The sequence below is a fragment of the Salvelinus alpinus genome, chromosome 3 (assembly GCF_045679555.1).
Source record: "Salvelinus alpinus chromosome 3, SLU_Salpinus.1, whole genome shotgun sequence".
In the NCBI taxonomy this organism is placed as follows: Eukaryota; Metazoa; Chordata; class Actinopteri; order Salmoniformes; family Salmonidae; genus Salvelinus; species Salvelinus alpinus.
Window position 1 is genome coordinate 20,636,695 of NC_092088.1, and position 72,089 is coordinate 20,708,783.

Sequence of the window (72,089 nt, forward strand, 5' to 3'; positions counted from 1 at the left end):
CTATATCTCTGTCTCTTCTTCATGCGAATGACTTGGATTTGGGCCTTGTCTGGTGTCTGCAGTAAATCCTTTGCGTCCAACTCGTTAAAGAAAAATATCTTTGTCCAGAACGAGGTGAGTAATCGCTGTTCTGATATCCATGAGCTCTTTTTGGTCATAAGAGACGGTGGCAGAAACATTATGTACCAAATAAGTTACAAATAACGCGAAAAAAACACACACAATAGCACAATTGGTTAGGAGCCCGTAAAACTGAAGGCATCTCCTCCGGCGTCGTTTCTTAAAGATATGTGGGGGTTTTGTAACAGAATTACAAGACAATGTTTCTTAAAGTTACAGAAGGCAAATAATTTATCCAAAACGAAATATACTGTAAGTGTTTATATTAGTTGTCAGAGGTCTTTACTTCAACATTACTGTGTTTTTATGTATTTCGAATAATTAATACTTTTTCTGGTAGATGTTTTCTAAGACCCCTGTTCCATCTGACAAGAAATATAAGCCTAATTTTGAAGATGGAAATAAATTAAAAATGTCTCAATGCCTTCATTTCCCAAAAACATAGACTCTTAGCTTTCATTTGACACCCATTTGATTTACTATGAACTTCATGCATGGAAATGCACACGGGATTTCATGACGATTGGATGTATACCTCAATCGCACATTCAAAGGTGAAGATCTTGTGATTTGAATATCTCTTTTTTCAATTTCTTTACACCCTCTTTCTATGTGATCAGTGGACATGATGCACAGAGAACAATATTCATAGACAGTATGTAATTAGTGTCCAATGTTCTTCACAGATCTCCAATAGCTACCGATTTATTGCCCTTTTGCTGCCACTGATGTACTGAAATTCATCACAGTGTCAACCAATAGATTGGTTTTGCCCCTGCTCAGGTATTTTCAACCTGACAACCAGTTGTGTTCAACGTAGAGATCCAATTAAATGTAGCATGCCTAAATCGACCAGACTCCTAAAAACAGGCAGGATGAATGAAAAAAATCAGGTCTACTCTACTCCAACAGGCTTCCAATATGCTGCTGCAGCCTGTCTCTCCTTCCCCTCCAGACCTCTCCTCCAACAGCCCATGTGTTTCACAACAGGCAGACTTTCACTCATCTTCCTGCACCATATTTCATCAACGGTGGGAGACGGAACGAGAGATGGAGGGTGGAGAGGGGGAGAGAGAGAGAGAGGGCAGAGAGAAAGGACAATCAGTTTGAGAGACCTGACAGACGCAATAAGAGAAAAGTTTATTACACTTCTCCCCACTTAATGGGTTTTAAGATATTATATTTCCCTGTTTATTTAAGTGTGTGTGTGTGTGTGTGTGTGTGTGTGTGTGTGTGTGTGTGTGTGTGTGTGTGTGTGTGTGTGTGTGTGTGTGTGTGTGTGTGTGTGTGTGTGTGTGTGTGTGTGTGTGTGTGTGTGTGTGTGTGTGTGTGTGTGTGTGTGTGTGTGTATACTCCGTAGTGTGGTAAATAAAGTGGATTCATGCCCAATATGTGCCCTGCTGCTCCACACTCTACCAGTTCCAACTATCTATCATTGCCCTGTCTAACTAGTAAGAGAAATAGGTCACAGTTGTTACTAGGCCAACTACAAAATAATGGACCCATTGCTGCAGGCCCAGCAGGGAAGGCTTACACCACTTACAAGACAAATCAAATTATCAACAAAACGGCAAATAGTAAGCAAAAAAAACAAATGTGTCTTTTGCCTTCCAATATGCCCATAATTTGAGTTTGTTTGCTTTTGTTTATTCTGCTCTGCCTGATCCATCAAGCAGACCACTTTAGCTGCTTGCTCATTTTCAGGTGCGTATTCAAAATGTTTGAATTCACCGCAAGGAGGTGATGGAGCGTTACTGCAAAGATAGGTAGGCTGTGTGGCTGTAGTCACAGGCAGGCAGTCGACATTAGAAAATAACTCATGATTATCGGGTTCAGTGACCAGTCAGTTAACAACATCACATTGTAGTTTTGCCACAGAAGATTTTAGGTCTTTACTGCCACCTAGTGTAAACTGAGAGTCACTCAGTACTATGTACAGATGGTTTTCAGCACTTGAGCTGTACCAAAAATGACCACATGGTGGCGAAGTTGACAACAAAATGGCCATTTGCATCCCTGATGTGATGTTCTCTGTTTGAGTAGAAAAACAACTCACAAGACATAATGAATAATGATCTATGACTCATTATAAACTGGGTGGTTCGAGCCCTGAATGCTGATTGGCTGACAGCCATGGTATATTAGCCATATACCACACCCCCTCATGCCTTATTGCTAAATTATAGTTCATTTGAGCTCACTTACATGAACACAGTTAAAAGTAGTATCCTGGATTGAACAGCACTGATAAGGACCTATTTCACTTTACTGCATCTCAGTGTCTCTAACTAGCTCTTAATATGGAACCATTAGGTGCTTTCCAGCAAATCCCCTTCTAGGTCACCAAAATATTGACCTCCAACAAACACGGGTCCAGATTTGAGTTTAATCTATGTCATGTTGCTGAGAGATATCGCCACAAACCTTATCTGCTCCTCTCAGTTCCCCCACCGACCCATCCGTTGAGGACCATATCCACCTAAAGTATATGGGCACTCACCGGAAAGAGAAAGACAGAGAGAGAACTGACAATGTGGATATATCTCTATCTATATTCATGTATCCAACCATTAATTTCTGGAAATGTCCATGAGGTTGGCCTGATTTTGCTACACTGGTTTCTATTCGGTTAATATGCGGCATATTATTTACAGTTATGACATCATTGACCATTATGAAAACAAAGAGACGTGATGCACTTTATCAAGAATGCTTGGCCTTTTGGTTTTGGGCTTAGCTGCAATACCAATAATTTTCTAACAGGCCTACAATAGAATAGTACTGAAATATGAGTTTTACATAATACCCCATAATGTCAAAGTGGTGTTGTGCTTTTCAACATTTTTAAAAGGTGAAATGTCTTGAGTCCATAAGTATTCAACCCCTTTGTTATGACAAGCCTAAATAAGTTCAGGAGTAAACATGGTCTTAACAAGTCACATAATAAGTTGCATGGACTCACTGTGTGTGCAATAATAGTGTTTAATTTTTGAATGAGTACCTCTTCTCTGAATGAGTACCTCTTCTCCACACATACAATCATCCGTAAGATTCAACCACAAAGACCAGGGAGGTTTTCCAATGCCTCGCAAAAAGGCCACCTATTGGTAGATGGGTAAAAATAAAAAAACATTATTAAGTTATTAATTACACTTTGTATGGTGTATCAATACACCCAGTCATACAAAGATACTGGTGTCCTTCCTAACTCAGTTGCCGGAGAGGAAGGAAACCGCTCAGGGATTTCACCATGAGGCCAATGATGACTTTAAAACAGTTACAGAATTGGTCCACCCACACAGACAGCGTTGTGAAGAAGGCGCAGCAGCGCCTCTTCAACCTCAGGAGGCTGAAGAAATTCGGCTTGTCACCAAAAGCACTCACAAACTTCTACAGATGCACAATCGAGAGCATCCTGTCGGGCTGTATCACCGCCTGGTACGGCAACTGCTCCGCACACAACCTTAAGGCTCTCCAGAGGGTAGTGAGGTCGGCAGAACGCATCACCCGGGGCAAACTACCTGCCCTCCAGGACACCTACACCACCCGATGTCACAGGAAGGCCATAAAGATCATCAAGGACAACAACCACCCAAGCCACTACCTGTTCACCCCGCTATCATCCAGAAGGCGAGGTCAGTACAGGTGCATCCAAGCAGGGACCGAGAGACTGAAAAACAGCTTCTATCTCAAGGCCATCAGACTGTTAAACAGCCACCACTAACATTTAGCGGCCGCTGCCAACAAACTGACTCAGCTCCAGCCACCTTAAAAATGGGAATTGATGGAAATTATGTAAAAATGTACCACCAGCCACTTTAAACAATGCCACCTAATATAATGTTTACATACCCTACATTACACATCTCTTATGTATATGTATATACTGTACTCTATATCATCTACTGCATCTTGCCATCTTATGTAATACATGGACCACTAGCCACTTTAAACTATGCCACTTTATGTTTACATACCCTACAGTACTCATCTCATAGGTATATACCGTACTCTATACCATCTACTGCACCTTGCCTATGCCGTCTGTACCATCACTCATTCATATATCTTTATGTACATATTCTTTATCCCTTTACACTTGCGTGTATAAGGTAGTAGTTGCGGAATTGTTAGGTTAGATTACTTGTTGTTATTACTGCATTGTCGGAACTAGAAGCACAAGCATTTCGCTACACTCGCATTAACATCTGCTAACCATGTGTATGTGACTAATAAATTTGATTTGATTTGATTTGATTTGATAGGAGAAAACTGAGGATGGATCAACAACATTGTAGTTACTCCACAATACTAACCTAATTGACAAAGTGAAAAGAAGGAAGCCTGTATAAAATAAAAATATTCCAAAACATGCATCCTGTTTGTAACAAGGCACTAAAGTAATACTGTAAAAAATGTGGCAAAGAACTTTTTTGTTTGGGGATGTCACGTTCCTGACCTGTTTTCCTTGTTTTTGTATGTGTTTAGTTGGTCAGGGCGTGAGTTGGGGTGGGCATTCTATGTTAAGTGTTTCTATGTTGGGTTAAATGTGTTGCCTGATATGGTTCTCAATTAGAGGTAGGTGTTTGACGTTTCCTCTGATTGAGAACAATATTAAGGTCGGCTGTTCTCACTGTTCTCACAAACGAAACAGTCCCGTGTGGTGCAATGGACACAGACACAGGAACAATCACTGTGGGTGATTGTTCCTGTGTCTGTGTCCATTGCACCACACGGGACTGTTTCGTTTGTTCATTCGTTTGGTTAGTCTTTCCTGTTCGTGCGTTCTTCGTGTCTATATGTAAGTTCTCAAGTTCAGGTCTGTCTACGTCGTTTATTGTTTTGTAGTTTGTGTAAGAGTTTTAGTGTTTCGTCTTTCTGAATTAAATCATTATGTCATCGAACAACGCTGCGTTTTGGTCCGACCCTTACTCCTCCTCCTCATCTGAGGAGGAGGCATTAGACAGCCGTTACAGGGGAAACATTTTGGGGGGAAAATACAATACAACACTTTACTGAGTACAACTCTACAAATTGTCAAGTATACTGGTGACTGCATCATGTTATGGGTATGCTTGTTATCATTAAGGACTGAGGAGTTTTACAGAATAAAAAATAAACATAATGGAGCTAAGCACAGGCAAAATCCTAGCGGAAAACCTGGTTCAGTCTGCTTTCCACCAGACACTGGGACAATAACCTACAACTTAAGGCCAAATCTATACTGGAGTTGCATACCAAGAAGGCAGTGAATGTTCCTGAGAGGCCAAGTTACAGTTTTGACTTAAATCTACTTGAAAATGTATGGCAAGACCTAAAAATGGCTGTCTAGCTATGTTTAACAACCAATTTGACAGAGCTTGAAAAATTGTGAAAAGAATAATGGGAAAATGTTGCAGAATCCTGGTGTGGAAAGCTCTTAGAGACTTAGAGACATCTTAGAGATGCTTCTGTATAAAATGTTCTATGCACATGTTTTCACTTTGTCATTATGGGGTATTAAGTGTAGATAGGTGAGAGACAAAAACTATATTTAATACATTTTTAATTCAGGCTGTAGCACAACAAAATGTGGAATAAGTCAAGGGGTATGAATGCTTTCTGAAGGCACCGCAGATCCTTGCCCAGATTGACTGAGATTGCAGAGAGCTTAAGTAACAAGTGTCTGAAAGTTCCATGTACAACTCAAACATGATTATGCAACGACATGTTACAGGCTAGCATAGGGGAAATGTTTTCATTCGTCTGGCCAGCCCCACCCATGTCAGTGCACTGAGCTTCTCACTATAACATTTGAGCCCCGGGGACCAGCAGGTCTCTTCACATGCAAGTCAAAGAGTTGGGGGGTTATAAGGGGCTTGATATGGCCAGTTTATTTTTATTTTTATCTGTGATGCTTCTTGACTAGGCACTTAGCTACATAATCTCTTCAGTGGGTACATGCCTCTTGTCTCAGCCAGGGAGATAGAGAGTGGATCTACGAAGCACCTCCAAGATCGACGGTATCCATGATGTTGACTGCACCACCCTAGCTAGCTAGCTCCCATGAGAGAGTTGAGAGAAATTACAATCCACCTCTCAGCTCATGACGTCCCTGTATGAGCATGTGGTAGGAAGGAGTTGGGACAATAAGTCAACATTACAGCATGCGCAAAAACACAAACAATATACCCATACTTAAGAGCCTTGAAGAGTACAGGATGGCATTTAGCATGAAAACAGAGCAAATTCAAAGGGGAAATGGCCAAGTAAAGGCCAAGTAATGTAAGGTGCAAAATAGATACTGTTATGTCTTTCAAACGTTTTCACTATGAAAGTCAAATCTACACTTTCATCCAACTGCTCTTTTACATTTGTATATTCACCGCTTTACAGTGTGCGTCAGATTTCCTTGCATTCTTTCTGTGGTGTTGTTGTTCGCAGTAAGGTGATTACTGGGCTGTCATTTCCTCTGTGGTGGGAGACCATTTTCTGGGTCAGTGAACCTCACCATAGGATTGATTGAGTCTTAAACGGGGCTCCCTCAAGCATGTGCCCTCTCCCCTGTCCCCTTGTTCCCCAGACAAAGGGCCCAACACACCGGCACCACAATAACACCCTCACAACATCCGGGACACGTTACGGCAACATTCAAAAACGTTACACGTGTCTTGTGAGAGTAGCAGGAAGTGAACAAGGTACTATGGAATAACGTTAGATCATTACTAATCTCTATATTCTTTTACCACACCATCTCTCTCACCTCTCTAAGATCAGTGTTGTTGTGGAGGGAGCTGGTTTCCGCTCACCTGCCTGGGTTTATGGGCCTGCTCATGCAACTGTCAGTGGAGGCGGAGAGGAAGGGAGGGATCCATTGCTCCAGTGTAACAAGATTCCAGGATAATCAGTGACTTATCTCTGCCATCAGGACACTCAGGAGGCCGTGTAACCCGGGACGGATGATGTCATGCTGTGATGAGTAAGGTTGGGGGGGGGGGTGAGTATGTGTGTGGGGGAGGGGTGTGTGTGCGTATGTTTGTCATATTGCTTCTGCAGTGAAGGTGAGGGGGGTACAGGCAGAAAACCACATGGTAGTGACTAACTGTGATGGTTATGACCCCAGCCTAGACAATAGGCTACATGATTAGAGGGGCCTGGTTTGAGAGAGAGAGAGAGAGAGAGAGAGAGAGAGGGAGAGAGAAAGAGAAAGAGAGAGAGAGAGAGAGAGAGAGAGAGAGAGAGAGAGAGAGAGAGAGAGAGAGAGAGAGAGAGAGAGAGAGAGAGAGAGAGAGAGAGAGAGGTGTGTGAGAGTGTACTGCATGTGCGTATAGGGGTTGGTTGATGAGGCTGAGGCAACATCAGCAGGCCTGTGTTGGGCTCATCTAATGATCTCGAGTGCAGTGAAACTGCAGCATCTCACTGATTGCCAAAGGTGTCCCTTACACACTGGCCCACTCTGCAGTCAATGGAAAAATGATCTCATGACTTCAAATACCACTGACATCATTCCCTGCCTGACTTTTAGTGCTGACATCAGTAGGGCCATACCTGAAAAGAGCTAACCTAGCATGGTATTAGCAGGGAGGGTTCTTTTGATACCTTTCATAAAGGCCTAGTATTATAAATGGTGTATTGCTTTCATGTGATATAATATACGTCTATGCCCTCATTGATGCTTTTGACTTGAGCAGGCACGTGCACAGATAGCAGTTTGCCAGCCCTGAGAACATGCCCCTTGGCCCTCCCATTCGCCAAGTGCCCTTTAAGCACGTCGTCAAGTTCGCTACCGATGTCAGTCATGTCTTTAGGAGGTACTGTACTTACCTTGCTTACAATTTATGATGAATGTGTTGTTGCAGAAATAAATAGGCCTGTGCGATCAAAAGTTTTTATTTTTTTTTATTTTTTTTTGCTACAGAGGCAGTTGGTACAGTATGTTATGAATTTTGAGAAATGAATTAAGAAAGTGTTTTTTTTCTTCATTTTGAACACTTGCCCTCTGAAACGTCTGTGCACAGCCCTGGACTTGATCCAGTGATAGATGAGGCGGGATAGTGTAATGGTGATATGACAAAGTATGATCTTTTGATGCTTTTATCCAACGTATTATGTCGTATACAGCATTTGGCCCATGCTGGAATTACCAACTCCCAACCAACTGAGCCATCAAAGCCAGATAAATGCAGTGTACAGTCTGCTGCTGTAGTATATTGGCACTTTACAATGGAGTGCAATGTTTTCAAAACTGGTTGAATGGACATTTTTTACACTATGGGCACCTACAATTACAACTTCATGACCAAAATGATGTGAGCACCTGCTCGTCGAACATAACGGCCCAACGCACCATTATATTGTCGTTTCTATTATTTTGGCAGTGACTTGTAGATACAGTGGCTTGCGAAAGTATCCCCCCCTTGGCATTTTTCCTATTTTGTTGCCTTACAACCTGGAATTAAAATAGATTTTGGGGGGGGTTTGTATCATTGATTTACACAACATGCCTACCACTTTGAAGATACAATTTTTTTTTTTTTGTGAAACAAACAATAAATAAGACCAAAAAAATAACAACTTGAGCATGCATAAATATTCACCTCCCCAAAATCAACACTTTGTCGAGCCACCTTTTTGTAGCAATTACAGCTGCAAGTCTCTTGGGGTATGTCTCTATAAGCTTGGCACATCTAGCCACTGGGATTTTTGCCCATTCTTCAAGGCAAAACAGCTCCAACTCCTTTAAGTTGGATGGGATCTGCTGTGTACAACAATCATTAAGTCATACCACATAATTCTCAATTGGATTAAGGTTTGGGCTTTGACTAGGCTATTCCAAGACAATTAAAATGTTTCCCCTTAAACCACTCAAGTGTTGCTTTAGCAGTATGTTTAGAGTCATTGTCCTGCTGGAAGGTGAACCTCCATGCCAGTTTCAAATCTCTGGAAGACTGAAACAGGTTTCACTCAAGAATTTCCCTGTATTTAGTGCCATCCATCATTCGTTCAATTCTGACCCGTTTCCAGTCCCTTTAAAACAATATATATATATATCCGTTATTTTACCAGGTAAGTTGACTGAGAACACGTTCTCATTTACAGCAACGACCTGGGGAATAGTTACAGTATAGTTAATGATAGTTAATGAGCCAATTGTAAACTGGGGATTATTAGGTGATCGTGATGGTTTGAGGGCCAGATTGGGAATTTAGCCAGGACACCGGGGTTAACATCCCTACTCTTACGATAAGTGCCATGGGATCTTTAATGACCGTCAGAGAGTCAGTATCCCTGCCGATGAAAAACATCCCCACAGCATGATGCTGCCACCCCCATGCTTCACTGTGGGGGTGGTGTTCTCGGGGTGATGAGAGGTGTTGGGTTTGCGCCAGACATAGAGTCTTCCTTGACGGCCAGAAAGATCAATTTTAGTCTCATCTGATCAGAGTACCTTCTTCCATATGTTTGGGGAGTCTCCCACATGCCTTTTGGCAAACATCAAACGTGTTTGTTTATTTTTTTCTTTAACCTTAAAAAGCAATGGCTTTTTTTCTGGCCACTCTTCCGTAAAGCACAGGTCTGCGGAGTGTACGGCTTAAAGTGGTCCTATGGACAGATACTCCAATCTCCGCTGTGGGGCTTTGCAGCTCCTTCACGGTTATCTTTGGTCTCTTTGTTGCTCCTCTGAATAATGCCCTCCTTGCTTGGTCCGTGGGTTTTGGTGGACGGCCCTCTCTTGGCAGGTTTATTGTGGTGCCATGTTCTTTCATTTTTTAATAATGGATTTAATGGTTCTCCGTGGGATTTTCAAAGTTTCTGATATTTTTTTATAACCCAACCCTAATCTGTACTTCTCCACAACGTTGTCCCTGACCTGTTTGGAGAGCTCCTTGGTCTTCATGGTGCCGCTTGCTTGGTGGTGCCTTGCTTAGTGGTGTTGCAGACTCTGCGGCCTTTCAGAACAGGTGTATATATGCTGAGATCATGTGACAGATCATGTGACACTTAGATTGCACACAGGTGGACTTTATTTAACTAATTGTGTGACTTCTGAAGGTAATTGGTTGCACCAGATCTTATTTAGGGCCTTCATAGCAAAGGTGGATTATAATATATTTGCACGCACAACTTTTCCATTTTTTATTTATTGACACAAGTTATTTTTTTCATTTCACTTCACCAATTTGGACTAGTTTGTGTATGTCCAGTATATGAAATCCAAATAGAAATCCATTTAAATTACAGGTTGTAATGCAACAAAATAGTAAAAACGCCAAGGGGGATGAATACTTTTGCAAGGCACTGTAGACCACTAAACACTTGAACAACTACTTTATTCAAACCGAACCTATTCAAATATATTTCCTGTTCAAATATATTTCCTGTTCAAATCTTGGCTACAGCTACAGCTATGTTAATACTGGTATACCAGTGAGAGGCCACCACTCTCACTCTTAATAATTCATTAGTTAGAGTCCTCAAATTAATCCACTGGCATTTCCACTCCTGTCCCCTGGGCACTTCTCCTATATCTCCTATGTCTAATGGCAGTAAACGCCTGTCCACACTGCCACTGACCTGCCAGACCCACATACCCAGTTCATCCCAACGGGAGGTCCTTCACATACCAGGCCTCGCCAATGTCCAGATGGCACTGAATGGCTCTAGTGCCAGTGCCCCATCCATCTTTCTTCAAAGAGAGAGGTGGAGTGCCAGGCATTCTCCACGTGTGACCTATAAGCCTGGTACACTTACAGGTGCAAAAGGCCACCTCTGTCTTCAGTGTCTGTACAGTGGCGTAGCTCAGTTTTACAAGGTCTGACCAAGATAGACCAAAGAATCAGCTATCACACAATATAAAGTAACAACCTCCATATGTACTTTATTTGTTTCAGAAAATGCAACTGGATTCATGTGAACTCCGTCAGACACCGTAAAAGGCATTTCATTTTTACAATTATTGTCCTACAAGTGTATAAGGCCTTGATTGTTTAATTCTAAAATGAGATTAATCAAATATCTAATACAAATCCCCAAACTTATTTTTGTTTTCTTTGATAGCACTATTAAATGCTCCAGGACAATTTTCTTTAGCATTTTGGCATGCTTTCCAGATTTCAAACACAAAACAACATTTATAAAGCAAACATTATCCCTTAGCACAGCAAATGCTTCAATTGTTTAAGCATATGTTGCAAAAATGTATCTTAAAGGAGTTAGCCATCAAAGTTGACAATAGATACTCAAAATAGACATATTTTTGCCTCTAAAAATGTAAGTTCAATACAAATATTTGTTTAATATGGAAAATTACTAATTTGAAAATCCCCAATAAAAACATAACCATTCTATCAGATCTTTCAGTACTCTGACGGAGTTGACATTAGACACAAATCTGATGGAGTTTGTGTTTTACAGAGTTTCAAATTTAATTTATCTTCTTCATTCAAGTGGTATTCACAGTAGCAATTTCGTTTTTTCTCAGTTGCTTTCTGACTTTAAGACCTAATGAAACGTAACATATGTGAACCAAAATTCATATTCTATTTTAATGTGGTTGTGACCATGGTGATTTCAATATTGTGTGTTTAAGTCTATCAAAAGTGGAGAACCATGAGTGGTCTTGTTGCACTACATGTTATGAGGATATGAATAAGCGGTCCTTATGGTATAGCTGACCCTGCTCATTCCTGATTAACTTAGGATTTTAGACAAATCTGAAGGAGTTGACCAAATCTCTGTACACATCTATTAGGAATCAAAGTTTTGAGAGATCTATTATTTAAAGTCACAGAGTGTCACGCCCTGACCTTAGAGATCCTTTATATTGTCTATGTTTGGTTGGGTCAGGGTGTGACTCGGGTGGGAAAATCTATGTTTTCTATTTCTTTGTTGTTTTGCCGAGTGTGGTTCCCAATCAGAGGCAGCTGTCTATCGTTGTCTCTGATTGGGGATCATATATAAGCTGTGATTTTCCATTTGGGTTTTGTGGGGTGTTATTTTCTGTTTAGTGTCTGTGCTTGATGGAACTGTTCGCGTTTGTTTTTGGATTTGTTATTTTTGTTTGAGTGTTTCTTGTAATAAATATCATGAACACTTTCCACGCTGCGCTTTGGTCCACTCTTCCTTCCACCGACGATGAACGTTACACAGAGGGCTATTGCAAGAAACTACATTTTTGGGAGAGTTTGAAATTGTGATCCTTTGCTCCGGGCAAGGGCATTTCAAGGTATAGAGACAATGTGGAAATGAAAAATCTTGAATATACTGTATTTAGAAAATTCCCAAAACAAATATTTTCCCCTATAAAATTCTACTAAATGTACATTTTAAAGTCAAATAATGCATCATAATCCTTTTTTTCCAACTATAAAAATAAACCGGGTAAGGATTGTCCCGACTTTTTTAGAATCCCTGAGATAATTTCCTACTATTCTACACGGTTTGCCATGAGGCTGTGAGAAAATGTTGCAGTTTTAAAGCTAAAAACCTGTCATTCAAAAAAATAGAAAATGATGTGTTCATGTGCTATCTGGGAAACCTGACCTCCGGGGGCCCGAAAGCCAAAAAATACAGAATATAATAATGTTGTGGAGGTTGATCGTGTGGTCATAAGATTCATAAGAGCATTTAACTGATAGGAAGGTGTGTTTAACTTTGATATGTTCACATACTGTATCGCCATATTTATTTGATTTCATGCCACATGAAATGTCACACATACAAATGAATCAAGTACACGTACAAAATGATGCACTTGATTAAGAATCATAGAGGGTAAACAAAAAAAGTCTACGAATTATTTCCATTGTGGTCCTCTTTCATGATAGCCCTTTGCAAGTTTGATATCCACTACATGACCAAAAGTATGCGGACACCTGCTCATCGAACATCTCATTCTAAAACCATAAAAATTAGTATGGAGTTGGTCCCCCCTTTGCTGCTATAACAGCCTCCACTCTTCAAGGAAGGCTTCCACTAGATGTTGGAACATTGCTGTGGGGACTTGCTTCCATTCACCCACAAGAGCATTAGTGAGGTCGGGCACTGATATCAAATCAAATTTTATTGGTCACATACACGTGTTTAGCAGATGTTATTGTGGGTGTTTGGCGAAATGGTTGTGCTTCTGGTTCCCGACAGTGCGGCAATATCTAACAAGTAATATCTAACAATTCCACAACAGATACCTAATATACACAAATCTAAGTAAAGGAATGGAATTAAGAATATATAAATTTATGGATGAGCAATGTCAGAGTGGCATAGACTAAGATACAGTTGATAGTATAGAATAGAGTATATACATATGAGATGAGTAATGCAAGATATGTAAACATTATTAAAGTGACATTATTAAAAGTGACTAATGTTCCATTTCTTAAAGTGACCAATGATTTCAAGTATGTGTATGTAGGCTGCAGCCTCTCTGTGCTAGTGATGACTATTTAACAGTCTGATGGCCTTGAGATAGAAGCTGAGAGATTAGGCCTGGCGTTCCAAGTCATCCCAAAGGTGTTCGATGGGGTTGAGGTAAAGGCCAGTCAAGTTCTTCCACACCAATCTTGACAGACCATTTCTGTATGGACCTCGCTTTGTGCACGGGGGCATTGTCATGTCATGCTGAAACAGGAATGGGCCTTCCCCAAACTGTTGCCACAGAGCTGGAAGCACAGAATTTTCTAAAATGTCATTGTATGCTTTAGCGTTAAGATTTGCCTTCACTGGATCTAAGGGGCCTAGCCCCAGACCATTATTCGTCCTCCACCAAACTTTACAGTTAGCACTATATATTGGGGCAGGTAGCGTTCTCCTGGCATCCGCCAAACCCAGATTCATCCGTCGGACTGCCAAATGGTGAACCGTGATACAGCACTCCAGAGAACGCCATTCCCACTGCTCCAGAGTCCAGCCGACGCTTGGCATTGTGATCTTAGGCTTGTGTTCAGCTGCTCGGCCATGGAAACCCATTTCATGAAGCTTCCGACAAACAGTTCTTGTGCTGATATTGCTTCCAGAGGCAGTTTGGAACTCGATAGTGAGTGTTGACAGACGATTTTTACTCGCTACGTACTTCAGCACTCGGGCGTTTCCCTTCTGTGAGCTTGTGTGGCCTACCACTTCGGGGCTGAGCCATTGTTGCTCCTGAGCGTTTCCACCTCACAATAACAGCACTTACAGATGACGGGGCAGCTCTAGCAGGGCAGAAATTTGACGAACTGACTTTTTGGAAAGGTGGCATCCTATGACAGTGCCACGTTGAAAGTCACTGAGATCTTCAGTAAGGTCATTCTACTGCCAATGTTTGTCTATGGAGATTGCAAGGCTGTGTGCTCGATTTTATACACCTGTCAGCAACGGGTGTGGCTGAAATAGCTGAATCCACTCATTTGAAGGGGTGCTCACATACTTATGGTGATGTAGTGTATGCGGAAGGATAAAAAAACAGAAGCTAAAATGGCAGGTCAATTTGGTTATTTTGTCATAAATACCCCAAAAACGTATACATACTATACATAAAGGAACGCTATTTGGTCATCAATGGGCTAGGAGGGAATTCTCACAGAGGCACACACTATCCATAAACCAGGATTTCACCTTCCTTTTAAAGCTACACCAAGTGGGAATAGTTTTAACAGACCGAGGCAGACTATTCCACTCAGAGGCTCCTGAATATAAAAAGGTATCATTCCCTGAATCTGTTTAGATTTTTTAGCAAATTTATTGAAAAATGAAATACAGAAATATCTAAGTATTCACGTCCCTTTGCTATGACACTCCACATTGAGCACAGGTGCATCCAATTTTCTTTGATTCTCCTTGTGTCACACCCTGATCTGTTTCACCTGTCTTTTGATTGTCTCAATCCCCTCCAGGTGTTGCTTATTATCCCTGGTGTATATATCCCTGTGTTTCCTGTCTCTCTGTGCCAGTTCGTCTTGTATGCTTTTCAAGTCAACCAGTGGGTTTCCCGTACTCCTGCTTCTATTCTCTTTTGCTAGTCCTCCCGGTTTTTGACCCTTGCCTGTTCTCTGTACCAGCCTGCCTGACCATTCTGCCTGCCCTGACCTCGAGCCTGCCTGCCACTCTGTACCTCCTGGACTCTGAACTGGTTTTGACCTTTTGCCTGTCCACGACCATTCTCTTGCCTACCCCTTTTGGATTATTTAATAAATATCAAGACTCAAGCCATCTGCCTCCCATGTCTGCATCTGGGTCTCGCCTTGTGCCCTTATGACCAAGAACCCAATGACCACTCTGACAGAACTACAGAGTTCATTGGCTGAGATGAGAGAACCTGCCAGAAGGACAACAGTCTCTACAGTACTTCACCAATCTGGGCTTTTTGCGAGAGTGGCCAGACGGAAGCCACTCCTGAGAAAAAGGCACATAACAGCACCCTTGGAGTTAGCAAAAAGGCACGTGGAAGACTGAGCGTAAGGCAAAAAAGTATGTGTTCTGATGAGACAAAAATGTATCACTTTGGCCTGAATGCAAGGTGTCTTGAGAAAACCAGGCACAAGCATGGTGGTGGCAGCATCATGCTATGGGGATGCTTTTCAGCGGCAGGGACTGGGAGACTGGTAAGGCTAGAGGCAACAATGAATCAAGCCAAATGCAGGCAAATCCTTGACGAGAACCTGCTTCAAAGTGCAAACAGCCTTAGACTGGGGTGAAGATTCACATTCTAACAAGACGATGAACACAAGCGTACAGCCAAAGCAACACTGGAATGGCTTCAGAACAAGAATGTGAAAGTCCTTGATTGGCTCAGCCAAAGCCCAGACTTCAATCCCATTGAAAATATGTGGAAAGACTTGAAGATTGCTGCTCAACACTGCTCCCCATTTAACTTAATAGAGCTTGAGAAAATCTGCAAGGAAGAATGGGAGAAAATCCCCAAATCCAGATGTGCAAAGCTGATACAGACATACCCAAGAGGACTCAAAGCTGTAATAACTGCCAAAGGTACTTCTACAAAGTATTGACTCAGGGGTGTGAATACTTATGTAAATTAGATATATGTATTTCCTTTCTAATAAATTAGCAAAAATTTCAAAAAGCATGTTTTCAATGTGTGGTATTGTGTGTAGATTGGTGAGTAAAATGTATTTAATAAATGTTGAATTCAGGCTGTAACACAACAATGTGGAATAAGTGTTCTAAGAGTTCTTTCTGAAGGCTCTGTACATACTGACGTCATACGAATGCATACAGGATGTTAGATTGAGCATAGCTGCTTTGCTTGAGTCCATACCTCTGTTTTCCTAAGAGTGGCTATCTAACAAACATGGGATATCAAGTTGCATAAACATAGAGAATATAGACAACATGAACTACAGTAAAATATACAGTATGAAGAAACTAAAAACTACCAGCTGCAATAGTCCAAGCCAGAACTATTTCTTGACAATCCAGTTTTATCAACTTTATGAGACTGCTCTGTCGTACATTACATTTTTGGTCAAGCTGAGTGACCTTGTGTTATGAGGTCGGCCTAAACCGGATGAACCAAAACTAAACACTACCGGACAGTTGTTTGGAATCCCAACACAGGCCTGAGTCGTTTTGAGGGGTCTCGGGGCATTGTTTATAACGATCCAAATGAATTACAACAAGGATTTTGACTGAATTAGCGAGGCTCCCTTGTGAAATCAGAGCAACGGAGTGTTGCGAAGCCATGAAACCTCAAAAATGTGATTTAGGAAGAGAGAAGAGGCGAGGGTGGGTGAGATGACTGGATAACTCTGAGACATTGAATTAGTGAGAAGTCTCTTCTCTTCCCAGCATGCAATAGCGTAGAGCTTTGATGACTGTCTGAGTAGCGATGAAAGTAGAAAGAGTCCAGCAGGGATTTACTGTACCTTACTAATTTCTTTGATTTAAAATGTATGATACACATTCTACAATAACAGAATATGGAAAAAATGACCTTGGCCTCCTGTAATCCAAACCATCAAATTATATATTTTAAGTTTGTTCACAGACTGTATTTAACACCAAGTAAATGTTTTTACGATGAATTTGACCCCAATTCCCAACTGTTCACTGTGTCACCCAAATCAGATAGGGAACATTCCTTCATTTCTTTGCTTTCAAATTCATGATAAACATTCCACATTAACAGAATATGGAAAAATATCACCTTGGCATCCCATCATTCGAACCATCAATTTATAAATTTTAAGTTTGTTCCGAGACTGTATTGAGCACCAAGGAAACGTTTTACGATGAAATTGGTCCCAACTCTCAACTGTTTACTGTGTCCCCTAAATCAGGTAGGCACATTCCTTCATGTGATGTGGGAGTGCCGTGCTGTTAAATGCTTCTGGGACAACATATATCAAATTAATTTCCAAGTGCATGAATGTAAATATTCTGTGCTTTGCATCTATTATGTTAATTAACTATGATAGCTCTTTGAATCTCTCAATCAATCAGAGTAGATTGCTGCCTGCCAGCAGTACTGCTGCAAAAACAGTTGGTGGCTCTTAGATGGCAATCACCTCACTCTCTCCTAATTCACCAGTGGATACAGTTGCAATTAGAAGTTGTAACGTTAAAACGATTGACGGCGAGAATGAATGGTGCTAGTCAAGGAACAATTGAGGCCTGGACATATATATATATATATATATATATATATATATATGACTGTGTAAAGAATAATCTATGAAGCCCAACACATACAAAAAAAAAGATATATGTACCTTTTTTCATATTTTTCCTGTCTTTCTTTGTTCAGGTCCATGGGGAAGCGGTGGTTGTGGGAGGGGGGGACTAACAAGCAACTCTAGTTGCTAGGGGCGTGGGAAGGGATGGAAAACATGGTTTCCGGGTGGGGGGGTGGGAGGAAGTCGTCGGATGGGTGGGGTTGGGGAAGTGGGGTGGAAGGTTGTGGTTGGAGGAAGACGTTGGATGGGTGGGGTTAGGGAAATGGGTTTTTATTTATTTATTTTATTTAACCTTTATTTAACTAGGCAAGTTAATTAAGAACAAATTCTTATTTTACAATAATGGCCTACCCCAGCAAAACCCTCCCCTAACCCGAACAACGCAGGACCAATTGTGCGCCACCCAATGGGACTCCCGATCACGGCCGGTTGTGATACAGCCCGGGGTTGAACCTGGATCTGTAGGGTTGGGAGATTGTGGTTGGAGGAAGACGTTGGATGGGTGGGGTTGGGGAAATGAGGTGGGAGGTTGTGGGTGGAGCCTCAATTCTCTTTTCTTTTTTTTCTTTTGTTACTTACTAAATGTATTGTTACTTTTTGGCTCTGTGTCATGATCATGGTGATCAATGCTTTGTAGTTGTGTTCCTTTTTAAAACATGATTATGTATTCTTCTTTTTGAGTAGCAGCTCCATGGGTGGATGCGAGCTAACTATTAAATTATATACATGTATGTATTGTGCATGTAGCCCACCCCCCCCCAACAAGACAAAGATATATATATATTTGGTCACCCCAAAATATCCACACTACTGAATAGTCCTTCTGTCCATATAGCATTTTGATTAGACTGAAACAGTGATGATGAGGCACAGCGCAGGCCCCAAAGCCAAACCATTGGCTTTTCCCCATGCGCCTAGATGATACAGATGGATTACCATAGTAGAAGTGCATGGGATTTTGTTTTGTCCCAAAAGTAGCATGGAAATGAAGTGGAAAATGGGATATAAATGAAAATGTGGGCGAGTCGAGTGACAATAGAGTGTTTACACAGTGACAGAGACAGCAACAAGGCTCCTCTATGTCTCTTCATCAGAGCCATCCCACGCTAGAACAAAATAACTTCTCCCAGTCCCAGCTCTTCTCTATGGGCTCCTGATGAAGAATCTTGTCTTGAGGAGAAAACCGGAGCGGGCCGGTCTAAAACTGTATATAAAGGGGGGTTTGCTTTGTGTCTTGTTTGGAGTGTCAGCAGGCCAGTGCAGCTGCATGCAGACTTTCAGGCGGCATCAGAAAAACACCCCCATAAACGAAGAGACTATTGTTGTTCACCCGATTGATCTTTCATAAGGCAGTGGAGGCTAGACAGGCTGACTTTGGTGGGGCATGGATGGTGGGGTTGACAAACAAGCGAGCCAGTGTCTGTGGCAGGGGACTGAGGCTGCAGGTGCTGAGAGCACACTTGGGTTGGCGCACTAGTCCTCCCTCAGATGCCAACGATGACATTTCCTGGCTGTGCCTATACACAAGGAGGCATCCCAGCAACGGCGCTATGTCCTGGGGCAATGAATAATAGGCCACCGGAGGGTACAAAGCACGCGCGCGCACGCACACACAGAGTCACACAGCAGTTAAAGATAATCTGTTTTTGTGGGGGAGGCAGGCTGAGCTGAGCCTGTCTTGGGGTCTGTGTGAACTGCAGTGCTAGGCATTCCACAGGGGTGGCGGAGGGAAATCACTTTATGTGTCGCGGTCTAAGCCAGCAGCCAGCGACGACCCCATGCACCAAGACCGAGCCAGGGGACGTTAATCAGCCACTGCGCCAACTCATGACTTAAAACTGTTCATATTAGAGAAAGTTTACTGCAAGTAACTCTCACTCCCTTCTGGATTTGGGGAAAATCTGTTTATTACTCAGGTGTATTCAAAACAGGACAAGTGCCTGTCTGATGAAGACAGTTTTATTGAACAGACAGCGGCAGGCAGTGACTCTACAGACCTGTCTGAGAAAAAGCACAACTCTGAAGGATGTGGGTTCAGAACCCTGATGTGTATGAAATGTTCTGACCTCTTGGCCTTAATTAACAGAATTGGCTCAGCTTTTTCTTGAGTTATTTTCAGGTGTGCATTGTTTGCTGTCCAGGAGGATAGAGGAAGTCCTGGAGTCCTTTCCTGGACTCGGAATAGGCGCCCTGGTCTCAGGCAGTCAGAACATAATGTTTGGGGAGGGCAGCCTGGATCCAAATTTGGCAGCCTGGCAGAAAAGGATGTGCGATAAGTCAAAAGCCAAATAAGTAACCCGTATTTTTAGTAGCACACACACACTTCACACACACACACTTCCTTCCTCACACACACACTCACCCAGGCCAGGCTGCACCTCTTTTCACACGGCCACTGTTTGGACTGGGAATCATCTTCCAGTTGATATGGCACGTGAGAGCAAGCTGCTCTTCATCGAAAGCCTGTCCCCACTGCAAACAACCAGGGCTGCCTGTCTTGTCTGGCCTCTGCCCACTGCCTGAGAGAATATGTCCTGTTTGTTTTAATGGCCATGGAACCATGGATGTTGTGCACAGGTCATCTCAATGAATGGGCATCCTCATGTGCATTATGTTTTAGATTAACCATTCTAAATGTAGCGTTATTAAATTCGTCACTATTTTGGGGGAGAATGGAGATTGAAGAATGAAGGATAGTACAAATAAATGGTTAATAATAATCTTCATTTAAATCGTAAATGCTTAGCGTCAACTCTAAGGAATTATGAATGTAACATGTGTAGATATTATGTTTATTATTACACAATAACATAAATTACTCCTTGACATATGATCAAGGAAAAGCGGATATATGGGGTGAGGGGTACGATATTGTCAGAGATCTCTTGAGTAGCCCACATGGCTCGTCTCTGGTATGGGAACTCATTAGATTCCCAGTGGGGGTAGGGGCAACCTGCCCCACCATGGAGCCACTGATGCGACCCAGGGCAAGCTGTCTCATAGACACAATAAAAATACATGGCCAGGAACTGCTTGAATTAATAAAGATTGGTAAAAACAAACCTAAATAAAGGCTGATAAAGGGCAATAAAAATAAACGTTTTACAAGCACACTACTTCAGGACATCATCATTGCCCTATTGAGCATTTTCAACAATACTGGTGGGGTTGTGAGCTATTTTGTATTAAAAACAGCAGAAAGGTATTCATACTTTTCCAGTACTGTGATGTCCGTGGGTCTTCAGGAAGCTTCAGGGGTTTATCAGTCACCGTCACACTTATCAGGACAGAGGGAGGAGGAGGGAGGAGAGGAAGGGCTGATAGACCTCCAGAAAGAAGACGAGAGGGAGAGAGGGAAGTGGACAGCGGTGTTGGGGACGAGCCTTCCACACTAGACCATCCCCACCTCCTTCAAACAGGGAGGAGACCCCTCCTCCCCCCATCTCTCTCTCTGTCTTCCCCACTTCTGCTTCCCCGTCTCTGTTCACAACAAGCACTATTGAAGTACGGGCAGAAAAACAGTCATATTTTACCCTGCAAACAAAGCCCCCTTTTATCAAAAAGCACTCTTATCTACCAGGTTCCATCTAGTACCTCCTACAGAAAGCTTTATAGCATCTATTTTAGCTCTGTGTAGACTATTCTTAAACCTGCTGAGCCAGCTATTAGACTCAGGCAAACATACAGTACATGGCTATTAGTGTATCTTTTGGAAATGAAGTATGTGTACTTTGAGTAAAATGAAACATCTCCATTAGTTTCAGAAAGAAACAACCACTTGAAACCACAGAAAGCTTGATTTTCAACCCAGTTTTTTCATTTTAGAGTGCATGTGATAGAATGGCACAGAATAGGATGTAATTGGTTTATCGTCATAAAACATAATAACTGTCACGCCCTGGCCTTAGTATTATTTGTTTTCTTTATTATTTTAGTTAGGTCAGGGTGTGACATGGGGTATGTGTGTGTTTTGGGTGATTATATGGTATAGGGGGTGTTGGTTGTAGTGTATGGGTTTGTGTTGAGTGTATGTGTCTAGGTATGTCTATGGTTGAGTGTAGGTGTTTAGGAAAGTCTATGGTTGCCTGATTTGGTTCTCAATCAGAGACAGCTGGTTATTGTTGTCTCTGATTGGGAGCCATATTTAAGGTAGCCATAGGCTTTAGGTGTTTGTGGGTAATTGTCTATGTTGAACGTAAGTAGCTTGTGTGTGCACTTTCGTTTGTAGCTTCACGGTCGTTTGTTGTTTTGTATAGTTTGTATAAGTGTTTCGTTTCGTGTTCATCTTCATCGTTCTAATAAAAGAAGATGTATTCATATCCCGCTGCGCCTTGGTCCGTCTCTCCTCCACACGATCGTGACAGAATTACCCACCACACAAGGATCAAGCAGCGTGATCAGTGGCAACAGGACCCACTTACACAGGATTTCTGGACATGGGAGGACGAATTGGATGGTAAGGGACCTTGGGCACAACCGGGAGAATATCGCCTCCCTCGTGAAGAGCTGGAGGCAGCGAAAGCCGAGAGGAGGCGATATGAGGAGACAGCACGGAGGCAAGGCTGGAAGCCCGCAAGTACAACCCAAAAATTTATTGGGGGGGGGCTTAGAGGTAGTGGGCCGAGGGCAGGTAGGAGACCTGCGCCCACTTCACAGGCTAACCGTGGAGAGTGGGAGTACGGGCGAACACCGTGTTACGCAGTAGAGCGCACGGTGTCTCCTGTACGTGTTCATAGCCCGGTGCGGGTTATTCCACCTCCCCGCACTGGTAGGGCTAGATTGGGCATTGAGCCAGGTGCCATGATGCCGGCTCAACGCGTCTGGTCTCCAGTGCGTCTCCTCGGGCCGGCATACATGGCACCAGCCTTACGCATGGTGTCCCCGGTTCGCCTACATAGCCCGGTGCGGGTTATTCCACCTCCCCGCACTGGTCGGGCGACGGGGAGCATTCAACCAGGTAAGGTTGGGCAGGCTCGGTGTTCAAGGGAACCAGTACGCCTGCACGGTCCGGTATTTCCGGCACCACCTCCCCGCCCCAGTCCAGTTCCACCAGTGCCTACACCACGTAACAGGCTTCCAGTGTGTCTCCAGAGCCCTGTTCCTCCTCCACGCACTCGTCCTATGGTGCGTGTCTCCAGCCCGGTACCACCAATTCCGGCACCACGCACTAAGCCTCCTGTGCGTCTCCAGAGGCCTGTGCATCCTGTTGCTGCTCCCCGCACTAGCCCTGAGATGCGTGTCCCCAGCCCGGTACCACCAGTGCCGGCACCACGCACTAGGCCTAATGTGCGTATCCAGGGTCCAGTATGCCCTGTTCCTTCTCCCCGCACTAGCCTTGAGATGCGTGTCTCCAGCCCGGTACCACCAGTTCCGGCACCACGCACCAGGCCTACAGTGCGCCTCATCCGGCCAGAGCCATCTGTCTCCCCAGTGCCATCTGAGCCATCCGTCTCCCCAGCGCCATCTGAGCCATCCGTCTCCCCAGCGCCATCTGAGCCATCCGTCTCCCCAGCGCCGTCTGAGCCATCCGTCTCCCCAGCGCCGTCTGAGCCATCCGTCTCCCCAGCGCCGTCTGAGCCATCCGTCTGCCCAGCGCCGTCTGAGCCATCCGTCTGCCCAGCGCCGTCTGAGCCATCCGTCTGCCCAGCGCCGTCTGAGCCATCCGTCTGTCCCGAGCCATTAGAGCCGCCCGTCTGTCCCGAGCCGTCAGAGCCGTTCGTCAGTCAGGAGCTGCTAGAGCCATTCGTCAGACAGGATCTGCCAGAGCCGCCAACCAGACAGGATCTGCCAGAGCCGCCAACCAGACAGGATCTGCCAGAGCCGCCAACCAGACAGGATCTGCCAGAGCCGCCAACCAGACAGGATCTGCCAGAGCCGCCAACCAGGCAGGATCTGCCAGAGCCGCCAACCAGACAGGATCTGCCAGAACCGCCAACCAGACAGGATCTGCCAGAACCGCCAACCAGACAGGATCTGCCAGAGCCGCCAGCGAGCCATGAGCGTCCAGAGCCGCCAGCGAGCCATGAGCGTCCAGAGCCGCCAGCCTGCCATGAGCGTCCAGAGCAGTCAGCCAGCCATGAGCGTCCAGAGCCGTCAGCCAGCCATGAGCGTCCAGAGCCGTCAGCCAGCCATGAGCGTCCAGAGCCGTCAGCCAGCCATGAGCAGCCAGAGTCGCCCGCCAGCCATGGGCAGCCAGAGTCGCCCGCCAGCCATGGGCAGCCAGAGTCGCCCGCCAGCCATGGGCAGCCAGAGTCGCCCGCCAGCCATGGGCAGCCAGAGTCGCCCGCCAGCCATGGGCAGCCAGAGTCGCCCGCCAGCCATGGGCAGCCAGAGTCGCCCGCCAGCCATGAGCAGCCAGAGTCGCCAGTCAGCCGGGATCGGCTGAATCCGCCAGTCAGCCAGGATCTACCAGAGACACCGAAGCGGATATTGACAATGCTGGAGTGGGGGCCACGTCCCGAGCCGCCGCCATATTAGGGCCCACCCCGGACCCTCCCTTTATATGTCAGGTTTTGCGGCCGGAGTCCGCACCTTTTGGGGGGGGTACTGTCACGCCCTGGCCTTGGTATTATTTGTTTTCTTTATTATTTTAGTTAGGTCAGGGTGTGACATGGGGTATGTGTGTGTTTTGGGTGATTATATGGTATAGGGGGTGTTGGTTGTAGTGTATGGGTTTGTGTTGAGTGTATGTGTCTAGGTATGTCTATGGTTGAGTGTAGGTGTTTAGGAAAGTCTATGGTTGCCTGATTTGGTTCTCAATCAGAGACAGCTGGTTATTGTTGTCTCTGATTGGGAGCCATATTTAAGGTAGCCATAGGCTTTAGGTGTTTGTGGGTAATTGTCTATGTTGAACGTAAGTAGCTTGTGTGTGCACTTTCGTTTGTAGCTTCACGGTCGTTTGTTGTTTTGTATAGTTTGTATAAGTGTTTCGTTTCGTGTTCATCTTCATCGTTCTAATAAAAGAAGATGTATTCATATCCCGCTGCGCCTTGGTCCGTCTCTCCTCCACACGATCGTGACAATAACGAGATAGTAACCTTTTCCCTCAGTTTGTTTGGTTTAAAAGCTACCTGTGACATTACATGTAATTTATATTCAGAAGGTGTTTCAAATAGCCAACCTCTGACTCCGTCAGTGAACAAAGTAATTGCTAGTTGTACATGACATAAAACATGTTATGTAGTCATTATAAGTGAGGAGAAGAAGTGTAAGAAGGTAAACAAACTAACTTATTTGACAGAGTCTGGGCAGGTAGGGAGAAACAAGTTGGGACATTCAAGCGAGGGCAGGTTTTTATGAATGGACGTTTTTTTTCCTAACTTTCCCCCTCTCTGGCTTTGTGAATGAAAAACAACTGGAAAACCTAGTGTAAAGACTCTTTGAGTCCCAAACTCTGATTGGCTACTGCTTTTCTAACTCCGCCCATGGTTGCTAGGGACCCAGACAGTCTCATAGCGGATTGGTTCAAAGAGAGAGCCTAGATTTCATTCATAAGTCAGGTCATTCATTAAGACAAAGGAAGAAATTCGAGCCCTTGAAAGAGGAAATCCACGAATCACCAAGTCATTTGACCAAGCGAGCGACAGAGAGCAAGAAAAGCAAGTCTACGTAGTCCAAATCAACACTCAAGTCTGGAAAAGAATTGACAACATTGTTTTTTGGGGCATTTCTGTCCCATGCTTATAACACACGCATTAAGCTTTTCATTTTCTTATTGTTGACTATTATAAGCAAGGTGAGGTTAAAACAGTTATTTAGTTGCCCTCTGTAGCCCATACAGTTGAGACGCGACATCTGTTTCTTTTCACATTATCCACGGTTCCATTTTCTCTCTGGGCATTGATGTAGCCTAAATAGAAAGTATAGGCCTATACTTTTTAGTAAGAAAGGACTATACTTTTTAGTAAGAAAAGCCTATACAATTTGTCTATTGTAGTTTTATACGTGCATGTCCTATAACATCACAATTTATTGGTTTGCCTGACGATTTTACAACTGCAAATTCTACATGATTATTCTATTTAGCCGACAAAAACCTATATGAGCCACATTTCAAATAACATATTATAACTATAGAAGAGCAAATGGCACATTGCATAGGCTTGTTTATTGAGTTAATTTTGTGCGGTATCTGATGACTGTCTATCCCGAACCACAGACTACAGTCTAGCTAGCGGTAAATGGCACCAGCCCGCTGGGTAATCGCTCGCCATAGCTTCCCCTCTCTGCATTTTTTTGTGAATGGAGCTCATTAGGTATGCAGCTTTCTCCCAGCTCCATTCACAACTATCGCTCCCCCTTGTCCCTCTCTCCCTGCAGGCTGCGTGGATCACATTCAACTCAGCCTAAATGATCACAAACGGTTAACGGATGGATTATAAAATGGATGGATATTTGGACCAGCAAGTGCCTTACACTTTAGCAAATGTACGTATGTATAAAGTCATGTATTTTATTATGCTGTACTCAATTTTAGGACTTGGTTACCGGGCTTTCTCTTTCGATCGCCCGTTGCATGCGATTTATTTGAAGCAACTATGTGCGCGATGAAAACTATTTTCAGTTCGGTTCTAAACTATCAAAAGGTCTGCACGATTTTTTGAACTAAATAATATAAATGACAGCTTTTATTTTACACTGTTTATTAACATATTTCTTGTCTCTAGACAGGAGATGTTGACAGTGTAACACCGAAAATGGGCTAACAATTTGAGAGGGCAAATGGAACGATAAAGCGCGTTTGAGTTGCATCACTATTGCAATTCACAGAGACAACCAGCATTGTTTTTCTGTTGTGGTATATAATTTTTTTTGTCTGAAATTATAAGAAAAAAATAAAAACACAGAAAGTTACAACTATAATGATAATAATTATAATAATTAGGCTACTGATAATAAGAAAAATAATAGCCTTGTAATATCCAAATTATAATGTAATACGTACTTATTTTAGTATTTATAGCCATATTGACGAATTAACTAAACCAATTAGTGACAGTGGGCATGTTCTATGTAGCCTGTGACATCAAAGGGTGTACTACATGTTTGATTGTATTTTCCAGTTCTGTAATATTTCTGATGCTTTGCAGAAGTCACAAGGAAATGGACCCCTAAATAGACTGTTGATGGCAGCGAAAAGGAAATACATGGACACGGAATTACCCCCTCAGGAATCTGAAGGTAAAGTTAGAACTCCGAAGGAAGCTCGTAATGGCCTAAAGTCCCTTTGCATGACACGTTTACCTCGTCAATGCTTTGCCTACCAATCCGGCAAGCAGATGTATCACTTCTATTTATGGATTGATAAATATGTCTTAACTTGTCTAAACCTGAACTAGCTGACATGACATGTGCCTAATGATCTTTGACCTTGTTGTTCTGTTGTATTCATGTGTGTGTGTGTGTGTGTGTGTGTGTGTGTGTGTGTGTGTGTGTGTGTGTGTGTGTGTGTGTGTGTGTGTGTGTGTGTGTGTGTGTGTGTGTGTGTGTGTGTGTGTGTGTTTAGACCTCTTTCAGGATTTAAGCCAACTTCAGGAGACATGGCTCACTGAAGGTAATGTGTTTTTTTAAAGTATTAATTGTGTATGTTTCAGTGGCATAGGCAATGATGAAAACATATGAGTGGTATGGCAAAATACCAACATAAACGGGGAAATGTCAACAATATTTCTACATGCAAGATACTATGTTAAAATATGCATTTGATCTATTGAACATTAGTCGTATTGATACCCTGGAGGACCAGCCTTGGTCAGACAGATATGAACATGGAAATGGTCCATAACAACGTCTATTGATATAGTTGTGTGTGTGAGTGGGTGGGTTTGATCCCAATTGCTCAGTTAATGACTTCTTGGTTGATGAGAACACTTGGATAAAATACTTAAACTATGCTTATAAATCTGTCATACCACCACTAAGCAGCAATGGCTTCAAACAATTCTTGGTCATGATAGAGCTCATTTCTCCAGAAGTATATGTATTCAATTTCTACAGATGTATTAATGTAGAGTGGGACTGAAATAATCTACAGTATGATAATTGCAATGAATTGGTATATAAGTTATGTGTACCAAATAGTCATCAGGCTACACCAGGAAAGGCCTAATATTGTGTGCTAGACACACAGTACACAGGGTGAAGTACCAAGACTTTGTTTCTTACAGTAAAACGAGGACGTTTAGGAAGTGAAGAAACCCTCGGGGAGTTAAAACATGCTGATGCAATACACATGGCCATTAGTGACAGAAAAAAATGTCCTTTGTGAACATAGACAGGACATGATTAGCTGTAAACATGCCCTATTTTGGCCATGCTGGCATGTAGTATGCTCGCGTGCCAATACGCCCAGCCAATGCAAACAAGCAGCATGTTAAGCCCCTGTCCCTTAACACATAGCGATGAAATGGACCCAGGCAGCAATTGTCAGCAGTGTGGAGTTTAAAAGTACAACGTGACGTACGCTCTGAAGAAGCAATTATATGTTAAGACGGGACAACAAAACCCAAGGAATGACTCACGCTTGTTTGGTAATGTTTGGTCAATCTGGGGCCCAGAAGTGGCAAGGCAATATGTAACGGGTTAGCAATCTCTAAACCAGAAATGCAGCCGACTACGAAATGTTTGCCATCTTAAACCAGCCAAATTGATACCCTGTGATTTAGAGCAGACCTGGGTCAAATATACGCTGGAACTGTGCTGGAAAGGTCAACGTAAAAAGAAAATACCCGAGGCAACACAGTATGGTTCGGGGTCGGCACGGTAGTGTGAAAAAGGTCAAATGGGCCTCCCTCTTAAGAAAAACTACTGTTTATGAAGCCCGGCAAACAATTGTCTCACTGTATCTTGGCCTAGGTGCCTATTCTCATGCAGCGTCAAACTGACAAGTTCACACCACCACGCTCCACAGACAAAGACAAAGCCAACACCAATAAAAGGGACAACAATGAGAACCACTCCGAAGTCTGATCCCTTTGATGGACATTTTATTTGAATTCAGTCAGCCATAAAGGTTACATGCATAGCAGTAGATATGGGGTGCTGTTGTACTGCATTAAGAGATTGGCTAGAAGAAGAGGGTCACTGGGCCAAAGAGAGAATTAAAAAGCTGAGCTGCCTGGGTGGAGGTTGGTGGTGTAACTATCATGTGTTTTTTAACCCTAAATAATATATTGTTTTTGAGCTCTTCTGGCAGAACTCCTCTTTCCTTTTACATGAATTACAGGCCTGTCATTGTGACTGATTGTGGTTACAAGGGATTCACCCGCGTAGCAGGAGGGAGTTTTCTGCTAGAGAGAGCGGGAGAAAGGGAGAGGGGAGACAGGAAAGTTGAGAGAGAGAGAGTTCAGGAGCTGGTCTCGTCTTGTCGTTTTCCTTTACGTTTATGACTGAGAGTTCTGCGATCCTCTCAGGATCTCCCATTGAGGAAAAAAAAAGTAATTCAAGGTGTCTGGAAGAAAAAAAGGAAACATGCATCTGTGCTCATATAAACACACTTTCTGTCTTGTGCTGACTTGCATCTCAAAGACTTTTGACGAGGTGTTCCTGGAAGCAAATCGGATACACACGCGCGTTCACGCTCACACACACACACTCTCCCTCTGTCTGCCTAAGCACAGGGGTTGTGCTCTTGTCTGCGAGCCAGTCACACTGACGCTCCGACATCCTTAATGGGGTTTTTTCTCTTCCCTTTCTGAGCTCGATCCAACGTGTTCCATTTTAGACATGTTGAAACTAGTGGAAATGATTTATTGTTTGGTCTGGTGGACTAAATATTGGCCTCTGCTCTTTCTCATAAAACAGCTTTATCCCTCTCCTTAGGGCAAAAGACTGCAAAGTTAAAAGGGGGTAATAATATTACCGTATAGCAACAAGGCACAGTATTATATAAGAAATCAATGTAATTTATCTGAACATGCTCCAAGACGCCATCATCCGGTTTCCTCCTCACAGGAAGAGGGGAAGAAATACGTGAAAGTGGATTTTGAAGTTCTTATTTTCTCTTTTCACTCCGTTTTGGTTTCCAAGCCAGGTTTTATGGTCTGGTAGCTGGTGGATGAACTGAGAGGGGACCTTTCGGATAGTTTCGGGTCTTTACTTGGCTGGGTGATGTCACAGACGCTGGCACTTACTCACTATCTCTTTGTGGGTTCTATGGACTTGCTCTGTTTTTGAGGGGAAAAAAGTGGAAGTAATTTTTCTTACTCCATAGTTTCAATTTGAGAGACTTTTTAATGTTCATTGTAAATTAAACTTCAGATTTGGTTTCCTATAATACTATACAATCTCATGTTCCTTATTCTGGTTATGTTAAACAATTTCAGAGTGGAGAGTGGATATGGCCTTCCTATGTGGTGGAATTTTGTTTTCGCTGGCCATTATGGACAGATTGTTGTCTCAATATTTAATGATAACCATCAACTTTTCCTAAGTATACCGTTGCGTAAGTGCAAGACCAAAGCAATGGAAAAAGCAGGAACCTTTCAAATTGGACTGATGCTAGTTGTAAGGGTTTCTAGCCCTGGCTGCAGGCGAGGTTTAGGGTTAGGCCATTCAGCTGCATGTAGCGAATCAGATGCCAGTGTGCTCATGCATGGCTCACTGGGTAAATTTGACCTTTTCACCCTTTTGGGTGTTGGCAGTCTACTAATCTGGCTTTCCTAACCTGTTTGTGTGGTGCAATGTCCAGTGCTTGGGAAGACAATTGATATCGGAAATGTATTTGTATCTGAACATCTTGGTAAACAGGATAGTACAATACTACCAAGCCCCGTTGCACCTGTACCCAATGGGCTGGGTTTGCATAAAGACAATTCAGAATGTTAGGGCCTAGATGGTAGGATCCGGTTCATTTCAATATAATATCAATTATAAGATTGGAAATTAAACTCACTCCAAGTTAAGATCTAGTATGAATGGATTCATATTTATTTCACCATGTCCAGTTTTTGGATTCATTTGGATAATTTCTGCTGTTTTTGTGATTGAATTATTCAACAAAACATCACTCATTCTTACTAGATAGTGGCATTGTGACCAAGATCTAACCCTAAATAGTGCTAACCTAAACTTGTTCTCAGCTCCCCCAACTTCTCTCTCAGTTCCTCGTCCTCCTAACACCTCCAGCTTGACCTTTGAACGCACCTCAAAGCAGGTGACGAATTCCAGAACACTTCACTGGCCGCAGAGCATCTATATTGTCCAAGAACGTCCTCCAGCTTCACAAACTGGGTGTAAGACCGAAAGAAGAAGTCTGATTTCCTTCCTTGTTTAAAATATCCTGTTTAGTCTGTCTTTGCTCTGTGATGAAAAGCACACACAAACAAGTACACAAAATGCACACAATTTACATGTTACTGACGTCTTCCTGACACAATCACAATCAGGTCAATGAGGGCTGAAGATATCTTTGTGGTTCTTTGGCCGGGGTTTGGACATACATGTTTGGACATGGGGGGAGGAAGGAAAGCCAGCTCCACCTCTCTATTTATCCATCTATCACCAGTCTGGTTCGATAGCTAGCCTACGTGAGTGACAGTAACCCTGTCTCCACTATAAGTGCACCTCTTAAGGTCATGAATCACCCTGTGCTGCCATCGTTAGGCCTCAAGTCAGAGCTTCGTCCATCATACCGAAAGACAGCTTCACAAGCCAGTCTGAAGTTTTCAGAAGGGACCCTGAGATGTTCCTGGTCAGCTCATGTGGTCAGGAAAAGCTCCTGACCCTAGTTGAGATCAGTCCAGAGGCAGAAGAGGAAGTGAGAAACCCCACTCCCTCATTTTTTCTGGTTACATTAGTTAATGAACTAAGTAGACCAGACCCAGCTTCTATCGCACTGGTGTCTATGGGAGAGCCACATGCTTAAGCAGATCGGAACTTACCATTTTTCCCAATGATAAATGGCCTGAGTGAACTATCTTCCTTTTCCACCTATTTTGATTAGTCCAGAATAAAACACAGTCAATAATCACAGTTACAATGTTTGACTGAGGTCAAGGCAATGACTTGAGGTTAAACCCTCCCGAGCTGCAGCTCAAAGGGTTAACTAATAAATCAGTGTTTGTGCCGTCAAGACGTTGAATGCCACATGAAACAAGGAGCTAAGCTTCATTCCCCCCTTGACTGTGTGGTGTTGGCAAAATGCTGGCACGCTGGAAAGTGTGGAGGTGAAGGTCGCTTGGCTGGATCCAGGTAGTGAGTCAAGTTTCATGGCCAAGGAGAGAGTCTGACGAGGCCCAGTAGCATGAACGCCAAGGCCCATGGACAGAGGGAGCCGAGCTTCCACACTGGCAAGGCTGCCGGACAGCATGAAGCACCAAGACTGGCTCAGTTAATAGGAAAATGCGCAGGTGTAGACCTTACCGTGAAATGCTAACTTACCAGCCCTTAACCAACAATGCAGTTCAAGAAATAGAGTTAAGAAAATATTTACTAAATAAACTAAAGTAAAAAATCGAATGAAAAGTAACAATAAAATAGCAATAACGAGGCTATATACAGGGGGTACCGAGTCAATGTGCGGTGGTACAGGTTAGTCAAGGTAATTTGTACATGTAGGTAGGGGTAAAGTGGCTATGCATAGATAATAAACAGTGAGTAGCAGCAGTGTAAAAACAGGGGGGGGTCAATGTAAATAGTCAGACAGGCTAGCGTAGTGCTCACTGTCTAGGTAAATTGCAGACCACCAAGGCTAGCTACAGTAGGTTAATTGATAGGCTTATAGCATTCTGCTCAAACCATGACATGACGCTAACGGTTTCTCTTTCTTTTCTGATTTCAGCTCAAGTGCCTGACAGTGACGAGCAGTTTGTTCCTGATTTCCACACCGAAAACTGTAAGTAAAGATTGCATTAGTGTAAAATCTAAGAATTCTGTGTTTGCGTGTTTGTTTTGTGTGTGTGTTTGCGTGTATGTGTGTGTGTTTGTTTAGTGCGTGCGTGCGTGTGTGTGTGTGTGTGAGAGATAGAGAGAACTCAGATACGGGGTCAGCATTGGGTTGTGAAACTACTCGAGGCTTGGGTGGAGCTACTGTATTTGTCGAAGTCACATTAATCTTTGCCTGGGAAAAAGCATTTCTGAGACACAAACTTAATACATGACCTACTCATCATGGGTGAATGTGGATGCTACCATTGTCCTCCTCTATCCATTTGCATGGTTTTGAAAAGCTGAATGGATCAGCACAGGAAACCAGTAAAAGATCATTCAGAGTCCAGGTACAAAGACTCCCTTTTGTGTATGTCTGAGGTGTAAGAGGGGAAAGCAAATTCCTATACTACACAACTGCGCGGCTGCTATTTGAATGGGTTTCCCTTTTTGTTGTGTTTTTAAACAATGGTGATTCAGAGTAGGGGAGTGTGCGCTTTGCAAACAGCGTCCTCTGTGCCTTTTTCATTCAAACTCATTCATAGACTTATGGGTGAGTTCATACAATATGACGAATGGGAAAATAATATATTTAACAGCAAATTTGACGCAAACATAACATAGCAATTTTGATGGGGTAAGTCTTAACTTGAACATGTTTTGAATATAATTTAAACATGAGAATAAATCTGAAGTTTTATTGTGTGTATTTTAAACTTAGCAATTGAGTTCCCCCTGGCCCCGTTCAAAACCCAACCACTATTGTGCCATTTATCCACAGTGACAACTGTCCCAGTAACACATGCCCAGTGAAACATATTGTTCCTGTCTGTGGGACAACAATGGTAACGAGGAAGCGGCGATGAACCCTAGAGCATGCAAGGGTCATGTCTACTTAACCCCGGGCCAGCACAACCAATCGGCGGTCAGCCTGCTGCCCATGGTAGACCTTGGTATGCTCCGTAGGGTCAGTGGGGCTTCACTTTGACAGGCAGCTCACTTATACACAGTAGTCTGAGCCGAGACGGGCTCAGGTTGACAGACAGCGCTCCTGCTAGCACCTGCTGTTCACACTCAATGACCAGAAGACTCTCTATTCAACATGATGTGATGGGAAGCTCCAAGTTGACAGGCTGCCATAGACATAAAGATATTCTTCTACATGTTTGTGGTTGCGACTTGAAGTGAGTCTATTGAAGCCCCCAGCGGGTTTGATGAAGGCCTCTATTCCCATACCCGATTTTGCATTATTCTATCAAACTCATCGCTCTTCAGCCTTGTAATATAGTTCTAAACAGGTGACAGGTGTTAGGGAATCTCAGAGTACAGAGCGTAAAGCCGGCAAACAAAGTCCTAATCCCTTGTGCCAAAAAATTATTGAAGCCGTATTGAAAAGGCGCCACAGCAAATCAAACATAGTTGTTTTCTGAGTCAGGTTGTTACCTGTATGGGTGTGGAAAACAGAGGGAGATAGAGGGAAAGAGAGAGAACGAGAGAGAGAGAGGGATGAGGGAAAACAGAGCGCCAGACTTTGGGACACTCTGGAATGCTAGATTAAGGAGATGGGGGGGGGACAAGAAGTGATTGTGCAATACCTGCACATCTGGTAAATCTATGTAATCTCTTTCCCTTTTCTCTCAATAACAGCTAACAAGCATGCTCTGTCTCCAGAGTTCCACTGAGGGAAGGTTATGTATACACGTCGTTTACCTCCTTACCAGTGGTGGAAAAAGTACTCAGTTGTCATACTTCAGTAAAAATAAAGATACCTTAATAGAAAATGACTCATGTAAAAGTCTTGTCTCATCGCTACAACTCCCGTACGGGCTCGGAAGAGAGGAAGGTCGAGAGCCATGCGTCCTCCGAAACACAACCCAACCAAGCCCCACTGCTTCTTAACACAGCGCACATCCAACCCGGAAGCCAGCCGCACCAATGTGTCGGAGGAAACACCGTACACCTAGCGACCTGGTCAGCGCGCACTGCACCCCGCCCGCGATGAGACAAGGATATCCCTACCGGCCAAACCCTCAAGGATATCCCTAACCCAGACAACGCTAGGCCAATTGTGCGTTGCCCCATGGGCCTCCCGGTCGCGGCCGGCTGCGACAGAGCCTGGGCTCGAACCCAGAGTCTCTGGGCGATGTAGTGCCTTAGACCACTGTGCCACCCGGGAGGCCCCTTAGTTTCACCTTTTAATATTTTTAGAATTGTCTGAGACCAAATATGCCATTGATAAATGTGTTGTTACTGAAATAAAAATCGTGTGGAAAGTAGTTCTTTATGTTCTGTTAGACGGAGAGCAGCCCAAGAGATGTGTCCCATTCATATATTTTCTCCTGCAAGTAAGCGGAAGCGTCTCCCCCTCTCCCTTAGTCTTCATTCATAAAAAAGTGCTACAGTACTGTTACCCCGTTTTGTGACCCCCCTCTCTTTGAGTGAATTATCTGACCCCTCCCTCTTCCTGTCTCTGTACAAACTAAGCTGAATTATAACTCTGGACACCCCTCTCTCTCCTTTTCACCCTTCTACCATTTTGCTTTCTCTACGTTGAGCGTTCCAAGATGTGAGCTAATCCAACTATTTCAGAGCTGTGTGGGCCGATTGTTTAGTTTTGGACCTTGTAGTAATTATATAGGAAGTTGTGGCTGTAGATGCGGTTCCAGTCCTTTAGAGAGAAAATGGGAGACGGAGAGAGAGAACGAGAGACAAAAAGAGAGAGAGAGAGAGTGCAGTTGAGTGCAAATGCTCACGGCAGTTCGTCTCTTCGGTAGGAAGCGTTCTGCCTCGTCATGAATTTATGACCTTCCCTCTTGTTTGTGTTGTTGTGTTCCCCTGCTCACTGGTTCGCTCAGAGCTGGCCCAATCAGTCCCCATTTGGAGCAGAGGGACCATGAATTGGCGAGCTCCTACCTCTCTTTGCTCTCTCTCCAGTTGAACAAAAATAAATATGCAGGCCAGTGTTCTCGACTTTCCAAAATACAGCTGCTATGCAACAAGTCTAATGAAACATCCAGGTGACTGACAGATATGCAGGGGTACCGTTCGCCCCCAGGGAGGACGATTCCTCTTCAATGTGTGTGTGTGCGCGAGTTTGTGCGTACATGTGAATACACGACTGAATGGGTCATTTCTCTCCAGAAACACGTGCATCCTGGCCACCTACAGCCACACACTATGCACATGCGCACACAAAACACACACACACACACACACACACACACACTTCAGCACCACAGTTTTATGAATGGGCTGGTTGTGAGAGACTGGCTGAGGCAGCACATTGGGTTAAAGGGAGGGAATCTCCATTCATGAATTGGACGGCTGTTATTCTACTACCACCACAAAAAGAGAAGGTGAACACGTCAAATGCCTTCTGTCTCACCATTTGGTTTCTGCTAATGTTATCTTTCAGTTATACATTCATGACAAAGGAGTTCGATTTATTTTCCAAAAGTAAACGGTTGTTTTCCCTCTTATAAGGCACCCAATGTTATAATACTATAATACTTTTCTAAATGTTGTGCGTAGTATGTCAGAGGAGAAGTGCATTTGCATGTTCAGGGAGAGGAAAGGGGGATTTGAGGAACGGCTGGTCTTTAACGTTCTCCACAGCTGGAACCTTTTCTCTTTCTAAGACGAGAGCAGGGGAAAACCAAGGGCAACAGATGCAGGCAGGCCTAAAAATAACAGACCGGGTTCCACGTTTAGCAATAATACACAGGAGCACGAGAAACCAGGAGATCACATCAACAAACCAAGCATGCCATCACTAAATAGCGTCGGAGTTAATTACCCTTGGTGACGCTATTGTTTTGCCCAAGACGGACAGCGAGGGATATCCCTAGATTCTGTCTCCGTGACATAGCTGGGTCCTGTTCAGTAGGGAGAAAACGTTTTGCTCCGGTGTGTCTTACTAAACATGGCGGTGGTTTGCTCAGTTTTCCAACCGCCACATGTAACTTTAATAAGAGGGGATCATTGATGGTTGAGGCTGAGGTCTTGCCATTGCCATAGTGACTTGCTGACACAGGACAGGCCGTGTGTGGAGTGAGCCTTGTAGGGCTGTATTGATCCTAGCGAGGGATGGGGAGGGATAGATAGATAGATAAAGATAAAGTGTAGATAAATCAGGAAAGTGGGGGGGGGGGGGGGGGGGGTCACGCAGCATGCTTGCCTGTGCCTCGGGGCATCATGTTGAGATCCCAATCGCTAAACAGAGAGAGAGGAAGAAATAGAGAGATTGAAGGGAACGATAGAGTGAGAGGATCTGTGGATGTGGCATGTGCTCTGATATTTACAGGGAGGAGTTTGACCAGGCTTTCTACTGGGCTTGATGGGAACTTAGTGCAGCATGTGTTATCTATCTCCTTCAGTCAAGATAAGCCTGGTCCGCCCCTATATCTCCTCCCCTCCCTCTCTCACTTCTCCACTTGATGGATATTAGCCGGGTCAGTGGGAGCTCTTTATATCATTTCAGTAACAGCGGGGGGGGGTCGATTGACACATTAAACATTAAGAGGGGACAGCTATATTGGGGCTGAGGGATCGAGAGTGAAGGGTCAATATTTTGCCACATTACTTACACCCCCGGCTTTCTGCGATGGAACGACCCACTCGCTGCCCGTGTCCTGGGATGGGGATGTATTGTATTGTGCCTACTAAACGGCAATGGGGAAGAAAGATTTATAGACGGTCACAGGCCACTTAAAAAATATCACCGCAATGCACTGGGGATGAAATGGACAATAGATAAAGTGTGATTAATAAAAAAAAAAAAGATATATATATACATACAAGTCATGTTTTTTTTGTCAGTACAAAGGCTATGGCCAACTTTGATTCAACTTTGATTATAGTGCTGCTACGTGCACTTTGATGCTGTTATTCACCATGCTATAACACATTAGTCAAGAATATACTATTCCCATAATCCATAACACGTGACATGCCTGTGTTAGTGCTAAGTGCTGCCTTCGCTAAGTCTAGTGTCCGCTCCTCCTTGTCTTGTCCAATGGGATGGCCATAACACAGTCACGTGATGTTCACACACCCACACACTTTTTTATTTACAGCAACATCTCCATCTTCACTGTCAAATTGTGAAGTCATTTACCGCATAGAGCACACACATGATAGGAAAATGAAAAGGGAATTCCTTACAGTCCAAAAAAGTCGACCTGACATCAAATGTTCGAGAAGTGAGAAGTGAAACTTGGATGACAGCAACGTGTGACACTCCGTTCTCCGGTCACACTCCATTCTCTGTGTCCGCCACATCCTTGTTTCCAAGACAACATCAAGCTACACCTAATAATAATAATGCATGAAACACTTCTGTTTATCTTAAAGCATCACATAGTTGATCCGTTGTGCTATGTCGCTTTACCGTCCAACCACTTTCTGTTGATACTACAGTGCTCTCTATCAATCTTGTCAGGCTTGTTTGGCAGGTATCTGACAACAATGCTTTAAATATTCAAAGAAGCCAAGTCGCAAAGGCATTAGCCGATCAGAAAGGGTGACCGGTAAATCAGATAGGTACACTAATGGTTAAATGGACCAAGCGGTGATGTTTGTAATAGACATTGAGACCACTCTGGGGCCCAGCGTTGGCTTTTAGAGATCTCCAGTTGTCAGTTCGCCCCTCGCTCTCTCTCTCTCTGCTCTTTCTGATTGTGCATTGACCTGAGAAGCACACATGTTCTGCACATGTTTCAGTTCGACAGTGGAATTGCTGCTGGATTGTCTTTCCAGTCTCAATGAGGTGGAACAGATTGAATCGCCGTCGGTGACTCACCATCCCACCGGATTTTCCACTGACCACACTTTTACATGCAGAACTTTCAATGTGTGGGCCAACATACTTGGAATGAACATTTCAGCGTTTCAATATCACCTAAATGTTTACAGTAAGTGAAATTGAAGGCCTTTCTTCTCTACTTGATAGGGTTGAAAGGTACAGCAGTGGCAACAAGCCCAGTTGAAAATAAGAGCTATGAATCACCACAACAGAAAAGGTGGCACAGTGCTGTGTAGATGAAGCGGCATGTGTTAATATACTGTATTTGATCTCCACTATCATAACATATAAAAAAAACTATTGTTTATCCCTTATGTACCCTACTTTCTACAGTTGAGCCAGGCCACAGAGACAGAGAGAGGATTGCCATTTGGCATGTCCCAGAAATCAATACGTTCCTTTGAAATCTTTAGAGGCACATAATTGGGCATCCCTGTTGTTTTTATTGAACTGTCTGTCATTGTTGGGATCATTTTGCCAGTGAGGAACCATCTCTCGCTCTCTCTGACTCCCAAGAAACCCTCCATGGGCTCTACTAAAGCTGTTCCAGGGTGTACAGTACATATGTAGTTTATATAACTCGTGTACTAATACAGGAAACTGTATATCATCTAACATTCAAGGAACAATCATGTGACAGTTGCCCATATTTGAAATGGACTATAGCTACAGTGGATGTTCCCTTCAATACGTCTCCTTTCGTTCTCATGGTTTGCCTATGGCAGATAGCCTAGTGGTTAGAGCGCTGGAGCCAGGAACTGAAAGGTTGCTGGTTCAAATACCTGAGCTGACAAGGTGAATAATCTGTTGATGTGCTTTGAGCAAGGCATTTAACCCTCATTTGCTCCACTGGTCCTGTACTACTATGGCTGACCCTATAAAACCACACGTTTCACTGCACCTATCTGGTGTACATGACAATAAAACATCCTTGTAATACTATTCACCCTATTTGACATTGCAACTGAGATACAGTTAACCAGAATGATAAGTCACTGGGAATCTCCTTGACTGGCTGGTGGGTACAGAAGCTTATCCCACTGCTGGCTTGCCTCTGAAGCTAAGCAGGGTTGGTCCCTGGATGGGAGACCAGATGCTGCTAGAAGTGGTGTTGGAGGGCCAGTAGCAGACACAAAAATACAGTATATATATACCAAGGTGCCATCTTTCGGATAGGATGTTAAACGGGGTGTCCTAACTCTCTGTGGTTGCTAATGGCACTTATCCTAAGAGTAGGGCTGTTAACCCCATTGTCCTGGCTAAATTCTCAATCTGGCCCTCATTCCATCACCCCCAGCTTCCAATTGGCTCACTCATCCCCCTCCTCTCCCCTGTAACTATTCTCCAGGTTGTTGCTATAAATGAGAATGTGTTCTCAGTCAACTTACCTGTTAAAATAAGGGTAAAAATAAGAAGCTGTCACGTCCTGCAGACTTCCAGAGACTGACTTCCCATCCCGGAGATAAACACCCTAATGTAAAGCTCTCCAGATCCTCTCTCGCTGAGTTCAGGTTTGATTACTCTAGAGAAGAACCTTTAATGGTAGGAAACGCTCTGTATAAAATAAACTGAGGAGATTACAGAGGGGGTTTCCTACCTGGCATTCAACCCTGGCTTCTACTTGTTTGATCATTGCCATTCGCTACCAAACTATAACTGGAATCCTGTACAAACCTAAGATCACAAGAGGATAGTAAGAAGAGGTACATACCCTATTTAGGGGTTCACAGCAAAGCTGGATCGATTTTGCTCCATCTTGGAAATTTTTGAAAACCTCAATTTCTTAACTTAGTTTCAGAGAAGATAAGGGATTGGTTAAGAGATGTCTGAGTTATTGCTCAATCGGGAAATCAGATTTGAAGTGTCCATTTAAATCCTTTGTAAATCCACTTCACAAAGGCCTGTCAACTTGACACTTTTTAGCGTCATCGAAGACATTACCATGATGAACCATGTTAAGTTTGGCATTGATATCTTAAAAAATAAGTAAACTATTCTGCCCGACCAAGCAAAAAGGCAGTACCTGCTCATAGCGTGGAACTGAGAAAAATGGCTTTTATTTACCTTGGTTTCACAGTAACTTCTAACATGACCTCCATTTTCTCCAAAACACAATACAATAGAGGCAGGATACTTGTCTACATGATTAAGCATGTATTTAATGTAGCACAAATGAGCAGTTACTGCCTTTTTGCTTGGTAGGGCAGTATTAACAATTCACTTTTTGGTTTTTGTAACGATTACGCTTAAAATAATCCTAAGAAATCTTCTTCACATTGACTAAAAGATTCACATTTGGAATGTAGGCCCATAGTACAAGGGATTGGTCAAAAGATGGCTGCGTTATTAACAAATCAAAAATCAGATTTTATGTGTCAATTTAAACCACTCTAACTCCACTCCACAGTGGCCTATCAACGTGAAACTTGTCATTGATATCATAGACATCCCTAAAATGAACTGCACTGAATTTGGTGTTGATATAAAAAATGTAAAAAGTCAAACTATTGACAACTCATTCTTTGCACATGTAACGCTAATGCTCACAATAATTTTCTCCTTATGAACGTCAGATTCACTCCAGACGTTGTATTTAGACTCATGATTTCACATAAAGGAAGATTGTTCCTACATGACAGAGTACTTGCTTTGCTATCCAAATGATCTTGTATTCTTTCTGTCATCCTGAACACCGTTTATTGCTGCTCGCAGCTTTATTTTGTAGTCTTCCTTGACGCTTCATGTTTTTAACTTTGTCTCTTGACGTCACAACACTCTGAATCCTCAATTCCTCTTTGCGTTACACAAAGTAGCATGAGATATTTCTTTAGCACTTAAGCTGCAGAAGAATGTCCCATTTCAGACAAGCTTCTGGTGATCCTCAGTCCTCAGGAGTTCCCACTAGTACCTTAATCCAGCCGAGGACACTTTGTGTGGACGAGGATAGGGGTGGGGAGGGTGTTGTGGGGGTCTCAGGTCCTGAGATTTGTTTGTGGTGGGTTTTGACTGAATAGCGTCCCTCCATGATGATCCCTCCACTTCCTAAAGCACTCAACCAAGACCATCACCTTTCACCCTACATCCTCCCCCAAAGATTCACAATTTACATATATAAAGTCCCCCTGCTCCTCCCTCCAACCCCATCCATAACCTGGATCATCCTGTGATCAGAAAGGGAGTGACTGGCAAGACACCAGGGAAAGCAAGATAAATAAAAAAACGAATCAGGAAGAGGAGCAAACACAAGATGAAAACATTCAACTTTCATAACAAGAAGAAGACTTTCCACATGCCCTGTATCCGTCCATTTTGTGGGGGGAATAAGAAAAGCATTTCAGCCATAAACGTCTCTAAAGTTAACAACCCCTACTTTGTTGAGATCATAATTTTACACAAGGTTAGGATGTGTTCACATTTCCAATCCCCAACACCCATTCCAAATACAAAGAGTCTCTCTCTCTCTCTCTCTCTGTCCAAAAATATCTAAACACTTCTCTCTACCATTATACATTATGTTTAAGTTCACAACACCCCCTCCCCATATTAGAAAAAAACTCCTTGAAATATGAGGATCTTGGTGGAGAAAAGTGTAACTACTAACAAAGATGTAGAGAGGGAAACCAGAACCAAGTGAGCTGGGGTCAAATGTCCCCTAAATAAAACCAATAGGGAAGAGCCATGCTCTCCAAACTCTGTTTATGTGACTGCCACTACTTTATAAACTTCGGAGTCTAATTTTCTGTCATTTGAACTTTGGATTTACCTTGATAATGTCACTTTTTTCAAGGATTTGTGAAGCCATTATTTTTTAAATCCTTTTTAAATTGTACATTTTAAGAATCCCTTTTCCGGTTGAAATAAATCATAATTAAAATCAAATTGTATTAGTCACATGCACCGAATACAACAGGTGTAAACCTTACAGTGAAACGCTTACTTACAAGCCCCTAAAAAAATATGGATGAGAATAAGAATTAAAAGTAACAAGTAATTAAAGAGCAGCAGTAAAATAACAATAGCGAAACTATATACAGGGGGGTACCGGTACAGAGTCAATGTGCGGGGGCACCGGTTAGTTGAGGTAGTATGTACATGTAGGTAGAGTTATTACAGTGACTATGCATAGATGATAACAACAGAGAGTAGCAGCGGTGTAAAAGAGGGGGGGGGGGGGGGGGGGGTGCAATGCAAATAGTCTGGGTAGCCATTTGATTAGAAGTTTTCTGATTTCATAGTTTACTCTGATCAAATACAACTGAAACAAGTCAGATGCTCAAAATGTTGAGACATTTCTATTAGGATCAAGGGATATCCAATGTGTCACAACCTCCTTTGATCTTGAGAAATCAGTTGATTCACTAGGGCTTCGTTAACAGGGAAGTCCGCCAACCCCTAATTGGGGAAGCATGCCAGACAACAGCACCAATCATACACACTCACAGCCGTCCTACGCTCATATACAAGAGTAATTCATATTGTAGATCCTGACACACGAATCTCCACCCACTTACTGTTGAACAGTGCTGTGCTTCATTCTCAAACAGCGGCCAATGCTCTTGACTCGATGCCGTTCACAGAGCAGAACGCAGTGTTCGAAATTAAACAAAAGCAGGGCCACGGCAAAAGGCTGTATGTCTGCCAAACGTATTATCTGCTCCACTTAGGCTGCATTGTGACTTGTGTACACTCTACACACCATGGACTGTGTGTAGTGAGAGGGTCACTGTGTGAGACAAACACATTCCACACTCTCATAGCCATATTGGAAACAAATTCGGTCATGTGCCACCCTGGGAATGATGAGAAAGGAAGAGGGATTTGGGGGGCTGTAATCCTATTGTGTCTGTGTGGGAAATCTTGGTAAATACTTTTCTAATCCTTTTTGATCGCACTCTAAAGCCAACACTTCCTCACCTGCCCGGGTGTGTCATGGGAAAGAAGAGACTAAAACAAAAGGGGTTTTCCCACATTTTCAAACGTTCCACAAGCTGTCGGTCTGCCTGTCTGCATATGTCTGTCTGTCTGTCACTTTCTCTCTCTCTCTCTTTCTCAGTCTCTTTCATTCTGTCTTTATTTCCCACTGATTGTCTGTCGTTTTAACTCCCCCCCATTCCTCTCGAGCCTTCTTTTTTTCTTTGTTGCTCTGTTTGACTAGCTGTAGACGTTCCTTTCTCAGCCATTTACAGTAAGTCGCTGCATTTTCTCTCCTCCCTTTTTGTGAATGGGATACAGACAGTATGCAATTACCTGGTCTTGGGTTTCAGTGTGGCCTGTTCCGTCAGCTCCACACCCACTGCAGACACACACACACGCTCACACACACACGCTCACACACACACACATACACATACACATACACACACGCACACGCACACGCACACACACACACACACAGTCGTCCCCAGCTGAAAGTGCACAGCTGCTGCTGTTTACCCTCTCAGGCCCAGAAAAACATCCTGTGCTGTACAGTCAGTCAGTGAGAACCTCCCCTCGCATAATAAACACAGCCTCAGCAGTTTGAAGCTCCACTTTGGGTGGTTTGTGTGGCCTTCAAGGCAAAGGTCCCCACCAAGGGAAGAGCTTGATTGAAAGTACATGTCTTCTGTAGAGTTTGGATTGAAAATGGGAGAAGAATATAGGCTGTGTGGAAGATCTAGTAAACATACTCAGAATGTTCATGCAGATGATGAACGAAACCAAGACAGGAAATGTTAGGAATTGAAAACCAGTCAAGGTGTGGAGAAATGCGAGAAGCAAAATACAAGACGAACAACTTCTACATTTAAAGGTTTAATAGACAGAAATAGACAGACGTATACATATGGGAAGACAGGCACGTTCCTCTAAGAGGTTCGCAGAAAATCTCTCGTCCTCCGGGGAGGCCAGACCTTTATCTGTTCATTGTCTCATCCTTCGCTGCCCTGGGCCAAAACAGTAAATTAAGGCTGAGACGGGGGGGTTGAAACATCTGAACCATCTTCATTGCGTAAGGACACCCATGGCCGATTTTATGGCTCAAGGGCTAAATATCACTTACTAAGACCTGCTTTATGGTGACCTCTGGCCTTAGAGAGGGTACCTGGAGGACAAATTCCAATAGGGAATAATCATCAGAACATTGTTCTTAACAAGTAACATGACCTTGTGAGGTCAAACGTAAAATGTTTCTCTGGCCGTCTCCTTTTGGAAAATAAAGTTATTAACTGAAATACCCAAAATGATATAACATTGTTTGCCAAGGAAATGAAGAACGTATTATGTTTCACTCAAACATCATACTGACCAAAGTGTTGCATTGCTTTTGCAACAAGCTCTCACAATCTCACTGCAGAACTAGACGTTTATCCATGTTTTTCCAAAACGTCAAATTTCAAAGTTGCTCCAAATGTCAAAATTCTAAGTGTTTTTGACACCCTGGGTTGCTCCTCCTGCTCAGTATAGTTCAGTTGCGCCAAACGTTGAATTTAGAAGGTTAAGGGTTCGACAGGGATTCATCACTCAACCTTCTGTTCCAGAGTCACATAAAATGTAGGCACTCATGGTTAAGGTAAAGGTTTGGGATGGGGTAAAAAAAATAATATATACATAAATGAGTGTCCACCACTGGGATTGAACACGCAACCTTCTGATCCACCACCCCTGTCCACAATGCCCTAGCAAAATCCAAGCCTACTTGATGGTAATAGTATTCACTGTTGCCCCTAGTGGCCTGTTTTGAAGGCATTTCCCGACGACATCAAGACATGGATAGACGTCCAATTTCGAAGTCACTTTTGAGCGATCTGCCTAGCCTTTTGTTAATTGAAAGACAGTTTCTTGGCCGGTGCCGTTGTTTAGGTTTGGGTATACTTTGTGTTGGGTGCATAGGAAGTTATGGCTTGTGTTGTGTCTGGAAGAGAGGAGAAAAAGTTGGCGAGGACACCAATGGCTTCCAAATGAACTGCAGGAATGTGTGTATGCACATGTATGTTTATATGTGTCTGTCTTGTTTTCAACTGACTGTCACTGAAGCGGTCTGGCACATGTTAGGGATTCCTGTGCGGACGAAAGTGTTTGCTTTGCCTTTGAACTTGATGACATCATAGAGGGTAAAATAAACTTTCCATGTTTGCCAACCTGCTCTTCTGTCTCTGTTCTTCTACAGCAGTGGCATTCCACAGCCCGCCAGTCACCATCAAGAAGGAACCACCGAGCCCTTGGTCCGACCCCAGCCAATCCTGTAGCCACAAGCAGATCCCCAATGGAGAGCAGTGCCTTTATGCCAGGTACACATGTCAACAAGTACAGTACTCAGCTTATTATGGCCCGTATACAAACATTCTCATCTTACGGAGTCAGAGGATCCATAGCAGGTCACGAGTCAACCAATTCCAGTCAATTCTCATACACAAGGCAGTGCATCAAAGAGAGTGACCAGACAAGCTACTGAACACAATGTGAGTCACTACAAAACACCCATCCCCCATAAGCCCACTTTGGCTTACTGACCTGTTTTACTAATGTTAGGGCCTACTACTGATGCCTTGGTAATACTCATGAACCAAATAGCGATTCATAAACCATGCTTGTGTGTGTTTTCCAGTGCCTACGAGCCGAAGAGGGCTGCAGGACCCAATAAGAGCTCCTGCCCCCAAGGGATGTCTCCCATGCAGCATCATTACTCCCCCAAGCCTGCCGGGGGCGCTGGTGGACGGCCTGACAACACGGCCTACAACATGAACTCCCCTGCCGCCTCTCAGCCACTGCCCAACCACAACAACTACCCCATGAACCCCAGGTATTAACCCCTGGACTGTACAAAATACTTAATTGTGCCACAAAACAATACGCCTTTGGTTGGTGACATAATAATATTCTGTCGGCACTGATAGTTTTCATAACCTCTCTTTTCCCTTCTGTTAGTTCCAGGTATCAGGCCCCCTCAGCAGACATGTGCCCCCAGGGGTTCCCCCCTCAAGGGCAGGCCTTCCAGCGCATGCACCCTGCCCCAGCCGGAGGCGGTGGTGGGGGAGGAGGAGGTGGAGGACCAGGTGGAGGTGGTGGCTATCATCGGCAGCACTCAGACCCCTGTCTACCCTACCTGCAGCAGAGCTTCAAGCAAGAGTACCTGGACCCTCTTTACGAGAGGGCCACCCACATGGCAGGACCCGGGCATGGATCAGGGCACGGGCCTCACCCACCTCACCAACACCAACAACACCACCCACACTCTCACCACCATCCGCACAGGTTCCCTCCTGCCCACATGATGGTAAAGCAGGAGCCAACCGACTACACCTATGAGCCTGGTGAGTGATTAAAACACTGAGGGTCCAAGGGAAGAATGACAGAGATACAATATGAGTCTGTTTTGAATGGCAACCCCCGTTTAATATAAAGAATCTATACTGAATGACTCATGGTTTTAGGAGGGAAGCTAATCTCTCACGGAGGTCACAGAGTGTCTTTCCTCCCTAACAAATCATAACACACTGACCCACAGAATACTGCAAAACATACTCTAACTAATCCCATATCGCTCATGTAGGCATATTCACCTTCTGTAGGACGTAGGATGTATACAATTACTTACACATATTGCTTTATGGCTTTTGCTCTCTGTCCTACAAAAAGTTCCTTTGAAAAAAAAGTTGCTTTGCGTCATCCGGGTGTGTATGGATAACATTAGAACAAAATGTCCAAACGCAGACACTTCTATGTCTGCTACAGACCTTGCCCTACCCCCTCCCTACCTCCAAACTCCTCCTTTCAACTCCCTGGCACTTTGCAAAAAAAGGTATTGACTCTTGACTGTAATGCAGTTTCTTTCCTCCTCTACACTCCTCCCCGCTCCGTCTCTCCACACTTGTCTCACTGAAAGGGAGGCAGAGGAATTTCATTGAGAAAATGGAGGGCACTGGAAAGACTAGAGTCCCCAGTGGAGCACTCTGGGGTGTCGGGTTGCAACAGCGGCTCCTTTTTCTGCAGGCAGATGAACTCATAATGGAAAAATGAGCGTGGCTGCAGTAACCCGAACACTCACTGTGGAGGGAGAGAGGAGGGGGGAGGAGAGGGTGGGGTAGCCAGGGGCCTTGGCAACCATACCTCCACAGTGCAGCAGCACAGCCCCAAAGCCCTGGCTGTTCCCTTTAAAGGAAAACTATCTTTTGGTATTTGTTTTATTAGTCCATTGTTGATATAGTCAAAAATGTTATGTATATCAGCAATGAAGTTTTCAAGATATATAACTTTCAAAATACAGAAATGCAAAATGCATCATACCGGCTGTATTTATATATTTTGAAAGTGATAGGAGGAGTTGAAGAGGCTGGTGGGACAGCCTGAGACGTGTGCCGCAGATAAAAGCTGGCAGCTGTTTTTCCTGCTCCGAAATGCTATCACAAGGACCTCATTGTCATACTTGAGTAAAAGTAAAGATACCTTATTAGAAAATGACTCTAGTAAAAGTGAAAGTCATCCAGTAAAATACGACTTGAGTAAAAGTCTAAAAGTATTTGGTTTTAAATATACTTAAGTATCAAAAGTAAATGGAATTGCAAAAAAATATATATACTTAAGTATCAAAAGTATGAATATTAAAAAATTCCTTATATTAAGCAAACAAGGTGACACAATTAAAAAAATGTATTGTTCATTTACAGATATCCAGGGGCACACTCCAACACTCAGACATAATTTACAAGCAAAGCATTTGGGTTTAGTGAGTCTGCCGGATCATAGACAGTAGTCATGACCAGGGATGTTTTCTTCATAAGTGCGTGAATTGGACCATTTTCCTGTCAAAATGTAACGAGTACTTTTGGGTGTCAGGAAAAATGTATGGAGTAAAAAGTACATTATTTTCTTTAGGATTGTAGAGAAGTAAAAGTAAAAGTTGGCAAAAATATAAATAGTAAAGTAAAGTACAGATACCCAAAAAAACGACTTTAGTACTTTAAAGTATTTTACTTAAGTACTTTACACCACTGCTGAAATGTGACCAAAATTATAGATAAGCGCGCCACTAGCACATAGGCAGTTATGTGTTTCAGGCTTGTGAATAAATTTGTCTTTTTCATATTCAAATGTCCATCTAGTAAACTAATGTGTGCCATTGTGTTGTGTGAAAGACACAAAATGGCTACGAAAGCTGGCGACACCAGCCAGCACACAATTTGACCCTGGTGCTCTCGTCCCAAATCTTCCCATCACTCCCCAGTGGCAGTCTTCCCTGGCTGGCAGTGATATTATTTACAGTGTGATAGAGTGCTGGCCCGGAATGGAGGGTCTGATATACCCCAGTGACATCCTATCACAGCCACAGCACTGCAACTGCACTCTCCAGGAGTGAGTCACCAGGCTAACCACACCACTGAGAGGCAGAAGAGGCAGGAGACTAGAGCTGCTGCACCTTTCACCCACTCTGGCTTCCTCTTGCCATTCATGCACTCACTCACACAGGCACACATACTGTACACTGTATAGGCGATAACAGCAGTTTGCAGTTTGTCACCAACCCGAGCGCAGCCATTAGCAACAGGCAGAAACATCTGAGGTTTTCAATTAATAAAGCTTCAGGAAATGGACATTTGATTCGGAATTTGATTCGGGATCGATAGAAGTATGAAGAGCCCATCCATTTGCAGTGTGGGATGGTTGAGTCAGGTAGAGGTGTGTACAGGTGGATGGACAGAGTGCTGACAATGCAGACTCACATTCTCTACCAATACACTAAACTATACTGCTGCTCCTCCCTAGGAGCTAACTCATGGCCTAAAAATGCTGTCGGAGACAAGTGATATGAAGACAAATTAAGGTTTTGTCCTTGCGATAAAAAAAAATATGCACATTAATACTCTTTCTCCCCATGGATATTGGCCTAGTATATATAGACTGAGGAAGGAAATCCATCTGTACACTGAAAACTATTTTACTGATTGTTCTGATACACTGCATTGACCAATAGGTGTATGCTTGTGTTTCTGTCCTATAGATGTGCCTCGATGTCCTTCCATGTACCACCACAACGAGGGGTACCCCAACCCCCAGCACAACAATGAAGGTAAGCAAAAACATGTCTGGTGAAATTCCTTATCACCTGTTATATGCATGTATAAGCCCGTCGTAGATACTACATAGACATCTATGACAAGTGTTATAATGCATTATGACTGCATGATCATGTTGTTGTTTTTTACATGCATGCCTTATTACCAAAAGTCTGTGCCAATGGTTCATGGCACTGAAGATAGGATGGGGGATACTACATGTACTGAATCTCCCTCTCCTATTCCTTAATTTAAATGAGGCCTGGCTACTGGCTGTAGCTTTGCGGTCATTGGCTAACCAGCCCAGAGTGTCCGTATTTCCATTGGCTAACTGGCGGTGTGTCTATATTTCCATTGGCATAGGCTCTGGCCTTCTCCCATGCCCCAAGAATCCCTGAATAAATATTACTCCACGAACAAGCCAGAGTATTTTTCCTTGAGAAAAGAAAAACAATCCTCCTCTTCACTCCCTTTGTTTGTCACACCATTTTGGGTCATTCTAGTTCTTGTCCAGCATCATTTCCTAAATAAGTGAGCATTCAGGAATTGCTCTTGAACAGCCAATCACAAAACAGATTGTATTATTAAACAGGCCTTCTGCAGTTGCTTCATCCATTTTAGCCTTTTAAATGAGTGATATATACCCATTGATTCTTGAAGAATATAACTTAAAGATGCCTCCTTTAAAAAAAAAATGTATTTAACCTTTATTTAACCTTCAGTTAAGAACAAATTCTTATTTACAATGACGGCCTACAATGACGGCCTACTCATGAGCTTAGTTTAACTGTTGTACCCCATCAGAACCCAAGATATACATTTGTTTAACATGTAAACAAACACTGTACAGTCTCAAAACAAAACTATAATGTTGATATCATGGATGGTCAGTCCTTGTATCCATAGCTCTGTCTATGCGTTTGAGAGTGGTTAAATATCTCCAGACCCATCCCTCAGCCTTTTACCAAACCAGTGTTGAGGTACCCCTTTAAGAATCACAAGAGTATTAGACACTTAAAATCAAAAGTATTATTAAAACAAAAGTAAGAGGGAAGATGGAGTCCTTTAGAGATATTTAGTGTGAGGAATCCTCCCCTTCTCACTAAGTGCTCTACACATTCTTGTTGAAGTGTAAGAGATACATGAACCCAATATAGTCATTCATTTTGTGAAAATGTGATCCGAGATATGGCATGGTGAACAAGCTATAGCAACACAAGACCACTTTAAACACTAATAACAACCCCTGTCTTTTCTTACAGGCTATCTCTTTGAAAACGACTCCCGTGTCGTTCCTGAGAAATTAGAAGGTGAGTCTTACAACTCCTTGCACACTCCAATCCACTCCAATAGGTGTCACTGAGATCAGATAATGGTTATTAATGATGGCACTGGGGGTGTCCACTGTCAGTTCTCCATAGGAGAGACATAGAATCCACTCAATCACACCACGTGGCTCTCCGTTTGGGATCGAATACCTATCGCTCACATTAATCTTCCCCAGTACGTGTATCGGTATCAGCACTACATCACTGCCAATAGTATCAGATAAAGTATAGCTGAACAATAAGCTTTAGAGTTATTTTTTTTGCGTAACAGGCTCCTGGTTGGAGCTGAGTTAGTGGGTTTTGTTTCCCGTGCTTGAGGTAGGGACCGGGCTCCTGTGTCATGGGGAGCAAGGTGATAGTCAGTTTCCCATGGTGCGCTGGGGTGACTGATGTGAGGGGAGAGCCTGAGGGCTCCTGCACAGGTTGAACTGGCGAAACACACCGGGTTAGAGTGACAGCTACTTACAGTGACAGTCCCCATGTTCCCACACTCATAGAACTGTATATTGGCACCATTCCCTGCTTCTCATGATAATTAACCAATCAACTGTCACTCACAATGTTGCAGTTACTACAGTATCTTAAGCCTGTCAAGACAGCTATTGATTGGACTCAAACAAAATTACAGTCTTATCCTTATCCTATTAGTAATGTTAAGCAAGCTTTGACCACATTGCCATACCTGTCATTAGCTGTCCTATGTCAATGGTAGGGCTGTGATGGTCATGGAACTTTGGTTGCCGGTTAATGGTCAGTCAAATGACCACTGTTATAATCGTTTGAATAGCAAAATAAATAACTAATTCTAATAGATTCATTTATTTATTATTAAGAAGCACATTTTCTCCTCCACTCCTGACTACATGGGCTGCAGCTGCAGGGAGGGGGGCGTTGCCTAGGCAACCAAAGACTTGTTTGCTACAACACCTTGCTTGTTTCAGCAAGGAGCAACAAAGTTTCAACACGTTGTAAGAAATCCATGTTACCACAGAAACAGACTCAACCGCACTAATTCCCAGAATTGTTTTTGTTTTGTTACGGCAGTTATAATTGTCTGTTACACGATTATACAGTATTTGTACCACCCCTAGTCAATGGTAGCTGCATACTTCCTCAAACAGTCTGAGCCTCCAGCCTAGTCCAACCTCCAGCATCCCTGTTCCTCTCCAGGTGAGGTGAAGCAGGAGGGTGGTAGCGTGTTCCGTGAGGGGGCCCCCTACCAGCGCCGGGGATCCCTGCAGCTCTGGCAGTTCCTGGTGGCCCTGCTGGACGACCCTGGCAACGCACACTTCATCGCCTGGACCGGCCGCGGCATGGAGTTCAAACTCATCGAACCTGAGGAGGTAAGGCCCAACCTACAGTAACTAGATCTACAGTTACGTCATATTATAAGTCCATTTGGGATCTTTGCTCTATGTTGAAAAAAGCAAGAAGTAGAGTTCAAACTCATCAAGCCAGAGGGGGTAAGGCCCAACCTTAACCCTAACACAACCAGGGTCTAGACTAGCTAAATCTACAGCATTTCTGTTACGTTTCTGTTAAGTCCATTTGGGATCTTTGACCGTTGTTTAGAAACATTAGAAGTAGCTTAAATTCGCTTGCTATATGCTGCGGGGTCAGTCAGACGTAAGAGGTCTTTAATGCTGATCGTGTGTTGTCGAGAATAACGTTTCAATGTTTGAGATTGTTCCTCCCTCCCCCTCCCCACTTCTATACAATCCCTCTTGGGCCATGCACTGATCTAAACTGCCAGGCGCCCATTAGCCTCCATGCATTATTTACCAATCGTAACAGTAGATACACACACAAAATGGAGGAAGAGTTTCATCACCTAATATTCACTCCTTACATCACATTACCCATAAGTCAATGAAATGTATGAGAGGCGCTTTTGAAGTTGAGGGCTGTTGACTTAGAAATTCCTTTACCTGTTTGAATACACTTCTAAGACGTTTATTTATAAGACATTCTGATACAATGACACTTCCATTATCTGGTAGCTGTACGTAAATAATTAATACTGCAAGGTTTTTACAAGAGCAATTAAGGTTGAGTGTGCACTCAGGAACAAAGAGAGGAGTCTGCTCTGGGACACTAGCATTCCCTTAAACCCTCTGAGTCAGGAGTCTAATATGCCTCTTCTACACTGAACTCTTCCTAGTGACCAGAATGTTTGTCAACAACACAAAGCTCATACACAGCGGTTTCACTTCACACTCGCTTGGAGATGTGAGACTTTTCATAGGTATTGGAATTAACAGGCCGCTCAACGGAAGGTTGAGACAAATTTCACGCCGCCGCCTCAATGAGAACCAGGCACCAGACTCTTATTTCACTGCGTACATTGTGGGACTCTGTTTGCATTCAAGTGGTGATGGGTTACATAAAAAGGAAGTGAATCCACATGTGGGGACTCGCCCTGCTTTTGACATGATGAGTCAGTTAGCTCGGAGAGGAAGAGCATTTCAACTGGTCACTGAGGACCCCCTAGTGGTGGCAGTAAAACGTTGCAGGCTGAAGCAAGAAAAATGGTGGTGTTGTTCCTTCTAGGGCAGATTATTTGGAATTCATTCATATTGGTTCCTGAGTGAAAGTCCTTACTCCATCTAAACTCAATCTATATAATAAAGTATAATAGGAGTGTCCTTTGACAGATGCTAAAAACGTTGTCTCCTTTAATGTGTGTTCATTCACCTGTAAAGATCAGAGGGTCTATCCATTGGAGCTGAACAGACCCAGATGCAAAACCACCTCTCTCTCTTCTCCCTATGTTCCCTCCCTCCCCTCGCTTTCTCTTATCCCTCCCTCCTCTCTCGTTCCCTCTCTCCTCTCAGGTGGCCAGGCTGTGGGGCATGCAGAAGAACCGTCCAGCCATGAACTACGACAAGCTCAGTCGCTCTCTGCGATATTACTACGAGAAGGGAATTATGCAGAAGGTACAAACTAAGGCTTGACTCAGCAGTTCCGATATGTCTCTGAGAATGGAGAGACTGCCTATCAGTTTGTTGGCTCTTCAATTCAATTTGGAAGCAATGTTTTTATATGAAATGGGTTATTTGTTCCGTACTTGCATTAGTATAACAACACCAACGAATGAACATGTCTAACAGAGAACTCCCTTTCCTCTGTGTTTGCAGGTGGCAGGGGAGCGCTATGTTTACAAGTTTGTGTGCGAGCCCGAGGCCCTCATCTCCCTGGCCTTCCCCGACAGTCATCGGCCCGGCCTGAAGGCCGAGTTTGAGCGCTACGTCAACGAGGAGGACACCGTGCCCCTGTCCCACATGGACGAGAGGGCATCCTACCCCCAAGAGCAAGCCCCACCAAACATGGGCGCCCAGCCCTACTCCAAAGGCTACATGTACTAATGCTACGACCCCATCCTCCAAATTCTCTCTGTAATATCCCATAATACCCACCTATTGCACATGCCCACCCCATTCACTTGTATATAAGGCTATGGTGTTTTTTTGTTTTTGTTTAAATTAATCTCATTAGGGATTTTTGAGTTTTTAAGAGCTGCATTCCTCTCACTTCTGAGGCCTATTCAATCCATACACATGACTGTGGTTAAAGAGATTGCTTAATAAAGACACATTATTACTACTGCTCTGTGCCAAGATGTTGTTTTACTCCTCTGATAACATTGTGGCAGATTGGGAATGGCTACACAGAGGGAGAATGGGTATTATCTCAAGGTATGGAGTCATTTCTAAATCATGGACATCAAAATCAGTTAACCAAACTGAAGTCAAAGTCGGTGACAAAAGAGCACATGCATTTCCTACCTGCCATTTCCTTTTCTGACGTTATCAGTGGTCACACCTTATGTCAACTAGGAAACATGATTACTACAAAGGTTCTGAAAAGGTCAGACTGTTCCTCTTCTAATATATGCACACACAGCACGCTCCAGCTGCAATGGGACACCTGAAAATTCATAAATTAAAAGAATCAGTTGAAATGTAAATTGTATATTTAAGTCATTTAGAAGACGCTCTTATCCAGAGTGACTTTTTTATTTCGCCTTTATTTTATCAAAACATCACATTAAAAATATGTTGAAGATTGTTCCACAAATAAGGTACATGAAAACTAAAAGCTGATTTACCTAACTCAGTAGAGACCACAGGAATTTCAAGAGTTAACCAGCCCTGAGACTAGTGTCTAAAGTTTAGTAACGATGTTAGGTACAGTGGGACTCTTTTGTAAAAGGGCTTTATAAATGAAAACATAGCAACGTATCAACCTACGTGACATCAAAGAGGGCCAACCAACTTTCTGGTAGAGAATGCAGTAATGAGTACTAAACTGCATGAGTACAAAACGACTTTAATGAAGAGGCAGCTGCGTTCATAATAGAGGATGTTGCCATAGTCTAGGACTGTCGACTGAATAATCCGCTTTCTACTATTTAGCAAGAGGCAGGACCTATTTCTATAAAAGCCCATTTTTATTCTCAGCTTCTTCACTCGTCAACATTTTTCTATCCAGATGCCCTAGAGATTTGTAAGCAGGGACACAATCAATATGGAAAGCATTCAAAGTAAATCAGAGTTATTTTTATGCACTCTAGAGAACAACATATACAGTGGGGAGAACAAGTATTTGATACACTGCCGATTTTGCAGGTTTTCCTACTTACAAAGCATGTAGAGGTCTGTAATTTTTATCATAGGTACACTTCAACTGTGAGAGACGGAATCTAAAACAAAAATCCAGAAAATCACATTGTATGATTTTTAAGGAAATTATTTGCATTTTATTGCATGACATAAGTATTTGATCACCTACCAACCAGTAAGAATTCCGGCTCTCACAGACCTGTTAGTTTTTCTTTAAGAAGCCCTCCTGTTCTCCACTCATTACCTGTATTAACTGCACCTGTTTGAACTCGTTACCTGTATAAAAGACACCTGTCCACACACTCAATCAAACAGACTCCAACCTCTCCACAATGGCCAAGACCAGAGAGCTGTGTAAGGACATCAGGGATAAAATTGTAGACCTGCACAAGGCTGGGATGGGCTACAGGACAATAGGCAAGCAGCTTGGTGAGAAGGCAACAACTGTTGGCGCAATTATTAGAAAATGGAAGAAGTTGAAGTTGACGGTCAATCACCCTCGGTCTGGGGCTCCATGCAAGATCTCACCTCGTGGGGCATCAATGATCATGAGGAAGGTGAGGGATCAGCCCAGAACTACACGGCAGGACCTGGTCAATGACCTGAAGAGAGCTGGGACCACAGTCTCAAAGAAAACCATTAGTAACACACTACGCCGTCATGGATTAAAATCCTGCAGCGCACGCAAGGTCCCCCTGCTCAAGCCAGCGCATGTCCAGGCCCGTCTGAAGTTTGCCAATGACCATCTGGATGATCCAGAGGAGGAATGGGAGAAGGTCATGTGGTCTGATGAGACAAAAATAGAGCTTTTTGGTCTAAACTCCACTCGCCGTGTTTGGAGGAAGAAGAAGGATGAGTACAACTCTAAGAACACCATCCCAACCGTGAAGCATGGAGGTGGAAACATCATTCTTTGGGGATGCTTTTCTGCAAAGGGGACAGGACGACTGCACCGTATTGAGGGGAGGATGGATGGGGCCATGTATCGCGAGATCTTGGCCAACAACCTCCTTCCCTCAGTAAGAGCATTGAAGATGGGTCGTGGCTGGGTCTTCCAGCAAGACAACGACCCGAAACACACAGCCAGGGCAACTAAGGAGTGGCTCTGTAAGAAGCATCTCAAGGTCTTGGAGTGGCCTAGCCAGTCTCCAGACCTGAACCCAATAGAATATCTTTGGAGGGAGCTGAAAGTCCGTATTGCCCAGCGACAGCCCCGAAACCTGAAGGATCTGGAGAAGGTCTGTATGGAGGAGTGGGCCAAAATCCCTGCTGCAGTGTGTGCAAACCTGGTCAAGAACTACAGGAAACGTATGATCTCTGTAATTGCAAACAAAGGTTTCTGTACCAAATATTAAGTTCTGCTTTTCTGATGTATCAAATACTTATGTCATGCAATAAAATGCAAATTAATTACTTAAAAATCATACAATGTGATTTTCTGGATTTTTGTTTTAGATTCCGTCTCTCACAGTTGAAGTGTACCTATGATAAAAATGACAGACCTCTACATGCTTTGTAAGTAGGAAAACCTGCAAAATCGGCAGTGTATCAAATACTTGTTCTCCCCACTGTACTTAGTTTTATCTACATTCAACACGAATTTCAGGTCAAAGTTTTTCTGTAATACAATGAAGGAAGACTGTAGTTCAGATAGAGCCTTGTCAACTGTGAGGGCAACAGCACACACAACAGTATCATCGGCAAACAAGTGCACGTTATATATTTTTTTACAGACAAGTAAACAATAAAAAGCACAGGACCCAGAATCGACCCCTGCGTGACACCATTCGCAATATCCAGGAAACCTGATTTAACACCATCAGTAGATACACATTGAGTTCTATCTGTCAAGTAATTGTTAAACCAGTTACATGCAGCCTGGTCTAGGCCAATTGAGGAAAGCCTCTGAATTAGCAGTGAGTGATCAATAGTATCGAAGGCCTTTGACAGGTCAATGAAGAGGGCAGCGCAATGTTGCCTTTTATCCATACAGTTAACCACATCATTTATAACTAGAGATGCAGCAGAGATAGTGCTATGACCTGGTCCAACTAATGTACATTTAGAATACATTTCAAAGATAAGAAAGATCTTAGATGAGAATTAATCAAGGATTTTAATATTTTAGCTAGTCAAGAAAGTTTAGAAATAGGGCAATCATTATTTTGGGGGGGGGGAGTACATGGACGCCTTCCAAACCTTGAGGATTGAACCAGATATAATAGTCAGCTAAAAAATATTGATTCATGATTCAGCAATTCGGGGGGGGCAGAGAGCTGCAGCAAATATGGATCAAGCATATCAGCCTCAGTGGATTTTTTCACATTAATCCTAAGCAAGGCATCTAGCACATCACAGACAGTAAATTGTTGAAATGAAAAGAAAGATTCACTAGACGTTGACTGGTTAACCGTCGTGTCAGCGGAAGGCTGGCAGAGGGAAGAGCAGTCGATTGACTCACCAGCAGAGTCAGAGATAGAGCTTTAAAAGTAGCTTTCTTAATCGAGATAGTACATCTGTTTTTCAATTGAAAGATTGCCAGTCCACTACAGAGTCAGTTTTCCTTGCTTTGGCCCAGTCCTGATTTTTCATCTGAATGAGCTCAGATAGCTCAGAAGAAAACCAAGGGTTAGATCCATCTTTGACTCTGAATTGTTTAAAAAGGGGCGTGTCTATTTGCCAGATGAATAAATATGGAGAAGAAATTAGGGTTAAGTGCCTTGCTCAAGGGCACATCGAAAGATTTTTCACCTAGTTGGCTCGGGGACTCAAACCAGCGACCTTTCGGTTACTGGCCCAACGCTCTTAATCACTAGGCTACCTGCAAACTTTTGATGGTAGTTCTGCAAGGGCCAATTCTGTAACTGGTCTGTTCTATACTTTCCATTTATATCATTGGCGGATCATGACAGTTTAATTATAACATAACAGCAACAAGAAAAAACCAACAGTCATGAGACCATCCAATATTTTATGAGGTTTATGGTCATTGAGAAAAAAATGGCATTTCACTGGCGATTACAGTAAAGGATTCACTCATAATTTCAGTCTGATTACATTTCCGTCGTCTTAATGAAACGACAGATCTGGCAATTGCTGACCTACAATCAAAGTCCCATCCATTTCCCTTGATATAAACGATTTACATGAGATCACTAGACTAATCGAACTCTGAGCATTGTGTCCTCAAAAACAGACAGACTTCCACTGGCTGATCAGATTACTGCCCTTCCCTTCCTATCCACTTAATAGTTATTTATTTAAGGGAATCCCTGATGTTCGGTTTTAAGGTGATTTATACATTGAACATCTTAAGTAAAACTAACTTTTGATTTCTGTCTGAGGGGAGTAAGTTAGCTGACATTGAACCATGAAACCAAATGACTCAAGGAACACAGAGAAGAACAATGGCCTGGTATGTATCAACCAATCAATGACTGTCTCCCTCTCTCTCTCTTGCTGTGGTGTGAGCCTGTGTGTAAGGGTAAAGGGATCTATTTCCTGCGGAAGGTGCGGAAGATTTTCTATACGTTGGGCTCTTTGTAGCGGTTATAGAGGGGCTCGAGGCACTGCTGCTTCAACTGTTTGATGCATGTACTCATTCATTGTCAGCAGCAACTCACACACCAACCTGTCGATATTTAACCTTTATTTAACTAGGCAAGTCAGTTAAAAGAACAAATTCTTATTTACAATGACGGCCTAGCCCGGCCAAAACCGGACAAAGCTTGGCCAATTGTGCGCCGCCCTATGGGACCCCCAATCACGGCCGGATGTGATACAGCCTGGATTCGAACCAGGGACTGTAGTGACACCTCTTGCACTGAGATGCAGTGCCTTAGACCGCGATAAAGGGATGAAATGAGTGGGGGAAATTAGGGTATAGAAGAGTATGTTTTTAATCTTTCTGGAGCTCTGTTCCCTGATTATATATATTAAAAAGTAGCACAGTCTATACACTTACACTCTTTACTTCCAAAAATGGGTGGCCAACACGGAACAGTGGTCCCTTTCAAGACATGTATGGTATATACAAGGATTCTATTACATAGAGGCAACACTAGCTCCAATCAAAATAGATGAAAGTGGCTCGTGACTATGCTTAGAGCCCCAATGGTTATAGACTCATAACTCAGGCTGGATGTTGAACAGAGAACTGGAGAGTTGGATTTACACCACCTGCTGGTCAATGAGGGTACAGTAGCCTTCCTAGGGATCCTTTTTAGCTGCATTCCGGAAGAAACCACTGCAGATTACCTTTTGTATGCGCACTGTGGCCTTTCCACGTGGCACAGGTCAAAGTAACACTCCAATAATTCACCCTATGTCCAAAATATTGATACAAGTAGGCATACAGATTTTCTATGATATCCATAAATGGGAAGTAGATTAAGTTAAATTTAGGCCCTGGGATTGTGTCTTTGAGTCACAGGATTAATACCATGCACAAGTAATAATACCAGTTGAGAACGTTACCGGATATAGAATGAATTAGAAATTCTTATGATGAATGTCCTACCTGTCCATGATGCCCAGCATCTGTTAGCATAAACTGTTTGCATAAATGCAGGGCACTGCGCAAGGAGCGAGCCTGGATAAAGTTCTCGAAGCACCAAGGGTTGGTGAACTTGTTCTTCCATCCAGGAGTTATAGACATTCAACAGGGTAAGGTGGGCTCCCTCGGCTTGGTGGAACTTGGCCTTCTTCTGGTCAGCCAGGGCCTGCTTGTCCTGGGGCGGCACAGAATAAAATTACAAACGCGATGACTGGCCATCAACTGATCAACACCAATCACATTAGGCTACAACTGTCTCATTATGGCCTGAGGTTTCCACCAATATATGACAAGTTAGGGAAGTCAGTCAACCATAATTCACCACCATCAACAAATGTGATAGCTACGATAGCAGTTGATTCTGGTTGTAAACCCATAATAACCCGCCCTGCGCAAGGGTACCCCAATCCTACAGAGGGTACATGTGCACAACGACTCGAGCACTTGCGAGCAAAGTTGTACACTGGACCGCTCATTTCAATAGAGAAAACAATTCGAATTTTAGTAAGCTGGTTAACCTACTACCTAAGTCGGAAGTTTACATACACTTATGTTGGAGTCATTAAAAAATCGTTTTTCAACCACTCCACAAATTTCTTGTTAACAAACTATAGTTTTGGCAAGTCGGTTAGGACATCTACTTTGTGCATGACACAAGTCATTTTTCCAACAATTGTTTATTCCAGAATAATGTCATGGCTTTAGAAGCTTCTGATGGGCTAATTGACATAATTTGAGTCAACTGGAGGTGTACCTGTGGATGTATTTCAAGGCCTACCTTCAAACTCAGTGCCTCTTTGCTTGACATCATGGGAAAATCAAACGAAATCAGCCAAGACCTCAACAACAAAAAAATTGCCTGAAGGTACCACGTTCATCTGTACAAACAATAGTATGCAAGTATAAACACCATGGAACCACGCAGCCATCATACCACTCAGGACGGAGACGCGGTCTGTCTCCTAGAGATTAACATACTTAGGTGCGAAAATTGCAAATCAATCCCAGAACAACAGCAAAGGACCTTGTGTAGATGCTGGAGGAAACAGGTACAAAAGTATCTATATCCACAGTAAAACGAGTCCTATATCGACATAACCTGAAAGGCCACTCAGCAAGAAAGAAGACACTGCTCCAAAACCGCCATAAAAAAGCCAGACTACAGATTGCAACTGCGCATGGGGACAAAGATCGTACTTTTTGGAGAAATGTCCTCTGGTCTGATGAAACAAAAATAGAACTGTTTGGCCATAATTACCATCGTTATGTTTTGGAGGAAAAAGGGGGAGGCTTGCAAGCCAAGGAACACCATCCCAACCGTGAGGCACGGGGGAGGCAGCATCATGTTGTGGGGGTGCTTTACTGCAGGAGGGACTGGTGCAATTCACAAAATAGATGGCATCATGAGGCAGGAAAATTATGTGGATATATTGAAGCAACATCTCAAGACATCAGTCAAGAAGTTAAAGCTTGGTCGCAAATGGGTCTTCCAAATGGACAATGACCCCAAGCATACTTCCAAAGTTGTGGCAAAATGGCTTAAGGACAACAAAGTCAAGGTATTGTAGTGGCCATCACAAAGCCCTGACCTCAATCCTATAGAAAATGTGTGGGCAGAACTGAAAAATTGTGTGCGAGCAAGGAGGCCTACAAACCTGACTCAGTTACACCAGCTCTGTCAGGAGGAATGGGCCAAAATTCTCCCAATTTATTGTGGGAAGCTTGTAGGGGGGATTTGTTTTTGGATCCAAGTTAAACAATTTAAAGGCAATGCTACCAAATACTCATTGAGTGTATGTAAACTTCTGACCCACTGGGAATGTGATGAAAGAAATAAAAGCTGAAATAAATCATCCTCTCTACTATTATTATGACATTTCACATTCTTAAAATAAAGTGGTGATCCTAACTGACCTAAGACAGGGAATTTTTACTAGGATTAAATGTCAGTAATTGTGAAAAACGGAGTTAAATATATTTGGCTATGGTGTATGTAAACTTTTGACTTCAACTGTACATCTACAAGTAGTAATATTATATTTTGTTAGCCAACGAGACAAGAAAGAACAGTTTTGTCCAACTGCAGTGAGTTACATTTTCCTTTGATGCTAGCTTGTCTTCTGCTAGCTAGCTCCCTAACATCTGTAGATATTAGCTAATATGTGTGCTGTATAACAAAGTTGAGATGTGCACATTTGAAACCAATTCGAGAGACATCAGGCAATTTAAGTAATGTATCAGTACATTTATTATCAGCCAAAACTAGCAGAATGTGTGGCTGACATTCAGGTAATTTTGATAGCTAGCTAACTCGAAAGCTAACAACATTGAACATGATCTTGAGGCCAATGTTTTATGACAAAACAGTATTAGCAGACACCACAGATAAATGTATTTTAATTTGAATAGCTTTCAAAATTGTAAAGCTACAGAAGTTTATTTATTTTAACCGTGCATGTTTTTTTCTGTGATTTTTACTTAACACCACTCACTGGCCTGGAGGACATTAATAATAGCCATGGTTACACAGTATTTATGGACCTATGATCTGAGGTTTCTTGGGCCTGGAGAAGAGCGTTCTGCACAGGCAGCATGGACACAACGGTGAGCATCTCCTTACTGCAGCCCAGATGGACGGATATGATCGGCTTCTTACACAGCATGGGCCCCAGAGGGAATTCGGCCCTCTGACACAAACAAAGAGGCAGACAGAGGGAGAGGAGTGGGGAAGAGTGTATAACATTTAATCACATTCATTACTATAATATTATGGTTGGGGCCAAGGCAATTTTAACTCAGACTAGTCACTGACCATAAACTGACCTATTTTAAGTTAGCTTGTTGTTCCATGCTCCATTTTATCCAGCGTCCAAGGTGAGCGAGTAAACCTTTGTCAATCAAATGAAATTGTATTTGTCACACGCGCTGAATTCAACAGGTGTAGACCTTACAGTGAAATGCTTACTTACACGGCCTTAACCAACAATGCAGTTTTAAGAAAATACCTAATAAAAGTAAGAAATTAAAGTAAGAAATAATTACCACGCAGCAGTAAGATAACAATAGCGAGGCTATATACAGAGGGTACCGGTACAGAGTCAATGTGCGGGGGCACCGGTTAATCGAGGTAATTGAGGTAATATGTACATGTAGGTAGATTTATTAGAGTGACTATGCATAGATAATAACAGAGAGTAGAAGCAGCGTAGGGGGGCAGTCTGTGTAGTCATTTGATTAGATGTTCAGGAGTCTTATGGCTTGGGGGTAGAAGCTATTTAGAACCCTCTTGGACCTAGACTTGGCTCTCCGGTACCGCTTGCCGTGAGGTAGCAGAGAGAACAGTCTATGACTAGGGTGGCTGGAGTCCTTGACAATTTTCAGGGCCTTCCTCTGACACCTCCTGGTATATAGGTCCTGGATGGCAGGAAGCTTGGCCCCGGTGATGTACTGGGCCGTACACACTACCCTCTGTAGTGCCTTGCGGTCGGAGGCCGAACAGTTGCAATAGCAGGCAGTGATGCAACCCGTCAGGATGCTCTCGATGGTGCAGCTGTAGAACCTTTTGAGGATCTGAGGACCCATGCCAAATCTTTTCAGTCTCCTGAGGGGGAATAGGTTTTGTCGTGCCCTCTTCACGACTGTCTTGGTGTGCTTGGACCATGTTAGTTTGTTGGTGATGTGGACGCCAAGGAATTTGAAGCTCTCAACCTGCTCCACTACAGCCCCTTAGATGAGAATGGGGGTGCACGTCCTGGTAATCCATCTGGCACTGCGGCCTTGTGAATGTTGACCTGTTTAAAGGTCTTGATCACATCGGCTGTGGAGAGCGTGATCACACAGTCGTCCGGAACAGCTGTAGTTTAGCATCTGCTTCATCTAACCACTTTTTTATTGACTGAGTCACTGGTGCTTCCTGATTTAATTTCTGCTTGTAAGCAGGAATCAGGAGGATAGAGTTATGGTCAGATTTGCCAAATGGAGGGCGAGGGAGAGCTTTGTACGCGTCTCTATGTGTGGAGGAAAGGTGGTCTAGAGTTTTTCCCCCTCTGGTTGCACATTTAACATGCTGATAGAAATGTTGTATAACGGATTTAAGTTTCCCTGCATTAAAGTCCCCGGCCACTAGGAGTGCCGCCTCTGGATGAGCGTTTTCCTGTTTGCTTATGGCGGAATACAGCTCATTGAGTGTGGTCTTAGTGTCAGCATCGGTCTGTGGTGGTATGTAGACAGCTACGAAAAATACAGATGAAAACTCTCTAGGTAGATTGTGTGGTCCACAGCTTATCATGAGATACTCTGCCTCAAGCGGGAAAAACCTTGAGACTTCCTTAGATATCGTGAACCAGCTGTTGTTTACAAATATACACAGACCGCCACCCCTGGTCTTACCAGAGGCTGCTGTTCTATGCTGCCGATAGAGTGTACAACCCGCCAGCTGTATGTTGTTCATGTAGTTGTTCAGCCACGACTCGGCGAAACATAAGATGTTACATTTTTTATGTCCCGTTTGTAAGATATACGTGCTTTTAAATCGTCCCATTTATTTTCCAGTGATTGTACGTTGGCTAATAATACGGGTGGCAAAGGCAGATTAGCCACTAGTCGCCTGATCCTCAGTCTCTTTCTCCTGCGAATGACGGGGATGAGGGCCTGTTCGGGTGTCTGGAGTAAATCCCTCTCGTCCGACTCATTAAAGAAAAATTCTTCGTCCAATTCAATGTGAGTCATCGCTGTTCTGATGTCCAGAAGCGCTTTTCGGTCATAAGAGGCGGAAGCAGCAACATTATGTACAAAATAAGTTACAACCAATGCAAAAAAATAAATAAAAATAGCACGGTTGGATAAGAGCCAATTAAACAGCAGCCATCCTCTCCGGCACCATTACTCCAGAGCCCCTAAAATGTAGAGCATCTCTGATCAAAAATGTCAGTGTTCCTTCTCCATGCATTATAAGGATATCTGCATGTACTGTAATAGTTGTATCCACAGGAGGAAGTCAAATGAAGTCAAACGATAGCAGGTCATTGATGCCCGTGGCCTTAAGGAAGTAAGGAGAGAGGGAAGTGAGTGGATGGCATTGGAAGAACAGGTCTGAGCAAATAAACCTGTACTAACGCAGGGTACTCTGGGGTTTTGCAGTGCTAATATGAGCCTATAATCAGTAACTTTAGTGTCTGTATGTGTTAGGACATGCCAGTTAGTGTCTGTATGTGTTAGGACATGCCAGTTAGTGTCTGTATGTGTTAGGACATGCCAGTTAGTGTCTGTATGTGTTAGGACATGCCAATTAGTGTCTGTATGTGTTAGGACATGCCAGTTAGTGTCTGTATGTGTTAGGACATGCCAGTTAGTGTCTGTATGTGTTAGGACATGCCAGTTAGTGTCTGTATGTGTTAGGACATGCCAGTTAGTGTCTGTATGTGTTAGGACATGCCAATTAGTGTCTGTATGTGTTATGTACCTTGAGAGACAGCATGGTGCTGGACAGGTTAGTTATCTGGATCTCAGGCACATTGCTGGTGAGCACCTCATCTCTGTATGCTCTCTCTGTAAACAGACGGTAGCATTATATCTTCCCGCTCTACCAGACTGCTGCTTAGCTTGGGCCTGAGAAAGATAAAGATAGCGATTCATTTTGATTGGATTTCAGTTTAATCCTTTGGACAACACAAAGTATATCCATCATAAAAAAAAAACATTCAGTGTTCCTTCTCCATGCATGATAAGGATATCTGCATATATCTATTCAGCTTAACTGGGATATGGGGGTCACCACTAGTTGGTCGATGCCAGTCTTGGAATTGTAGACATTCTTCTTCACAAAGCCTGGGTCCACCACATAGTAAATCTCATCAATGGTCAGAGACGTCTCAGCAATGTTGGTGGCAATTATTACCTGCATAATCAAATAACACAAAATTATTAGGCTTAGGCCTACCTCCGATATCGAGCATGTGTGGCAGCAGAAGAGTGTGTGTGTGTTTTTGGGACCGTTCTGGTTTGTGTTAGGGTACCTTTCTGCTGCAGGGGGAGCAGGGTCAAAGATATGGGTCTGCATCTCGCTGGGCAGGGCGGAGTAGACCAGTAGGATAATGATTTTAGGCACTTCAGGTCCCAGCGACTTCATCCGTTCATACAGGCTGTGTCAATCTCCTCCTGACCCGCCAGAAACAACGGGACATCACCTGCAAAGAAGGAGCGAGAGAGGACAAAGAGTCACTGATGGCCGAATCCTAAACTTTAGATGTCAATCGAGGATTTGCATCTTATCGCAGGTGCTGAAGTGTAGACATTGTGGATGTATGTACTGTAACCATTTTTAACTGTACCTGAGGACTCACTCATGAGGATCTGCATGACGGTGATGAGACTGGCATCCAGGTAGTCTGTCTCGGGTTCTTTGCAGTAGAGCACCTCCACTAGGAAAGTGCGTCCTGGGATGGTGAAGATGGGCGCCTCAAAGTAGTACTGGGAAAACTCAAGTCAAATCACAAGTTATTTGTCACATGCTTCAGAAGCAACAGGTGTAGACTAACAGTGAAATGCTTACTTATGGGCCCTTCCCAACAATGCATAGAATTTAAAAAATATATTTTTATATTTTTTAACTTGACAGCATCTAGTGTTGACGAGGACACAATCAGCATCATGTCTGGGCGTTTCTTGACAGAGAATTTAAAGGAATTAACACACCACTCATTATACTATTCTCAAAATGGAAGGAGTCAAGGAAATATTCAGACTGTTTTGCTATTATGAACAAGACCCTGTGTACCTTCTTGAGTAGATCAAAGAGCACGTCAGTATGGAGTCCTCTCGTGGGCCTCGTCAAGCATGATGAGGGTGTACTGACACATGTCTGGGTCTATTGGACATTCCCTCGGCAGCATACCATGTGTCATGTACTTACTTGATCACTGTCTCAGGGCTGGTGCAGAACAGATGGTGTAGTCCACCTGGTGTTGAAAATAATTGAGAGGTGAGAAGTCCCTCATAAACAAAGTCACGGACTAAAAGCAAATCCAAAAGGTATACCAAGGTAAAACTGCTCACTCAACTCCTGGCCCAGACAGCAACCATACTCTTCAGAGACTCTCTTGGCCACAGACATGGCTGCCACATGACGGGGCTGAGTGCAGCCGATCTTCCCCCGAGTGGTGTAGCCTGCCTCGGCCAGGTACTGGGTGATCTGGGTGGTTTTCCCAGAGCCACTCTCTCCAACCACAATCAGGATCTGATTATCGTGGACAGCCTGTCATAATGAAAAAGAGAGGTGACCAAAGCTGGATACCATATATCATTTAAACCGTTGAAGTAATATTGAAGTCAGGTAACCTTACAAATAAAGCAATGTCTGACAAACAACTTTATTTCTCTCTATAGGGCAATGACTATTGTTGACTTGTGTGCGCTTCTCCTTTAGCTTGTAGATGGGCTGGCTCTCTCTCTCTCTGCTCCAGGATGGTAAGCTCTGTCTTCTTGCCATAAGAGGCCTGGTTGCCGCCAAAGGCATGTTTCTTCCACTCCGGGAAGCCATCTGGCATCATGCCAATGCCTCTCATGTTGGCTGCAATCTGCCTTCCATCAACTGTGTAAGAGGGAAGTGTGTTTAATTGAGATGAACTGGCATGATATTTAACCTCCACCCCTTCAGATGACTGGTCTAGGGCCCTGGCAGGAACCTTCCACCCACACAACCTCTCCTACCACCCTGGGCCATATAGTATACAGCACACTATAGCAGGCCACTCTATCCGGCCTGTTAGGATGCTAAAGGAAAGCAGATAACCATCTCCAGCCCTGCTAACCCTGAGGGCTACTGCTGCTACACTGGAGGAAGCCTGACGTAGTCGGTCGTGCCTCAGACTGGGTCGTCACTAGTTACCACAGCCACAAAGTCATAAACCCTGCCTATTTCTACAATTGAGCTTCATAAAATTTGATTTTACACCTAACTCTAACCTTAACCACACTGCTAACCTTATGCCTAAACCTAACCTTAAAAAATAAGGTTAGGTTTAAAGTGTGTTTTTAATCCTAACTCTAACCTTAACCACACTGCTAACCTTGTGTATTAACCTAACCTTAAATTAAGAAAAAGTAAGAAAACTTTGTGGCTGTGGTAACTAGTGGAAACCATCAGACTTGACTTTGTTTTACTACGTGGTAGTTACCTTTTAAAGTGCAGAAAAGACGCATGAGGTAGAAGCCCAGACATAAATCACATGGTGGGAAAGCATACTGTATGTCTACATCTCTAATGCAATGTTTGTGTGTGGTCCAGGCCCTTGCTTGTTGAGGTCAACAGGAATGCATCCATCTCAGCCATTTGATGAGCGTGGTTCTCCTTAGCCTAAGCACTCTGCATCATGGCTGTCTAGGACAGCGAGCCGTCTGGATTTTGACAGAGGGAAACAGAGAGATTTAGTTGTTCACACTACTTAACAGATTGAAAACCGTTAGGCCTTAAAGTGTATGGTGAAAGTAGGGTGCGACAGAGGAAAATAAAACATGTTCAAATCATCCTGATTGCGAAGCTCAACAACGTCAGTTATAGATTTGAACATGATGCGCGAAAAATGCTAATTTCGCTACCATGACTTGAATGGGATTTGTGCCTCAAATGCTAGCATTTGGAAACAGTGCCAGGGAAACTAAACAAAAGTATGGATTGCTGTCATCCTTTGTCAATAGACTGCTTACAGGGCAAGCAAACCAATATGTAATTTTGTAATTTGTGTGAACTATCCCTTTAAGTACCTTACTGTGATTGTTTTAAATTCAAATGAACTTCTTAGCAAAGAGCAATTTCTCAATAAATAATTTTGTTAGGACTGTCTGGGAGTGGTCTGAGCGGGGAGGTGAAAACTGAAAACTAGCTGTTAATGACAGAGAAGTTCAGAAGTTTCTTTCTTATTGGTCTATTAACTAATTTACCACCTGGTGATGGCACCAGGGATGCCAAACTCCCATCTCACCAAAACAGGATGACATTCCTGACAGTCGTTTCAAACAGATCTTACACTAAAAGGACATTATCATTTTCACAGTATTATCTCAACCTCATAGTGTGGAAATATAAAACACATTAAAATCAAATTTTTGACTGCACTGGGCCTTTAAGTTCCTCAACTCTGAAGTCTGCCATTCGCTACAGCACATGTGTCAAACTCATTCCACGGAGGGCAGTGTCTGTGGGTTTTCGCTCCTCGTACTTGATTGATGAATTAAGGTCACTAATTAGTAAGGAACTTCCCACACCTGGTTGTCTTGGGCTTAATTGAAAGGAAAAATCAAAAACCTGCAGAAACTAGGCTCTCAATGGAATGAGTTTGACACCACTGCTCAACAGCATTTGTTTTGTTTACAGAAAAAAAGCAGTTTTTGGTCACGTTCCCCTTCTCTGATTTTGCATGCATAAACTAATGAAGTGCCACATCGACTATGCCGGCAGGCACCAGATTGCTGTAAAACATGTGGTTAGCTGATATGTAAAATACCTATCCATGCGTTCTAAGATCGGGCATGTGTCAGCAACACCTGGGCAGAGAAACGCGCCCATTGACAACAAGCACATTACATAATGAACTTAGATCACACTTCTGGGTTCTGTGTGTGTAATACTTAAATTGTGTCACCAGGTGGGGCTAAAATCATTGTCAATATGACCATTTTAACCTACACCAGTGTGGCTGCCAATTACATTTTCTAAATGAAACATTGACAATACAGAGCAATACAATATTTAATGAGGGCAGAAAGTGTAAGGAGTACATTAGCACAGTGAAACAATCACTCAAAGCTAAGACAATGCCTGAGTACATAGTTCCATCCATTTCACTTCGTTTTATAAAAAGATAGCCTACTATAAAATATAAATTCTGTTTTAGGAGAACAGTGCTCTGAGACAAAGACATTCACCCACTTTTCAAATTACTACCCAGTCCCCTTCCTATTCAATTTGTCATTTTCGGAAGTTTTCACCACAGGGCAGATGTGACATTCAAGTAAAACGAACAAATAAAACGGTTTCGTTGTCCTTGATGCTCAGATAGAAGATTGATTCTCCTCAGGGGATGAGACATTGATTCATATTACCCAAATAAGCCTGTAAGGACAGGGAAAGCAATGACCTGGCCCCTTAACCGTCTCACTTTGCTAGTCGTCTTCTATACAGATCAAGAGAGAGAATTAGGCCTACCAATACCTCAGATCAAAATGATAGTGATTGAATAAAATCAGCTGAGCAGACATTAAACACATAATTTACACATGTCTAAAACATGTAGACAATGCCCCAGCTTGACCAATAAGTAAGAGTTAGCGAGGCCTGTTGGCACAGGCACAATGTCTCTCCACGGTATTTCTCTACCAACTGATACGGGACTGTGTGCATCTCTTCCTTTGTGTGGAGATACAGGATAGACATTCTAGCGCCGACGGAAGGCGCGGGAGATTCTCCATGCGTTGGGCTCCTCGTAGCGGTTATAGAGGGGCTCGAGGCGCTGCTGCTTCTTCTGTTTGCTGAGGCGTGTGGGGTCGGACACTTTGAAGAAGGCCGGCGAGAACTCTACCAGCCAGCGTGGGTCAATGGTGGTCACTTCCCTCATGTACTCTTTCGTGGTCAGCACCAGCTCGTGGTACACCACCCTATGGGGCAAGAGGATAAGGATGTCCAAGATGTCTCAGTAACAGTTGACATTCAATGTAAAACTAGTGACTAATCCTTTAGTCCTCATGGTTATCAGAAAAGAGTGCTGACTCACCACTCAGGCTGGCGGTTGAACAGGGCGCTGGAGGGGTGGATGTACACCACCTGCTGGTCAATGAGGGTACGGTAGCCTTCCTGAGGATCTTTTTTGGCTGCGTTCCGGAAGAAACCACTGCAGATGGCCTTCTGTACACGCACTGTGGCCTTTCCACAAGTCACCACGTCCAGTTTATGTCTGAAAACAGGTCAAAAAGTGTTTGGGTGTGTGTGAGAGATGTCATGTGAGGTGTCTTTGTCAGATGTACAATTAACTCCATTGTCGAATGGATAGTGGGTCCTACCTGTCCATGATGCCCAACATCTGTTTGCGGATGTCCTGGGCTCTGCGCAAGGAGCGGGCCTGGATGAAGTTCTCATAGCACCAAGGGTTGGAGAACTTGTTGTTCTTCCAGGAGTTATACACAGCCAGCAGGGTAAGGTGGTCTCCTTCGGCCTGGTGGAACTTGGCCTTCTTCTGGTCAGCCAGGGCCTGCTTGTCCTGAGACACAGAATAAAAAGGACTGTTAGTCACCAAATGGTAAACAACAACACACCGTACAACTGCCTCAGTGAGTTCTCCACCCATAATGGTAAACCTCAACACAACAGTAACCTGTGCTGCAAAGAAAACAACATCGAATCAAGATTCCCAGAGGAGTGATAGAACCCTATTTCAGTGTTTATGAGTCCCGTGATTTGCTGTACCTTGGGCCTGTAGAAGACGTTCTGCACAGACAGCATGGAGACGATGGTGAGCATCTCCTCACTGCAGCCCAGGTGGACGGACATGATCAGCATCTTACACAGCATGGGCTCCAGAGGGAACTCGGCCATCTGACAGAGAGAGATGGAAAAGGATTCATTAGTTGGTCATTCACGTTTCTTAACAATCGTCTCCTTTTTTTTGCTCTAAACTCCATCTTACCCTGCGTCCAAGGCGAGTGAGCAACCCTTCATCGTCCAGAGACCCCAGAGTGTAGAGCTGCTCCATGGCCGTGATCAGCGTCTCCATGGGTGGCGCGTCCATGAAGTCAAACGACAGCAGGTCATTGATGCCCATAGCCTGAAGGAAGTAAGGAGAGAGGGAGGTGAGAGGGTGACACCGGATGAGTAGGTCTGCGCAGACAAGTATATATATATCACAGTGAAGATTGCTACTTTTGTTACTGTGTGCATACCTTGAGAGACAGCACAGTGCTGGCCAAGTTAGTTCTCTGGATCTCAGGCACGTTGGTGGTGAGCATCTCGTCTCTGTAGGCTCTCTCTGTGTATAGCCTGTAGGTCTTCCCTGGACCAGTTCTTCCAGCTCTTCCAGCCCGCTGCTTGGCTTGGGCCTAACAGAGAAGATACATTGAACAGAGAGGTTAC

The 72,089-nt window shown here is 43.5% G+C and overlaps 2 protein-coding genes and 1 pseudogene across 3 annotated transcripts in view; 1 reads left to right on the plus strand and 2 right to left on the minus strand.

The window, feature by feature from the left end:
* The first annotated feature begins 25,316 nt into the window (after positions 1-25,316).
* LOC139570227 (ETS translocation variant 4-like) lies at positions 25,317-54,399 on the plus strand. Of its 2 annotated transcripts, XM_071391922.1 has the most exons (13): positions 25,317-25,506; positions 26,091-26,198; positions 26,861-26,951; positions 27,277-27,324; positions 32,551-32,604; positions 45,584-45,704; positions 46,022-46,216; positions 46,342-46,727; positions 49,412-49,480; positions 50,729-50,776; positions 51,965-52,137; positions 53,629-53,730; positions 53,932-54,399. In XM_071391922.1, exons 2-13 carry the CDS (start codon positions 26,142-26,144, stop codon positions 54,157-54,159), a joined length of 1,572 nt encoding a protein of 523 aa, XP_071248023.1. In that variant the 5' UTR covers positions 25,317-25,506; positions 26,091-26,141; the 3' UTR covers positions 54,160-54,399. The 2 variants fall into 2 exon arrangements, with proteins under 2 accessions (XP_071248023.1, XP_071248024.1); XM_071391923.1 differs by lacking the exons at positions 25,317-25,506; positions 26,091-26,198 and adding an exon at positions 26,438-26,568.
* Positions 54,400-59,541: 5,142 nt separating this feature from the next.
* On the minus strand, positions 59,542-67,691 carry LOC139569788 (ATP-dependent RNA helicase DHX8-like; annotated as a pseudogene).
* A 2,007-nt stretch (positions 67,692-69,698) lies between these two features.
* Positions 69,699-72,089, minus strand: part of LOC139570228 (ATP-dependent RNA helicase DHX8) — a 9,648-nt gene continuing 7,257 nt past the window's right edge. The window contains exons 17-22 of the mRNA XM_071391924.1: positions 71,900-72,055; positions 71,647-71,784; positions 71,427-71,555; positions 71,024-71,220; positions 70,738-70,917; positions 69,699-70,621 (exon numbers count right to left, since the gene is read on the minus strand). Of these exons, the coding sequence (XP_071248025.1) occupies positions 70,402-70,621; positions 70,738-70,917; positions 71,024-71,220; positions 71,427-71,555; positions 71,647-71,784; positions 71,900-72,055 (1,020 nt within the window). The 3' untranslated portion in view covers positions 69,699-70,401. The remainder of the gene's footprint in view (positions 70,622-70,737; positions 70,918-71,023; positions 71,221-71,426; positions 71,556-71,646; positions 71,785-71,899; positions 72,056-72,089) is intronic.

Coding starts and splice junctions, on each gene's coding strand:
- LOC139570227 (XM_071391922.1), top strand. CDS start 26,142: ATGGATTATAAAATGGATGGATATTTGGACCAGCAAGTGCCTTACACT. Junction 32,605..45,583: donor TGATTTCCACACCGAAAACT/GTAAGTAAAGAT, acceptor GTTCTTCTACAG/CAGTGGCATTCCACAGCCCG. Junction 45,705..46,021: donor GAGCAGTGCCTTTATGCCAG/GTACACATGTCA, acceptor TGTGTTTTCCAG/TGCCTACGAGCCGAAGAGGG.